Here is a 72,089-nt window from a genome sequence, read left to right on the forward strand (position 1 = left end):
AGGTTTCTGGTGTGCACATACACATTGGCCTTATGGTCTTCCAGTTTCCAGTGCTCTGGGGCATGTGAAGACCAGCTGGCTGATGTACATGTGCATGCCAGAAACCTGTAGAGCAGCTGGTGATGGCACATGTGCCAACAGAGGGGGCTCTGTGTGCCACAATTCCCAGCTATTCACATCATAATATCGTATAGTTATATATCATTACCTGCCCCAAATTTTTAATCTGTCTTTATAATCTCATTATACGTATATTCCATGTTCCCCCTCCATTTTTCCATATCTTAGCTTATATTTGATTGTCTTTAAATAACAATCCTTGCTGTTCAGTGTTCATTACAATTCCATTGATCTGCTACGTAAAATATCAAGCAATGCACACCTCACTTTGTTCATTTTCTTAATAATTCTATATGCATTCATATTTCTTATATATTTAATTGTCTTTCCATTATCATATTCAATCAATTAATAACTCAGTTTAATTTATCGTGTTAAAAATATTTCATGTATTGTAACTTTTATTTAATTATCTTTCCATTATCCAGTTCAATCAGTTAGCAACTCAGTTTAATTATCATGTAAAGATGTAAATCACATGCTTCAACTTTATATTCTCCCCATAACAATTTCTAAATATCAGATTTTCCCCTAACAAGTCTTTTGTCCCAATTATCTATTCCTGTCATCTCCCTTTTCTTTGTTGGGATACGCCCACCCTTTTCAATTTTCCCCAAGCCACTGTTAATCCCAGTGAAATCTTTTATCTTCTTTTTATTTCCCTTTGTTAGGACATATCCCCCTCTTCAGTTTTCCCTGTGCCATTGTCAGAGTCAGTGAAATCTTTTTTCTGCTTTTTATTTCCCTTTGTTAGGACGTATCCCCCTCTTCATTTTTCCCTATGTCACTGTCAAGCCCAGTGAAATCTTTCATTTGCTTATTATTTTCTACCATTTCTACCATTTCATTACCCCCCTCTTCTTCTTTCATTTCCTGCTTCTCCTCAGATTCTGTTTCTGTTTAAACTTAATTTTAATGATTTATGCATATTTTTTATTTCATGCATCTCTTCAAATTCTGACCTTTCCATAATGTCCAGTTCTAAAATTACAGTTAGTTATACTGTTAATTATAATGTAAATTCCAAATTTTCCAAGATTCTTCTTATTTCACAATTCCGGCCCAACTTATGTTCTAGTTCAATTAAAACAAAAAAACTCTGATCCAGCTATATATTTCAGTTCAGCTAACATAGAGAGGAGACATCTCAATCACTTCGCTTTCTTTGTTCTTTCCTCTGGCAAATGATTCGCTGATAGTTTCCAGCAATACAGCTTGATAGCTTAAAATCCAGTTTTAAATCCAAGCTAGTGTTTTTTCTTGACTCTTTTTCCCTGTTACATTCCATCTCTCATTGATTAGAGTTGCTTAAAATATGTTTTAATCAGAACAAAGTCAAACAGGCTCAGACAAAGCAAATCTCCTTGTATGCTTTTAACTTTTGTTTCTCCTCCCACTCCTGATTTATGTCCATTGGTTAATTAAATCTTCTTTCCAAAGTTTCTTTCCAAATTTTACATTCCATTCATCACTCAGACAAGATTAGATTATAAGGGAGAAAATAGTTCTTTAAGATATGTTAAATAGGACAAAACTTGAACAAAGCAAGCCTCCTTGGTATGTTTTAGTTTTCATCTTCTATTCCTTTAAAGAGTTCTCCATTGTCAATTAATCTCTTTTAAAGACACAATCTTTTCAAATCCAAATCCAAAGTTTGTGTTTCAGTAGGTTAGTCAATTCTCTGTATTCCTCATTTCTGTCACCAAACAAGCCATTTTTCTGGGCTTGATTATTTTTAACCACCATTTTCCCCCACCCACCCACCTTTTTTCTTTTCTTTCTGCCAAAATCATAATCTATCTGTCAATATTATTTATACTCACAAGGTTTTTTTGCCATTTCCAAATTCTGATTTATGTCAATTAAATCTTCTTGTCAGGTTTCACATTCCTTTGTACACCGCTCCTGCTTAGATGCTTTGGCCAGCAGCTTTCAGCTTAATGGTAGCCATGTTACCATGCTACCTTCCCTGATTAGTTCAAAAAACTAATCTCTGACCTACGAGGAACCTGTTACACTCCTCTAGGTCTGATAAAATACAGTTCCCTCTTTGCTCCCCCCACAGGGAAGTTCTGATCCAAAAGGGTCTCAACATTGGTTTGTCAGACAGAATTTATGTGAGGCTCTTCTTGCTGAGGTACTCCCGCCCCTCTCTAGGAAATTGACTTAAGCTCCAGAAGGATCTTGACAGATTTGAGCATCGATCCCTATTCAACAAGATGCAGTTCAGTGGTGAGAAAAGTAAGGTCCTACACTGAGGCAGGAAAAACTAAACACATAGGTATAGAATAGGCATACTGACTCAACATTAGTAACTGTGAAAAGGATCTTGGTGTTTCTATTGGACCATCACTTATATATGAGCCAACAATATGCTGCAACTGCCAAAAAATCCCAAATGCATCAATAGGCTTCATTAATAAAGGGATTGTGTCAAAATCACATGAAGTGTTAGTACCACTTAATGCTGCCTTCATGGAAACATATTTGGAACACTGCTTCCAGTTTTGTTTTCCACAATGCAAACAACAAAAAACATATTGAGATTTTAGAACAGGGGTGTCAAACTAGTGACCTGTGGGCCAGATGCGTCACACACAGGCGATGTCCACCCCAACTCTGTGAAGGAAAAATGTTGCAGTACGTCACATGATGGCAATGTGATGCCACGAGTTTGACAATCGTGCTCTCGAAAGAGTACAGAGAAGAACAATAAAGATGATTAGAAGACTGGAGGCTAAACCATATGATGAACATTTATAATTATGTCTAGTCTAACAAAAAGAAGGACAAGGGGTGATATGACGTCAGTCTACTATTGGAGAGACTGTCACAGAAATGAGAAGTGCAAAAACCCTTAAAATTAACACAGATCAAAAACAATTTATCATAGGTAGACAGCAATGTCTTGAAATATATTTTAATTCCATATGTTAATTGGCTACAAAACTATTAGAACTATCTACTAGTTCACTGAGGTGGCTTTTCTGCACCAAGACCCAGGAAAAGCTTCATGCTGCTGTGCAAATATTTGGAAGCTGTTTGAAATAATGATTCCTAGGTGGTCTTGGGACTCTGTTTTAATCATTAAGGACTTGGCAGGGGGAGAAAAATAACTTTTTCTATACCTTCCCGTGCACAAAGCAAACTGGTACCAATGCCAGTAGGAACCCACCCCTGCCCGGAACACTTGAACTCTTGAATGTGATTTTCGGTGTGATTGGTTGATTGTATGCCATCAAGTCATTGTAAACTTTTAGCAACCACATAGATTTTCTCCAGTCAAGAAGGAGTATAGGTAGTCTTACCTAACAGTAACTGGAACAATCATCTCCATTACTAAGTTGTAAAACGTGACATCAGCTGACCATGCTGGCTTACAATGGCAATTATGGTAGACCTGGGTGCTGTTTTGAAACAAATCCTGTGCAGTACTTAAGTGTGACATCAAGTGATTGCTTTCCCATTTGCTTTGTCAAAAAGTGGCAGTGAACATCCAATGAGAAATGACCTGCATCACAAGATTCTTCTGGCCACCTTTCTCACTCAGAGGCATTAATGAAAGGGAAGATGACAGAGGACGCCCGCCAGGAGTTATAGGCCACTGGTCTGAGTGGAGAGACTCTGGAGAAACTGCTTCCACATAAGATCTTTGAAGGAAACTGCCCAACCAATTCCATTGTTTTTATTAAACTTACTCCATTCATTCTTGGATCCTTAATTGCAATGTATGAACACAAGATCTTTGTTCAAGGAATTGTATGGGATATTAATAGCTATGATCAGTGGGGGGTTGAGCTTGGAAAACAATTGGCCAAGAAAATTGAGCCTGAATTGAGTCACCTCCCACGATGCCTCCACTAACGGGTTGATCGCCTTCATCAAGAAGAACTGAGCCTGACCGCAACAGGCTGTGTGGCTGATGCCCAGATCACTGTTGTAGCTGCGGCTTTGTTAGCCACTTCCCAGGCCAGAGTTCTCAAGAGTTCTGGCCTCATTGTTCTTAATGGTTAGCTTTGTTGTATAGGATGCAGTGTTTGCAAAGGAACCCTTAAAAAATCTAGAAACTTGACCTAGTGACTGTTTCATGGCAACTGTGATGTGTAGAGCACCGCATCCCTTCTGTGTCAGTCCCCGTGCCTGGTCCTGCTGTGGAGAAGGAAGCAGCCTGTAGAAGGTGGTTAAACCTTTTCCGTGTTGTCTTGTGAAGACCCAGCCTTACATGCACTGAAATAAACCAGAATTAATCATAAAAAGTGACAGTGAAGATTACAAATGTGACTGTGGGATGTTGCAACCATCCTAATTGTGAGCTGATTGCCAACCTCTTAATTTGTGATCATATGAGCAATACCCGCAAGTATGAGGACCGGTTTTAAGTCTTCTTATTCAACACCAACCTAACTTCAAATATTTGTTGAATGAGTGGTTGTTAATAAAGTATAGGGTCATTTTATGTCTTTCTTAAACCACTTTTATTTTTATACTCAGTTGTACTCTTAACTCTTGGTTACTTTTTGGAAAGTGGATCTTCCATATCAAATCAAATCAAACCAAACCTTTATTGTCGATGCACTACATATGTGCAATAAAATTGAATGACCCTCCCTTGGTGCAACCCCCCCTTGAAAACACAGAATACATCTCAATAACTCAATAAATAAAAGAAAAAGAAACTCAAAAAATTAATAACTAGCACACATTCCCACATACATATATGTATAAAACATTATTTTACACAGGTATAAACATGTTGCATGTTACACTGGTCCTGCAAGTCTATTATATTAAACCTGATTGTAGTGTTATGTTGTGTTTAGAAGTCTTGTAGCCCATGGATAAAAGCAATTTTTCAGCCTATTTATTCAGCTGGCTATGCTTCTATATCTCCTGCCTGATGGTAGGAGAGTAAAGAAGTGCTGATCAGGATGTAAATCATCCCTGATGATTTCCTCACTCTGCTGAGGCAACAGGTCCTGGTGATTTAATCTAGTGGTGTCAGGGGCAGCCCATGATTTTTGTGCTGATCACCCTTTGTAGTGCCTTTCTGTCCATGGCTGTCAAACTAGCATGCCATACCATAACACAGTATGTGAGGATGCTTTCTATCATAGACTGGTAAAAGGAAGTCATCAGTCATTTTTCCACCTGATTTTTCTGCAACACCCTAAGGAAATAGAGTCTCTGTTGAGCCTGGGGCATGTTATTTTTCCAGGTGAGATCTTGGCTAAGGTACAGGAATTTGAAAGAGGAGACCTTCACTACACAATCTCCCTTGATGTAGAGTGGGGCAGATTCCTCTCTCTGCTTCCAGAAGTTCAGCACCATCTCCTTTGTCTTGCTGGTATTTAGATGCAAGTTGTTTTCTGAGCACCATATACATATTGTAACTTCTTCCATATATGCTAATTTGTCTCCTCCTATAATAAGATTAAGTACTGTGGTATCATCTGCAAACTTTATTATCATATTAGATGGATCAGTTTAGTTTAGTTTAGTTTAGTTTATTTAATTTATAGACCGCCCCCTCTCCCCGTAGGGACTCGGGGCGGTGTACAGACCATTCATAATCAAAACAACAGAAAATAACATAAGACATAGAGCAGAAACAACACACACACACTGTCTGTATATAAAATCCCAAAACCAATTTAAATACTTAAAAAACAATTTTAAAACCCATTTAAAACCCCAATATAAAATATAAAAAGACATCCAGGAAGGTTTGTAATAGATGTTAAATACAGTTACGATTATAATTATAATTAGGCCAGACCAGCTACTCGAAACAGGTGGGTCTTGAGTTTCTTGCGGAAGGAGCGGAGATCAGAGGTGGTTCTAATATCGGGGGGGAGGTCGTTCCAGAGGGTTGGGCCCATCACAGAGAAGGCCCTACTCCTAGGCACCGCCCGCCCGCACTGTTTAGCGGATGGTACCCGGAGGAGGCCCTCTCTGTGAGAGCGGATTGGTTGCAGGGATGTATGGGGTAGAATGCGATCCCGCAAATAACTAGGTCCCGAGCCATGGAGTGCTTTGAAGATGACGATCAACACCTTGAAACGCACCCGAAAGGCCACAGGTAGCCAGTGCAGCTCGCGCAGGAAAGGTGTTACATGGGAGTACCTAGTACTCCCCATAATAACCCGCGCGGCTGCATTCTGGACCAGCTGGAGCCTTCGGGTGCATCTCAAGGGGAGCCCCATGTAGAGAGCGTTACAGTAATCAAGGCGAGAAGTCACTAGGGCATGGGTGACTGTGCAAAGGGCGTCCCGCTCCAGTAAGGGACGCAATTGGCGCATCAGGCAAACCTGGTGGAATGCTCCCCTAGCCACGGCTGTCACATGATCATCTAGCGACAGCCGGGAATCTAGGAGGATGCCCAAATTGCGTACCCTATCCACTGGGGGCAGTTGTTCCCCCCCAATGGCCAGAGATGGAACACATTGGCTAAAGCGGGGCGCCGGTAGCCACAGCCACTCCATCTTGGAAGGGTTGAGTTTGAGTCTGTTGTCGCCCATCCAGACCCGCATGGCTTCCAGACACCGGGACATCACCTCGACGGCTTCGTTGGGGTGGTTCGGGGTAGAAATGTACAACTGAGTGTCATCTGCATACAGATGGCACTCAACCCCGAATCCTCGAATGATCTCGCCCAGCGGTTTCATGTATGTGTTGAACAGGAGAGGGGAGAGGACCGACCCCTGTGGCACTCCACACGTGAGTGGCCTCAGGGTCGATTTCTGCTCTCCCGCCAACACACATTGCGTCCGACCGGAGAGGAAGGAGGAGAACCACCGCAAAACGGTGCCCCTCACCCCCATCCCCTCCAGACGACGCAATAGGATACCATGGTCGATGGTATTGAAAGCCGCTGAGAGGTCTAACAGGACTAAGATGGAGGAACAGCCCCCATCTTTCACCCTCCAGAGATCATCCACCAACGCGACCAAAGCCGTCTCTGTGCTGTGGCCCGGTCGGAAACCAGACTGGCGCGGGTCTAGATAAGTAATTTCCTCCAGGTGTCGAGGGAACTGCTGCGCCACCACACTCTCAACAACCTTCACTAAGAAGGGAAGGTTGGAGACAGGACGATAATTGGCTAACTCAACTGGGTCTAGGGAAGGCCTCTTAAGTAGGGGCCTCACCACCGCCTCTTTCAAGGTGGTTGGCAGGAACCCCTCCTCCAGCAAGGCGTTCACCAGACCCAGGAGCCAGTCACGTGTAACCTCCCAGGTTGCCAGTACAAGCCAGGAGGGGCACGGGTCCAATAAACATGTGGTGGCCCGCAGTCGCCCGCGTAGCCTGTCCATATCCTCGGCGGCAACAGAGTCAAACTCCTCCCAGATAGGTACCTCAAGACTCGCCTCCGGTGTCTCCTCACGATCACTGAAGGGGACCCATTCGCTCCGGATCTGAGCGGTTTTGTCCTGCAGATATTCCCCAAATTCCTCTGCCCTCCCCTGTAAAGGGGCTTCCCACGACCTCTGTGAAAGGAGGGAGCGGGTCACCCGGAAAAGGGCGGCAGGGCGGTTTTCTGCAGATGCAATAAGGGTGGCATAATATCGACGTTTAGCCACCCTTAGTGCCACAAGGTAGGTCCGTAAATGGGCTCTTACCTGTGTTCGGTCAGATTCAGCACGAGAGGATCTCCATCTGCTCTCTAGGCGTCTCTTGTGGCGCTTCATCACCCTCAGCTCCTCGGAAAACCAAGGGGCCAGGGTGGTTCGCTGCCACCGGAGAGGCCGCAAGGGCGCTACCCGGTCCAAGGCCCCGGTCGCCGCACTGTTCCATGCAGCCACCAGGTCCTCCGTCCGGGAGTGGGTCAGGGCAACAGGAGGTGGCCCAAGCTCCGTCTGGAACCTATCTGGTTCCATCAGTTGCCTGGGGCGGAACCATCTAAGATCCTCTGGTTCCGCCTCCCCGCGATGGGGGGTGGCATCAGGGAAGTCCAGCCGGAGAAGCGAGTGATCTGACCATGACAGGGGAGTGATCACCTGATCCCCTATTCCCAGATCACTCTTCCATCGACCAGAGATAAAAACAAGGTCCAGCATGTGTCCTCCCTCGTGTGTGGGGCCCTGAATTATTTGGGTCAGGTCCAAGGCTGTCATGGAAGCCATGAACTCCTTAGCAACCTCGGATAATTCACCCGTCGATGGCAAGTTGAAGTCCCCCATGACTAATAGTCTAGGGGTCTCAACTGCCACCTCCGCAATCACCTCGAGGAGCTCTGGCAGGGCCGCTGAAGCATAGCGAGGAGCCAAGTATGCAATCAGCAGGCCCAACTGACTCTCTGGGCCCCATCTCACACCTAGAGTCTCACATCCGGATATCTGAGGTATGATGAATTCTCTCGGTGCCAGGACTTCCCGTATAATGACCGCTACCCCACCACCCCTACCCCGGGCACGAGGCTGATGGAATACACGGTATCCTGGTGGGCACATTTCCACGAGGGGCACACACCCCTCGTGGCCCAACCAGGTTTCCGTGATCCCTGCAAGGTCCGGCTCCCCCTCAGAAACCAGGTCATGGATGAGGGGGGCCTTATTAACAACGGACCTTGCGTTACATAACATCAGTCTCATGCCTCGGCTCTGTAAACCCTGACCACCTAGGATGCGGGGGTTGGTACAAACAACCGGGCGTAACCAATGCCCCCGGTCTCCCAACCGACTGCAGGATCTTCTTCTGTCCTCGCATCCACCCCTTCCTGCGACCGTTGGAATATAGGAACCCTCTAAAGGAACGTTATACTGACTCCCCTCCCCCGCTCCGCTCCCTTCCTCCTCAGCCCCACCTGTTAGCCTGGCTCTACTGCTATTCCTGGTCTGGCTAGACCCACCCCCCACCCTGGATCCCTTTAAAACATTTAAAAAACATTTACACAAAAACCCCCGGAGCCTCCTCTTCTTCCACCTCTCTGGATTAATACATCCGTCATCAAGGTGGGCCCTTGAAAGGGCAGAGGGCCATATTTGCGAGAGGGGGGACTCCTGCAATAAAATCAGGTCTACCCTAGAGTAAAAGTAAACCATGGTTCAGCAGGGCCTCAGATCGAATTGAGGGTGCTACAGATATTAAAATTACTTTACAAAGATGTTAAAATAGGTGCTGCATACAGCACTGAGTCCAGGAGAAAGGAAAATGCAGAGGGATATAGGGAGCCAGGGCCTGGATACTGATGATAAAAGGCCATAAGTCCTGGGTGGGGATAATGGGTGTAGCAGACCAGTCCATCAGTCTGTAAATGGTCTATAGATGGTCAAAGGATGGTCAAAAGATGGTCAAAGGATGGGTGGGCAGTAGAAAAACAGTAGGGAGACAATAAAAGCAGATGGTCGATAGATGGTAAACCAGGGATAGTAACAGGGCTAATGGTCAATGATGAAGATAAAGGGCTGCTACCTTCGCTCCTCCCCTCTCCTTCGCTCCAGCAGCAGCCATTGCCTCTCCCTGTGTATCCCAATATGTCCAGCACCACAAATCGCCGAGTCGCGCTGCTCCAGCCCCAGGGCCATTTCACCAACCTCCAGTGCCTCCGACGCCTCAGCCAGCCTCCAATCCTCACACCAGCGTTTTGGCGCTTCGGCCCTTCGTCAGGCCTCCAGGGCTCCCAGCGCCCGGCTCCACGGCCTCTCCCGGCCCAACCAGCACTGAAAATGGCTTGCATTTGCATCAGAAGATATGCAGTCATGTGTGTACAATGAGTACGGGTAGGGACTAAGCACACAGCCCTGAGAAGAACAAGTGCTAAGCTTCAGGGAGGAAGATGTGAAAAACCAGCCCTCACTGTTTGTGGATGGTGCATCAGAAAGTCTTTAATCCAATCACAGGTGAGAGAGGAGAAATTCAAATCAGTCAACTTTTCAATGAGGATGCCTGGCAAAATGGTGTTGAAGGCCAAGCTGTAGTCTATGAAAAGCATTCTGACATAGTTCCCAGGTTCTTCTAGATTTCTCAATACAGAATGTCGGGCAGTAGCAATGGCATTGCCTGTCGACCTATTTCTCTGTAGGTGAACTGATGTTGGTCGAAGTTTGGAAGAAATGAGGTGTTGAAGAACAAGTCTCTTAAAGCACTTCATCATTACAGTCATCAGTACAATGGGTCTGTAGTCATTCAGGCTGTTTATTGCTGTTTTCTTCAGGACTGGAATGATAGTGGCTGCTTTCAGACATTGAGCACTGGCTGTTTCCAGGGAGAAGTTAACAATCCTTGTTAGAACCTCTGGTTAGGACTCACAGGTTTTTACCACTATCCTCCACCAACAAGACATTGGAGTTGATTTTGGATTAGCTTTGGATTAATGACTCCATAATTAATAGCCCATATTATCCCATGAGTTCAGAGTGGATTATAGATCATTTCCTCCTTATTGACATTTAGATTTCCTCCTGACTCATTCTATAATTCAACATGTATATTTGTATTCTGAAACATTCCCATGTCCTTGATCCTTTTCTTCCTATTGTACCACAGCCTTCTATTGTTACTTTAAAATATTACTCCAACACACAGAAATGGCTATGATCTTGATTCATGTAGGACTCTCACTAATCCTGTTTGTGTACAGTTTATATGGCTCTATGGATTAAAGATTAACATCTCTCCTTCATTGCTTTTTAATATAAAACTTCAAATGTCAAAGCAGTTTATCTACAAAAAAATCCTTAGAATAATTCAACATTCTAAGCAGCATATTGTGAATTTCATGATTTAGATGAACTACTGCTGGACAGAATCATTTGTGGGTTTCAAGACTGCAAAGGAGATTGCTGGCTAAAACAAACCTCACTTTGCAAATTGTGCTAGATGAGGCCAGGGCTACAGAGTCCCTAACTAAGTTGATGGAAATGCTGCAAAAGCATGTCAGCCCTAAAAGTGCACGCAGAGCCACAGAGGTCCATTGTGAGACTATCGAGCGAGAGCTGTCTGACAGTGAGGATGAAGTCTGCCGCATCCACATGGAGAGGAGAAAAATGGTGAGAGATTTTGAAAATCATTTCCTGCCTTTTGCTGGCTGCGGGGAAAACCATCAGACATCTGCCTGCTATTTCCAAGATGCAATCTGCCAATGCTGTTATCGCAGAGGACAACTCGTCTGAGTTTGCAGAAGCGAGTTTCCAGCCACAACAGAGACCCTCTGCCAGCCAGGTGGCATGACTAGGATCACCCAGATGAGAGGCATGGAAGCCACAACAACAAGGAAGGGCAGATTCCAACAATGCATTCCAAACAAAAATTGGGGAAGCCAGCACTCCGAGAAATAAGAAGCTGTGGGTCACTATCCTCCTTGAAGGATCACCTTGCAGCATGGAGATAGACACTGGGTCATCCCTGACCATCCTCTCCTGGGTCATGTTGAAAAAGGCCATTCCAAGCATCAGAAAACATAAGCTGAAGCATCAAGAATTGCGCCTCAGTGATTACCAGGGGAACCGAATCCCCATTTTGGGAGGGGGCACCTTCCATTTCCAATTCAGAAATTTTGATGGACTGCTTCCAGTGGCAGTTCTTGGCAGTTCCCTTCCAAGCATGCTCAACTTGGACTGGTTTGAGTCCCTGGGCATGGGGGTAACCGGCATCAATGCCGTGTGAGGTGACAGCGCCGAAGACTGCTATGAGAGTTCAAGGACATCTTCAGCAGCAGTCTTGGCAAGTATGTGGGGACCCATTAACATGAAATCTTTTTTTTAATAAATTTTTTATTGTTTTAATTAAACAAAAAACACAAAAAAGCATCATCCTTCATTACATCTTGTAGAAAGTGTGTCAATTGGTTACAAATACATTTCGTGCGTTTCTTTCACAGTCATTACTTGTACTTCATTCATATTGAATTGTACATTTTAAATCAAAAATCTTTATGTATTTTACTATCAGTGTACCACGATTATCATTTAATTACAATTATTTAAATGTACTTTTATCTAAAGTCATTTGCATTTGGAGACACAACCACCTACTGGCATTCATTAGCAATTCCAATAAACTTCCAATAACATTAAACCTTTATGACATATCTTGAAAAAGAAATCAGTTAATAACATATCTAAGCATTCCCCCCCTTCCCCCCAACTTACTATTTAAAACTTGTAACCAATTTGCTTTTACCAATACCAACACATGTATACATCATTAAACATTATCCATTAACATTTCCTTGTTATTATTATAATTAGCTAAAAGTTATTTACTATTTATATCACATCTCCTCTCGTCAAACCCCAAAAAAACAAAAAATTACACCTTTATAGCAAGATCTAGACAAAGATTTGTTAATAAAGTTTATAGGTCTTTTCCCCAAGTCCCAGTTTAAAATTTATGTCCAGGTTGGTTTTACTAATTAAGATTATCATTACATTATTATTATCATAATTGATTATTTGTTAACAAATAAACATTTAATAAGAATCTAGGACAATCTACAAAGTACTAAAATTCCTACTTATTAGACAGCAGAAATTAACTAATTTCTTATCAAATTTCATTATCAGCCTATATCTTTCCAGTAATGAGACAGTCTCATCTCTCTTGCCAGAATCTCTCAAATAATCTTGTTGCCCTTGAACTGTTATTAAAATTAGCTTGCCTTTGGTTGTCAGACGTATTTCTGAAGAAATTTCTCTTCTTAACTCCATCATCTCCCTATTTTTTTCTCCTGTATCTTGAAGTCTGGGATAGAGCTCCAAGTTGTCAAATTCACTTTTCCATCTTCCCTTCCTTCCACTTTCACTCCTGTTTGCTCCATTGATAAGTTCATCTATTGCCTTATCTTTATCTTCTGTTTCATTCTCTTCTTTAATTTTTGGGGCTCCAACCCCATCATCTTTTGCTGTGATAAACAATAGTCTATCCAACTTCTTCTCAAATCTCTCAAATCCTTCCAATATGTTTAGAATTCCAGCCAGGATATTTTGTTATTTTGGGGATTCCTCATCTGCGTATTGATCCATTTTTCAAAAAGAAAAAAGAAAAAAGAAAGAGAGAGAGAGAGAGAGAGAGAGAGAGAGAGAGAGAGAGAGAAGGGAAAAAAAATCTGATAGCCACTGCCACTCTAGTTTTTCAAGCCTCTTGTATGTATGTATGTATGTATGTATATATGTATGTATGTATGTATGTATGTATGTATGTATGTATGTATGTATGTATATTTGTATATTTTAAATTGACTTGAGCACAAGTTCTTTTATACTCTTCAAAGAAGAAGGGTTCTATCTTTTACTTTCCTTTTCCTTCCCTTGCTAAAATATTTTCCAAACCACCTGCAAAAAGCAATTCGTGCCTTTGGCTCCTTATCAGCTTCTATGAGTTACAAACCCTTCAGTTGCAGGCGAGAACAAAGGATACATTGCTTCAGAAAAATTCCTCCAGGCTCTGACTTCGAGTGGCAGATTCACCTTTCTCTTACTTGTCTCAAACTTAAAAAAACAAAGGTCTTTAATTATCTTTAATGAATTTTAGTAACAAATGGTAGGAAGAATTGTTAAAATAAAAAAAAAGGTTTCAATTCAAGTCAAAATATAAGGTAACAAAGCCTAGGAGAAAAAAAAAATCAATCCATTCGCTTTAAGAAGAGAAACAGGAAACATTCTGGTCCTTTCAATCCACAAAATATTATTATTATTATTATTACGAAAAGAAAAAGGCTTTCCAAAGCAGTCCAGTAGAAAACAATTTCTCTGCTTTGTTCTATTACTTAAAATGACTAATTTATCTTTTTTTAAAAAAGGTTTCCCGAGTATCTTTATGGGTGTGATTTTGAAATCATCACGGACCACAAACCTCTGCTAAGGCTCTTGGCTGAGGCCCGAGCAACACCAGTGTCACTGTCACCATGAAAGACCTGTTGGACTATTTTCCTCATGGCCTACAGCTACCCCCTCATTCACTGACTGGGTAAGACTCTGGGCCATGCTGATACCCTCAGCAGATTCCCATTACCAGAACTATTGGATGATCCGACCCCAGAGATCCCAGTTTTGCTAATAGATTGCCTTGAGGCTGGCCCAGTGTCATCTAATGAGGTCGCCCGCCACTCAGAGAGAGACAAGACTATCTCTCAAGTTTTGAATTGGGTGTGGAGGGGGTGGCCCAAGAGGCTGGTTGGGTCTGAGTTCAAACCTTTTGTAAAAAAGCAAAATGAATTGTCTGTATTGCGGGGGTGTCTCCTGTGGGGGGAGTGGGTGATTGTTCCACTCAAACTGCAGATTGCAGTATTAGAGGCCTTGTACGTAGGGCATCTGGGAATCGTCCAGATAAAATCTTTGGCAAGGAGTTATGTGTGGTGGCCTAACATTGATGGGGAGATAGAAGAGTGGGTGGCAACCTGCACTCTGTGCCAGAAATCCTGACCAGCTCCCCCAGAGGCATCTGCACGTGAATGGGAATGGCCTCAGGCACCCTGGTTCAGGGTCCACATTGATTTTGCAGGTGCTGTGCATGGGCAGGTATTTATGGTAGTTGTGAATGCCTACTTGAGACTTATTTAGCAGAGAAGGGAATCAGACATGCCCTAGTTGCACCTTTCCATCTGACTAGCAATGTTCAGGCAGAGAGAATGGTGTGGTCTGCAAAAGAAGCCCTATCTAGGATGGGGGCCAGGAGATTGGCAATTCCAGGTAGACCAATTCCTCCTTTACTAACACATCACACCAAGTGCCACCACTGGCAGAAGCCCCACTCAGCTTTTGATGGGTCACTGGCTAAGGTCTCCCTTAGACCGGCTACACTCCAATTATTCTGCCGAACCACATACTGATTTGACTAGCAAAATAAGGATATTTATGAGAGACGATCAAGTTTACACCCCCAACTATGCTGGGGATGGGGACACTGTCTGGATTCCTGACACAATTGTAGAAATCACCAGATCTTGCTCTTACAAATTGGAGCTTGAGGACGGGAGAATTTGAATGGTCAAGGTGACCAACTCCAAGGCCACCTCAACCATTCCAACCTCAGGCAACCAGAGGTAACTCCTACATGAGTTAGCCAAAACCCTACCCAAAGGGGCAAACATTCATTCACTCCTTCCATAGACCACTCAAGCCTGAAGATACTTGAGTGCTTATCTGAAAAGGTTGCTGACCTGCCGCAAGTTCTGAGTGAATCAGCTCTGGAACTCCAGCCACGCCCTGTGGAAAATTCCAGGAGCCTCCACGAGTTGAAGCCAGAGAGGCAACAGGTCTGACTGGCCTGACCAAAGTCCCAGTGCCAACTGAACTGTGCAGGTCAGAAAGAGTCTCTAAAAGACTATTCTATTTTTCGTTCTGTAATTTCTTCCAACCATTTCCGAATTTTTCACTAGTATTTCCTTGTGATGGGGCACGTCCACCACATATGGTAGAATGTTCCAGACTTGTGGCTGCATCTCCAACATATGGGGTATAACTTTGGGTACATTTTGGCCAATCTTGCTGGTGGCAAATGCCATCTATAAAACATTTTATAGAGGTTTTTTTTGTAAGCCACTGCCATTGTAAATTTATAATTTCTTTCCCATAATTTATTCCATTTTTCTAACTCTATATTATGGCCAAAATTTCTTCCCCAGCTAATCATTGTCTCCTTTACCATCTCTCCCACCATTTTATATCTTAAAAGAAAATTATATAATCATTTTTCCTCCTGTTCCTAATAATATTTTATCTATTTCCATTTGTTTCTCGTGTATTCCGTATTGTTCCCGAGCTTTTTTAAACCTTGTTTTAATTTGTAAATAGGGCCACCATTCCATATTTATTCTTTGTATTTTCAGATCTTTTACTGATTTTAGATCTTCTTTTTCATCTAAGAGTTCTGCATAACTTATCATTTTGCTGAGATCTATAGTATTTGGATATGTCATTGCCTCCATCGTTGATAACCAGATTGGGATTTTCACATAATGGCTTTTTTTAAAAAAAATTCTCAGGCCTTAAACAGGGCATCCCTTACTATATGTCTCTAGAAGTAGGAGTGAGATTTATTCTTTCACTCTCAGAGGAAGCCATGCCAGCCTAGTTGGAGATCAAGGCCTTCTAACATAAGAATTCTTTTATTTTTTAGTTGAATCCAGTCCTTGAGCCATGTCAGGGCTGCCGCCTGATAGTAAAGCTCTCAGTCTAGGAGGCCAAAGCCCCCTTTGTTTCTACTATCTTGTAGAAGTTTATATTTAATATGCATTTTTTTCTCTGACCAGATAAATTTGGATACCATTTTATTTAGTTGTTCGAAAAAAAATTTCTCCAAGTTAATCGGTATTGTTTGGAAAAGATAAAGTAGTTTGGGTAATACATTCATTTTAATTGTTGAGATTCTGCCAATTAGTAATATCTGTAGTTTAGTCCAATTATTCAAATCTTGTTGTATTTTATTGTAGTTATCTTCTTTTATTGTAATACATTTTGCCGATAACCATATTCCCAAATATTTAATTTTCTTGGCCCTCAAAATTCCCAGTTTCTCCTTCTGTTCTTTATTTTGTCTTTTGGTTACATTCTTAGTTAATATTTTAGTTTTCTCTTTATTTATTTTAAGCCCTGCCACTTTACCGAATTGGTTTATGTCTTGTAATAATATTAGTCCAGTTTCTAGGGATTCCTTTATGATAAATGCTAGATTGTCCACAAAGGCCTGCACTTTGTATTCCTGTGTTCTAATTTTCAATCTCTTTATGTCCTTGTTTTGTAAAATTGGTAACATCAATGTCTCCATTGAGAGGATAAATAACAGGGAGGATAGAGGGCATTCCTGTCTTACCCCTTTGGTTATTTATTTATTTATTTTATTTTTATTTGACTTATCAGTCGCCCCCTCTCCGCAAAGGGACTCGGGGCGACGTACAATCAAAACAAATATACAGATGTGGCATGGAGGAGGTGACATCAATGCTTAACAAATAAGATTCCAATAAAAAGCCACTAGGTTAAAATAAATAACAATAAATTAAAACAGTTAAAATAATTTAAAACCCCAAAATTTACATTTACCGTAATTAAAATTGCCAGGGAGGTTAGAAAGTTCTAGTTTAAGCCAGGCCGGCTAGTTGGAACAGGTGGGTCTTGAGTTTCGTGCGGAAGGAGCGGAGATCGGTCATTATCCTGATGTCTGGGGGGAGGTCATTCCAGAGGGCTGGGCCCATCACAGAGAAGGCCCTACTCCTGGGCGCCGCCCTCTGACACTGTCTGGTGGACGGCACCCGGAGGAGTCCCTCTCTGTGAGAGCGAATTGGTCGCAGGGATGTATGGGGCAGAATGCGATCCCGCGAATAGCTAGGTCCTGTGCCATGGAGCGCTTTAAAGATGGTAACTAACACCTTGAAGCGCACCCGGTAGACCACAGGGAGCCAGTGCAGCTCACGCAGGAGAGGTGTTATATGGGAGAACCTCCCCATAATTGCCCGTGCGGCCGCATTCTGGACCAGTTGCAGTCTCCGGGTGCATCTCAAGGGGAGCCCCATGTAGAGAGCATTACAGTAGTCCAGGCGAGACGTCACCAGCGCGTGAGTGACTGTGCGGAGGGCATCCCGGTCCAATAGGGGGCGCAATTGGCGCACCAGGCGAACCTGGTGGAACGCCCCCCTTGCCACGGCTGCCACATGGTCTTCCATAGACAGCCGGGCGTCTAGGAGGACGCCCAAATTGCGCGCCCACTCCACGGGGGCCAGCGATGGAATACACTGGTTGAACCGGGGGGCCGGTAGCCACAGCCACTCCGTCTTGGAGGGGTTGAGTCTGAGTCTGTTGTCTCCCATCCAGACCCGTACGGCTTCCAAACACCGGGACATCACTTCGACGGCCTCGTTGGGGTGGTTTGGGGTGGAAATGTACAGCTGTGTATCATCAGCGTACAGGTGGTATCCCACCCCACAACCACGGATGCTCTCGCCCAGCGGCTTCATATATGTGTTGAACAGGAGAGGCAAGAGGACCGACCCCTGTGGCACCCCACAAGTGAGCGGCCTCAGGGTCGACCTCTGCTCCCCTGCCAACACACATTGCGTCCGGTCGGAGAGGTAGGAGCAGAACCACCGCAACACGGTGCCTCCTACCCCCAACCCCTCCAGCCGGCGCAGTAGGATACCATGGTCGATGGTATCAAAAGCCGCTGAGAGGTCTAATAGGACCAGGATAGAGGAACAACCCCTATCTCTGGCCCTCCAGAGATCATCCACCAACGCGACCAAGGCCGTCTCTGTGCTGTGCCCGGGCCGGAAGCCGGACTGGCGCTGGTCTAGATAATCAGATTCCTCCAGGTGACGTGGGAACTGCTGAGCCACCACGCTCTCTACAACCTTCATTAAAAAAGGAAGGTTGGAGACAGGACGATAATTTGCTAGCTCCATTGGGTCCAGAGAAGGCTTCTTGAGCAAGGGCCTCAGAACCGCCTCTTTCAAGGCGGCTGGCAGGAAACCTTCACTCAATGAAGCGTTCACAAGTCCCAATAGCCAGCCTCGTGTAACCTCCCAGGATGCCAGTACAAGCCAGGAGGGACACGGTTATGCTGAAACCTTCTGTTGCTTCCGCATTTAGTATTATTTTTGCCCTCTGACTAGAATATATTGCTCTAATCATCCCGATTAATTTCTCTTCCAAATTCATTACTGCTAGTTGATTTATAAGAAAATCCTATTTCAGGTTATCAAATGCTTTTTGTGCATCAATAAATATCAATGCTGCTTGTTTCCTGAGTGTATCCCGTAATATTCTAATATGTCCATTATCGTTCGTATATTGTTTTTTTATGTGTCTGTGGGTAGAAATCCATTTTAGTCTGGGTGTATTATTCCGTTTAGTATATTTTTAATTATTTCCGCCATTATTGTCATAAATATTTTATAATCAGCATTTAGCAGCGAGATTGGCCTATAATTTTGGATCCTTTGTTTTTCAGTGTTGTCTTTGGGAATTAATGTTATTAGTGCCTCCATCCAAGATTTTGGTGTCTTAGCTTGTTTTAGTACTTCATTATACATTTCTAATAATATGTTCTCTAATGATTTTTGCAATTCTTTATAAAATGGTCATCCATTGACAGCCGGGCATCAAGGAGGACGCCCAAATTGCGCGCCCGTTCCACAGGGGGCAATTGTTCGCCCCCTATGGCCAGCGATGGAATCAGCTGGCTGAACCGAGGTGCCGGTAGCCACAGCCACTCAGTCTTGGAGGGGTTGAGTTTAAGTCTGTTGTCCCCCATCCAGACCCCGACGGCCTCCAAACACCGGGACATCACTTCGACAGCCTCTGTGGGTTGATTTCTCTCCAGACATCTTTTAGATTTAATTCTCGGGCCATTTCATATCTGTTTTATAGTCTTTCTTTGGGTCTACTACCATATTGAAATCCCCTAATAAACATATGTTGTCCAGTTCCAGTTCTGCAATCCTCTTATGTAATTTACTGTAGTATTCTTTCTGGTTCGTGTTTGGTGCATATATGACTGCAATTAGTACTCTTTTTTGTTTTATTGATACTTCAATTAGTAATTATCTTCCCTTTTCATATGCGTATACATGTTTAGGTTTTAGCCTGTCCTTTACATATACTGCAATTTCCCTTTTACTTTGTTTCGGACAAGGCCAGATGTAATTTCCCTAACTTTGGAGATTCCAGGATATTACCATTTCCTTTTTTAATATGAACTTCCTGTAGGCATGTGATAACCATGTTTTGTTTTTGGAGTTTAGAAGTTATTCGTCTTCTTTTTATAGGTGAATTTAGTCAATTTATATTGACCGACATTAATTTTACTTCTTCCTCCATCCTGTTACTTGTTTTTTGCCTTTGTTCCTCTACCTGGTTTTGTTTCCTTTGGTTTCTTGTCCTCACTCCTCCTCTTTCCTAAACTTCTGTAATAGTCTTCTCTCTCATTTCTTGGTCTAATCCTTTTTCCTCCATCTGCTACTCCTTTTGGCTTTTGGTTTCCAACTCCTCTCTACTATCTGATTCTCCTTCTATGTAATGCTCATAGAATTCCTGGGTTTTAACTATAGTGTCAATCCTTATTTTCTTATATTGCCAGGATATTAACATGCCTTCCAGTATCAACCAGCGAAACATTATTTTATATTTTATCAGTTGTGCAGAGAGAAATTGGTAGTTCCTTCTTCTCTGATTCTCTTTGGTATTTGTTTGAGGGTTATGACTTCTTTTTCTTTATAGACCAGCTGTTCATCCCTCGTTCTTTTACAGATTTCACCTCTGACAGCTTTTTTTTTTTTTTTTTTTGCAAATCTTATATGGCTTCCAAGGTGATGTCACATTGGAGCAGTTGCAGGAGAGTGAGTCTCTGTTGTCCCTGTCTGATTTTTCATGTCTGGAGGCTGTCAGCAAGAAAACTGAGCCTTAGAGAGGACAGCGATAGTGAGGGGAATATCCAGAGGTGATGAGGAGAAGAGGAATCTCCCCATTGCAAAAAGTAGAATCCATGAAATCCGACATGGAAGAGACCAGCTGTTATGGGCTGGCCCTGAGAGGTGACAGCCTGATTAATGGTGGAGGAAGCAAAAAAAGTGAGAAGCGGCAGAAGTGTCAACGGACAGTGTTAAATAATCTGAAACTCCGAGACACTTCTCCAAGTTGGTGGAATTTACAATAGAGTAATTAAGTGAGTCTCCAAAGAGGGAAAATCGGCACCTGTGTGGGGGAACAGAAAGATGAAGAAGACGAATTACAGAATCTGTAGAGAGTGAAAGTGATTGTGGTTGCAGAGTGGAGAATTTCTACTGATTTCTAAGACTGGATTTTCCGTGATATAAATTGAGAGTTTTGTGTGGGTGGTGAACGGATTGAGAAAGAAGGAAGAATAGATCTCCTTTGCAACAGGAGAGACAGAGGAGGAAGAAAATGGAGAGGACAGTAACTGTGCAATTTGAGGGCAGCAGTCATTTTGAACACAGAGAACAGGGAACAGAGAACTTGCAAGAAAGTAGAGAGATTGAGGAATAAGAACTGTGGTATTCCCAACGGAAGACTTTGGATTGGACTCGTTTACAACCAGCTTTGTACACTTCAGGGATTTATGATAAAAACAGAAGAATCAATAACCAAAAATCATGAGGAAATGAAAGGTGATCTAGGGGAAGTGAAAGATGATATAAAGAAGTTGGATGATAAAATGGGGAAGATACAGGAAACAATATCCAAAAATGAGCATAAAACAAAACTGGTAGAAGCAAGGACAGAACAAACTGAAAAGAAATTGGAAGCAACAGAAGAAAGACAGCAGCCAACAGAGAACTCAGGGAGGCAATAGTCCATTTAGAACTGGAAAGATCCTCTTTCTACTTCAGATTTCAGAACATAGTAGAGACAAAAGATGAGGACCTACCAAAACTCATGAGGAATCTTCTAGCTGACCAATTACAAATGGACAAAAGTGAACTGAGGAATAATATTGATGAAATCTACAGAATGCATACTAATTATGCATGAAGACATAGGTTTTCCCGTGAAATATATATAGGATTAGTTCACCATGTTTGATTACTCCTTTCTCTTGCCACATTTGGCCTACCCATATGACCTGCAGCCTCTGTAGTCTAGAAAGTATTAAGGACAATATATATTTGTTACATGTATATATCTACGAGTAATTAATTTCATAATTTCAGTTCAAACTATTTTAAAAAGCTAGTGCTATTTAAAGTGATAGTGAAGGTTTTCAAAGTATTAAAGTATACATAATGTCAGAGTAGACATTTAAAAATGGAAATGCAAGCATTTATGAGATAAAATTCATCTTTGCATTTTTTTCTTGATTTATACTTTAGTTAAAAACCAATATTCATTTTAGAAAAGAAGTAGGTAAAAAAATTATTTCAAGCAAGAAGAAGTGCAGCATTTTAAAAATATTAATATTAATATATTGTTCAAAGCTATGGCTTTATTAATGAAAAGTCACCAATGAAATATTTGATCTACAAATTACCATGATCAAATTATTCTATTTTGAATATATGATGCAAAGACTCAGTTCTCTGGGAAAGACCCTAATGCTAGGAAAGGTGGAAGGAAATAAAAAATGGACCAACAGCAAGTTGGATGGTCTCAGTTATAGCAGCAATGGGTACACCTTTGGAAGAACTGAATGAGCTAGGATCATAGCATCATAGAAAAATCTATGTGGTTGTTAAAAATTAGCACTGATTTAATGGTAATGTAATCAACACTTGGTAATATAACAGTAAGTAAGCAAGATCTTGAGAGACCTGGTAAAAAGATGCTGCTATGGGAACAATCAGATAAGAGATAAGAGCATAGCTCACAGTAGATAGTGGGCAGGGCAGAGGCTCAAAAATACCTTTGTTTATTTCATTCATCAGAAAATACTGTCTCTAGTTTCTTGGTCTGTAAAGGAAATTGGGGGGGGGGTGTTGTATTTTCATATTTGCAAAATTCTGTCAATGTAGTTTTACAATGAAGTGGAATTGGTGCGTCTGATATACTCCATGAGGCTAACAGGAAATGAATAAACTGTCATGTAAGAATGGCAAAATTCTTACGCCATGAAATTTATTTAGCAATGAATGATGAGGCAACTCAAGTTCTAGAGGTATAGATTTCAATCTGATATGGAGACAGGGAGGACTGTGCAGGGCAGGGTCAAGAGAGAAGTAAGCATAACCCTGTAATTGAAGTCTTGTCCTTTTTATAGGAGTGTTGCATATGTGATATATATGAACAAAGGTTGAGTTCTTGACTTTTTGTACTTTTGGAGGCAAGCATTATTGGGCTCTATAGGCAGTAAGTTTGGGTCTTTCAAAATATTATAAGAGAATAATTCCCTATTGGTTATGACTAGAATGTTTGATAAAAGATGTAATTTGTATTTAAAACTACAAGTGAGCTTGGATGTTTTTAAAAGATATGATTATCACTATGTCAGGCCTGGAAACCATCTTTTGCATTGGGCCCTCAGGACTGCTGTGGGAATTCAATGCTGTGGGAAAATGGGATAGGGGATTATACGGAGATACATAGTCATAATAACACTTCTTTCTCAGAGAGTCAATGATATTTTGCTCTGCACCTGGATGGGTATGACTGTTGGGACACTGCCTGATTGGGCCATGTGATGGACATGTGGATGCTGGGCAGGGGCTTGGACATTCTTTTGGGTGGGGAAAACCTGGAAACTTTCAGATTTGGATTTTCCCAGATGTGCCAATATGACATCTCTAATAGAATGGAACTTTGAGGAACTTCAAGCCTCAGAGTCTTCTTTTGTTGGGGGTGTTACTTGGAATCCTGACACACTATATATTGCCATTATTATTTGCAGAATCTCCAACACCTGAAAAGTCATTCCAATTATGTTAATACTATGCTTAAAGAAAGAAGACTCTGCAAATATCTCTATTGATCTCTTCATTCCATAAGAAAAATCCTGGTAAATTATTCCATAGGTAATCTCTTACTGTTATTCTGTAGATAATCTCTTATTGTTTAGAAATGTTGGTTTAATCAGAAATGCTGGCAATTCCATATAATTCCTGTATTGAAATATTTTTGTCTACTGCTTTCTTCATTGCCATTTGCCTAATGACTATTACAGTGCTATTAATCTGTATTTCAGATTGCCTGAAGTTTCATGCTTATGTACCACAGGGTGGCATGAGAGGTTTTCTTTTACGTTTTTGTTTGCAAAATGATCTGTTACTGATATGACTTGCCTACTTCATCATATGCTACTAACTTTATTTATGGAAGTTCAAAGCAGCAGAACTCTTCAGCATTCCCTATTGATGTAAATGCCTTATTCACATTTTCTCCTGAATGAGGCTAAATATTTGTAGGTCTCTTCTTGCATCACAGTATCTATTAAAAGCTTTGGATTCACTGGATAACTCACAGTGGAATCATGGCATGATGACAATCATGAGCTGAAATTGCACATATACATCCCAACATGTCCTTTTTAAAGAGAAAAATCTAAATATGGAGCATTTTTAAGTGCCTTAGATTGCAGGATACCTGTGTATTTGAGGAATCATTAAATGACCATCTTTTTTCCATTTGTGGCTGTTTTTCAATAAAGCTGTGATATACCTTTGCACTGTAATATCCATCCACAAATAATTTCATATTGTTCCTCAAACCTTGACCCAAAAATCATTAAGTCATCATAAACAAACTCAAAATAAAACTAATGTTAACCTAGTCCTGACTGGGAGCACAAACAAATGGACTCATTCTACTTTATTGTGAAGCTACATTAATTGAATCTTTCCAGTGACTGCTGAAAGTATATTTCTCCCCCATCACCTTTCCAGCCCAATAAATGAGGGAGAATCTCGTCTGAGATATTTGTCATGCTCACAGCTGGCTATTGTCTGATTATTTTCCTGGCTATGGCTATTCTCTCTTTCTCTCAAGGACATCTCCACATACCAATACAGTTAAGTGTTGCAATTAAAATGAACATACATTCTTTTCTTGTGATCTTCACTTCAACAGCCATGCAACCACTGGAAATTAAGCAACATGCAAATTCACAATAAATATTTTTTTAAAAAAAACTCTTTACTCAGAGTAAGGATTTCTAATTTTGTTGTTCTTTAAAATATAATGCAAATTAACGTCTGCCTCCCACTTTTTAGAGCTGGAAAAAGAGCCATTTTCCTGATCTCCTGAATCTCAGTGCCATTGAACTATCTTCTGCTTTTTGGTTTCTTAGAATAGAGAACCAAGGTGCGACTCTCCACTATGAAAGAGACTAGATTCTTCAATCACCTCATTCAGATATAATCATCTATTACACTACAGTAAACACTACTCCTTCACCTTTGTGGAGGGACTAGATCCATTGGCTTTTTTCTCTACCTCTGTGACATAAATACATTAATAATTGTAAAAGCTGATATTGAATTTGTTTGTTTTTCCATCATCTTCATTAATTTGTTCTTTCCTGCTTTGTTGTGTCTTTTAGAATGGGGGATTATGGGTATTGCCACTCCTACTTTTTAAAATTTCATTAATTATTCTGGAACCAGTGTAAAAAATGTTTCAAATAATTACAGTAGTTAATATGTTAACAATATTAACAATTATGCATACATTTCTCGACATTTGGTAAATCCTAATTCCCAATGCATAGTTTTCTAGCTCCAATAGGGACAGCTGGACATTTATTAGGATGTGTTATATTTTTATGAACCTTGCTCAGCTTTTCTTTAGTATAATGTGGACTGAACCCCCTGGGGAATACAAAATTTTCATTCATATATCTTTATCTGAAAAATTAAATGACCAATCTCAGACATTTGTGTATTTGATCCCAGATCAACTAAATTTTAGCAGTCATAAAAACACACACATCTTTACAATTTTTCCCACGGTGAGATTTTTGGGTTCTATAGTGTCTCACAGTTCTAAGTATATGGTAGACAAAGAGAAAAATATATAGATATTTCTATAAGTGAAGAGTCCATATCACTGGTGAGAAAGAAAAAGGGAGATATTGGGGAACAGAGATAGAAAATAAGTTTCAAAGGAATTGAAGATAATACTATGAATGTTAGAATAGTACATCTTTTCTCAATGCACAATTACCTGAAAATTCATAGGACAGGTATACCATATCATACAATTCTGTCCTTTGGAACAATTAATATCTATTTGATGTTAACTGAAAAACTATAATCAATGCTTCTGACCAACCTTATTTAACAGATAGTGATCTTTAAAAGGTCACTCTATATGAGACAGTAAATGAAACATGATGTTCTCTGTTTAGCAAATACAATATTAAGAATTTATAGGTTTGCAGTGCCTGTCTGTACAGAATTATGGATCCTTTGAAAGCATCCTCTTTGCACGTTAATTCAAAAATACTCTATATTCAAATCCCCAAAAACAAAAGCAACAAATGTTTCAGGGAATTTGGATTTAAATGCACTCTGTAGTGTCTGGTGCACAAAAGAGGAAACTGGTCCATATAGAATTGTGCAACTTGTTTCCTATGCATGTGATTTCTCTGGCATTAAGAAGATGAAAATAAAAAAAAGCACGAACTTTTTAAATATACATGCATTATGAACAAAGTCTCCTATTTAAAATCCATTTATAGCAATAAGATCATTTATAATACATTCTTATTGTTTTTGCAAACCATTGTTAACTGCTATAGGATTGGAATAACATTGACCATTACAGTTTTTGCTTCTGAATAATCCCTTTTCAACTAATTATTTATTCATAATAAATAATCATGATGGGGTAAAACCGAATATATTTATCAAGAGACTGTCATTTACCAAAATATTTAAATATATTGTTCAGGACTAGCAAACTTAATTACTGCACTAGAAAATTCCAAATAATGTTCAGAATTAATATAATTTGATAATCTAGAGGAAGATATTTTGATATCTCCTTGTTCACCTTGGCAATAGATGTTTCCATTTTCCATCTTCATATGGAATCTCTTTCCTACTTTGGTGAAAGTATCCAAAATAGTTGAACTTCCATTTTTCTTAGATTAATAACTGTTCAAACAACCACACTGTGTTCTTCTACAATATGCGGCTGTTGACAAGAACCGAGTCCTTATCCAACAATGGAACGTCTTTTGTGGAGACCTAAATATGTTTGACCTAAAGAAAACACTGTTTTCCAAAACAAAGAACACAATTCTAATTTTCATCTCAACAAACTTTCCTGAAATAATTTATTTATTTTTAGGCTTTTTTTGTCATAGTTTAAGATTATTTAATACTTAGGTATTTGCATTAATAAGGATTTGTATTCTTTTTTCCTCTAAATTCTAGGTGAAGTACCATTCAGCCATTAAAATATGATTTCTTAAATGACAATCAATTGAAAATGAGTAGGGTTTACACAAATTCTGAGAAGTTAAAACCTCAACCAATGGGAAGTTGTCTTGAAAATAAAGACTAAGAGTCTTAGAGGGTCTAAGTCTAAATTGTTAAGAGGTCAGTGAAATGTGAAATGCAGGTCAAATCCCACCATATTAAGTTACACCACCTGTCAGAGACAAAAGAAATTCAATAGTTGTAGAGCAATAGTCTGTAACCTGTACTAGTGTTGCTCTGTCAAACATTTTGTGAAAATCGGAATAAAAATTCAGCAATTTGTGTAAATGTGATGGAAAGGAAGGGGAAATAAGTGCTGCTAGTAACTACTATTCTCTGTGCCATTGATAAAAAAAAGAAGTATAGGGAATCCTGTCATATCTAGTGTCAGCATGTTGAAGAGAGAGAGAGAAAGCAGTTCAATTCTTAATATATTTCAGAAATATCCCCCCTTTTAAAATCCAGCATTTTTTTAAAGGAAAAAAGAATAAAAGAATGTTCGGTTACTTCAGGCTGAATAACAGATGAGAGTAACTATAACATAATCAGACAAAGAATTTAGAAGATTAAAAAAATAGAATGTTACAGTAGCAAATATGCTAAAGTGCACAAATCATGCTACTCATCAGTTTATTTTTATCCTACACAAAAAGTAAGATGCTACTAGAAAATCATAGTGATGCATTCCTATTTATCTTTCATTTATGCCAAACTAATCATGTCTCCCAATTTAAGAAGCTAGACACTTTGGAGGTACCAGGATGAGGAAACACTATGCTAGAGAGTTCACAATAAGCTAGCATTTTGGAATTAAAGTTATTTTGTTTGTAAACTGCATTTTGGCTAGAGCAATCTTTTCTTGAATCACAAATGAAGCAATAAGCCAAAACAAAAAAATGCCTCATCCACCAGATGTTCCATAGCATTCAAATATTTCTTGGTATTCCTTAAGGGATTTTAAGGAAAAAGGAAGAATTCCATGAAAAGCAATAACAACAGAAGTATTTCATGCCTTCTATGTAAATGGAATAAACTTTTAAAGAAGGAAACCACAACAGTTCCTAAGTATAAACATTCATCTATTTCCATGAAGATAATACAACATTAAGAAAACCCTATTTTGTAAAGTGAAATTTTAGAATATAATCCTAAAAACAAAACTTCTCTGAAATTAAAATTAAAATATTCTATGCATAAAAGCATTTTCTATTTTCCCTGCTTTGGCTTAAAATCAAAGTTACCTTATGATAGTCATGATTATAATATTATTACCTTCAACCATATGCCCATTTAATAGTTAGGTGGGTCACAAGCAGAGATGGTATTAAACCGGTTCTTACAGGTTCGGGCGAACTGGTAGCAATATCTGCTGGAGACTCCACCCACCCACCCTGACATAATGCGCAACCTTCTGCTCATGCAAGAGCGCACTCACATTTGCGAACCAGTAGCAAAGGTAAGTGAATCCCACCACTGGTCACAAGCTAAATACATCTGTACTTCCTTTCTGAATCCACAGTAAAATTAAAAACTCTCCCTTGTAGCCAAATGGATTAACTATTCAGAATGCTAATGGGTGAGGCTCAGCTTCTTGAGTCTTAATAGGATTTTTCATTTTTTAGCTTTGACATGTCTAGCTGACAACTTTGTCATCTAAAATATAGAGCGAAGAATTAGAGAGTCAACTATATTTGGCTTAATTCTCTTACTAATATGGATAAATGATTGAAGAAGTGGAAATTGTAAGAACCTTGGGTCAGAGTGGCTATGTCAGATTAGAAATCAACATGATACAGACAGAGTTAACTACTTGATATTTCTGTTTTTATCTGTTTCTCAATTATGTTGTGTTGAGAACATGACCAGAGGAAGCTTTGAAAAAGGAATCCATGCTACTCCTTGGATTTCTCTACATTATAGTGTTTCACTTTAATTGCTCTAATTATGTGTCTCTGGTACCTTTTCACTTATTGAGTTTTCTGCTTGTATGAAAATGCAAAAAATCCTTCTCTGAAAGCATTTATGCTGTATCAGGATTGTGAAGAAAAAAAGATCTATATTAACAGGCAGATATTGTTAGCCCAGTCTTTTCAGTGAACAGGACTTATTCATCATTATGGGCATGCGAAACTGGGGCATATTTTCCAATGTTTGTTATATGTTTTATTTTGTTTTTAATCAAGAGGGGCTTTTTTGCCTAAAGCATGTACCTAAGAAATGTATAATCATTGTGTGAATTCATAGTAATATTATTTAAGATTTTGCAAATTATTTGAAAAATGTATATTTTTTAGTGTGGGAATTGAGCACAAATTATGTCTTATTGAATAATTAACCAACTTTTTATTTCATAACATATGGCTAGGTTTTGTGCAGCAGCATGGAAGATCTGTTAAACCTTAAGAGGCCAAGTTCTCTCTATCAGATGTATTCTAAGTAATTTTATATATTATCTTTTTCAATAATTTTACATTTTCACATTTTACTTTGTAATTTTATATTTTGCAATTTTAGATACTGATACATTATCACATTTTTATTGCTTCTTTCTGACTTCACTCACAGATTTTAATTAAATGGATTTATAAAAGGGTTCAATCAAGTGAACCCAGGTAAGATTGAGGGGCTGTGGATTCAATGGGGCTTTAAATCTGGGTTTTTCATCCTTAGTTTTGGACGGGGTTGGATTACTGCATCATACATGAAGCTACCCTTGAAGAGTATTTAGAAGCAACAACTGGAACAAAAATGCAGTTATGTTCTTGTTAGATATTAGCATATATCGTAGTAAGTCTCCCCTCTGGTCCGCTGCTACAGCGGGAAACAGGTATCGTTCTGATTGGTCGAGGGGCGTACCCGATCCCTATAAAAGGGGAACCCTCCGACCACAGAGCAAGCTGGATCATTACTACTACTAATAAAGAGCTGTTAAGTCACTACGTGTCCGCAGTCTGTCTCCCGTTGCCCAGATCTAACATTGGCGACGAAGGTGGGATCGAGGGACAGATAGGACGAAGAACGCTACCTCCAGAATCTCCGGATTTGATCCAGCCCAGGAATTCGGCAGAAATTCCGGCAGCCATCTCAGATCACCGCAGCGCGGCAATTTCAAACAGAGAAGATGGCGATGCATGCTCCCCCCGCTCCTTTCGACCCAGCAAACGACGAATGGGAAGCCTTCATGATTCGTTTCGAGTGTTTCCTCGAAGCGAACGAATACACGGGGATCACCGACGCGAGGAAGAAAAACATCTTCCTCGGCTACTGTGGAAAGGAAGTTTTCAATACGGCCAGAGACCTCACCGCGCCTACTCCAATACAGGCAGTATCGTGGACGGCGTTGCAACAGGCCCTGCAAACTCATTACGCGCCAAAACCTTCCCGCCATGTCTGCCGCAAGGAATTCAACATGAGGAACCAGAAGGCGGGAGAATCCATCAATCAATACGTTGCAGCCCTACGAAAGGCAGCAACTCACTGCGAGTACAGGGATCTGGACGAGCACATCTTAGCGCAGCTCATCTGTGGGTTAAGAGACATTTCTCTACAAAAGAAGCTGTTGGCAAACCCGAATTTAACCCTACAGATAGCGCTGAACGAAGCAAGAGCGTCAGAGTCAGCAGAGAACTCATCGGTGACCATACAACGAGGGGCCAACGTAAACCAGCCAGCACCGAGGCAAACCAGAGTACACTACGAGGACACAAGCCCCGACTACGAGAATCCCGAGTTCGAGGACAGTCACATGATGCGGAGCAGTCACATGAGGCCTGGGGGGAGACCCGGATCCCGTTTGCCGCCCTGCGCAAGTTGCGGAGGGAATCACCCCAGGTCTACTTGTAGGTTCAGGAACGTTGTTTGTTCGCACTGCAACAAACTTGGGCACATTGCACGAGTGTGCCGGAGCGGAGTCCCTGCCTCATGGCAGCCACCTATGTACCGCCAACAGAAGCCCAACCCAGGGGCTTGGCGAAATCAGAAAGGGCGCCCAGAGAGAAATCCACAAGTGTATACCCAGAGAGAAAATTCCCAAAGAGCTGAGCGAGCGTATCCCCAGAGAGATTACTCACAAGGAGCTGAGCGAGCGTATCCCCAGAGAGAATACACACAAAGAGCTGAAAGAGCGTTCTATCAAGACACTCAACGAGAGTATTTTCAGGATGTAGACGATGAGATAGAGTTGACCCAGAGAGAGGAGTTGCGAACGTATCTCACCACAATACATCAGGTCCGCCCTAAGCGACCAAAAAGGCTGAGAGTCACAGTCCTCTTGGAGGGCTCACCCTGCGAGCTAGAACTTGACACTGGATCAACCCTGACGATTATTTCATGGGCATCCATGAAACAGGCTATCCCTAGCCTCAGAAAGAGCCAACTCCGCGCTCCAGACGTCCTACTGCGCGACTACCAGGGGAACCAAGTCCCCATCGTGGGCCAAGGCACATTCCACATCCGTTTCAAGGACATCGAAGCACAGCTGCCCGTGACCATCGCCAGCGCACCATTACAGAACCTTCTGGGGCTTGATTGGTTTGAAGCCTTGGGGTTAGAAGTCACTGGAATCAACGCCGTGAGAAACAGCAGCGCTGATCAGATTTTTAAGGAATTCGAGGACGTGTTCAGCCCCTGTCTTGGTAAGTATGTGGGTAAACCAATATCATTCAATTTAGACCCCAAAGTGGCGCCGATCCGACTTAAACTGAGACGAGTGCCTTTTGCACTCCGCCCAAAAATAGATAAGGAAATAGATAAGTTAGTGGAGCAAGGAATCCTTGAGCCGGTGGATCACGCGCGTTGGGAAACACCCATCGTGACCCCAGTCAAACCAGACGGATCAGTCCGCATCTGCGCGGACTATAAATGCACAATTAATGTCGCGCTACAACAGAGCGCATATCCTGTGCCTGTAGTACAGCACTTATTGCACTCGTTGGGGCCAAGAAAGGTATTTGCTAAGTTAGACATGGCACAAGCTTACCAGCAACTGCCAGTTGATAGCGCCACAGCGGAGGCCCAAACTATAGTGACGCATAGAGGAGCATTCAAATGCAACCGGCTACAATTCGGCGTGAGCATTGCCCCAGGATTGTTCCAGAGCGTCATGGAACGACTTTTGCAAGGGATACCGGGAGTCGTCCCCTATTTTGACGACATCTTGGTGTCCGCTGCAAACGAGGAGCAATTAAATAAAAGAGTCAGAACTGTTTTGGCCAGAATCAGAGAAAAGGGTCTCCGCCTTAAAAAGGAAAAATGCCAAATCAACGTGCCTAGCGTAGAATTCCTGGGTTATAGAATCGATGGTCAGGGAATACACCCCACTTCAAAGAAAATTAAGGCGATCCAGGACGCCCCCACACCACGAAATCAGACCGAGTTGCAGGCTTTCCTCGGATTACTTAATTTCTACAGCGTTTTTCTGAGGCAGAAGGCGACCGTTGCTGAGCCACTACACCGTCTACTCCAGAGGAACGCACCATGGAAATGGGGACGAGCCGAAGCTGCAGCTTTTGCCGGGGTAAAGCGCCTGCTCACCACCGACTCACTGCTTGTCCAATACAGCCAGACCTTACCGCTGGTATTGACCTGTGACGCATCACCCTTCGGAGTTGGAGCAGTCCTCAGCCACAGGATGCCCGACGGAAAAGAAGCACCCATCGTCTTCTACTCCAGAACTCTTTCATCGGCCGAAAGGAATTACAGCCAAATGGACCGGGAAGCGCTGGCTGCTGTAGCTGGAGTAAAGCGTTTCCATGAATACCTCTACGGCCGCGATTTTGAACTAATTACAGATCACAAACCGTTGTTGGGACTTTTGGCGGGAAACCGCCCCACCCCGATCTCCCTTTCTCCACGCATGACCAGGTGGACTGTTTTCCTGGCTGCGTATTCATACAAATTGATTCATCGACCGGGCTCCACTCTAGGACACGCAGACGCACTCAGCCGTTGCCCATTACCTGACATTCTGCCAGACCCCACTCCAGAAGTACCGGTATTACTCATTGACTGTTTGGACTCGGGACCGGTTTCTTCATACGACGTTGCAAGATTCTCCTCTAAAGACAATGTAATAAAGCAAGTTCAAACTTGGGTTTGGAGGGGGTGGCCAAAAGGAAATGTGGGCCCGGAATTCAAAATGTTTTGGTCAAAACGGGACGAACTCTCAGTGTTACAAGGTTGTTTATTGTGGGGGGACCGAGTTGTTATTCCGTATGTTTTACGTAGAAATGTATTAGAGGCTTTACATGTGGGTCATCCGGGGATTGTTAGAATGAAGGCATTAGCAAGAAGTTACGTTTGGTGGCCAAACATGGACAAAGAAATAGAAGAGTGGGTGGCCACTTGCGACCCATGCCAGGAATCGAGACCAGCACTCCCGGAAGCGCCCGCAACAGAATGGGAGAAACCTAAAGCACCCTGGTCGCGAATACACATCGATTTCGCAGGGCCATTCCAAGGTCAGACTTTCCTTATAGTTGTGGATGCATACTCTAAATGGCTAGATGTAGTCCTAATGACTTCAACCACGGCAGAGGCAGTCATTAAGGTTCTACAGCGACTTTTCGCCACTCATGGCCTGCCCGACCTCCTAGTCTCCGATAACGGGCCCCAATTCACGGCCATGCATTTCGAAACGTTTTTAGCAGGTCAGGGAATTCGGCATGCCCTCGTCGCACCATTCCATCCGGCATCAAACGGACAGGCGGAGAGAATGGTGCGATTCGCAAAAAAGGCCCTCGCTAGGATGGGTCCAGGTGATTGGCAAACACGCATTGACCATTACCTCCTAATTCAGCATATTACCCCAAGCGCAACGACGGGTAGGAGTCCTGCTGAACTACTCATGGGCCGCCGTCTACGGTCTCACCTGGACCGTCTTCACCCAAATTACTCTGCCACAGCTCCCCCAGACTCCACAAGTAAAATTCGGTCTTTCAGCGTAGGGGATTCAGTATACGCCCACAACTATGCAGGGGGAACATTGTGGATGCCGGCAAAGGTCATTGGCATCACGGGTCCACGATCGTATTTGCTAGAACTAGAAGATGGGCGGAACTGGAAAAGGCACATCGATCAACTTCGGGGTCGCCTAGCACACTCAGACCTTCGAAACGAAGACGAGAGTTCCCTGCCTACAGAAAGTCAACCACACGAGAGCCCCATCATAGAAAACTACGACACCTGCGAACCAAGCTTGGAACAAGAAAACACGCATGAAGCAGAGCAAACCCCAGACAACGCAACCGAGCAGACTCCAGAACGCCCTAGCAACAAAGGCACAAAAACCACCGAACGTGAAACAGGAAAAACACCCAATCCTGCAACCACTTCTAACCAACCCGAACTACGACGCTCCTCCCGAGCAAAACAAACACCCACATACCTAAAAGACTATGTTACCTACCGCAACGTCCCATCTAGGAGGGGAGGGGTGTTAGATATTAGCATATATCGTAGTAAGTCTCCCCTCTGGTCCGCTGCTACAGCGGGAAACAGGTATCGTTCTGATTGGTCGAGGGGCGTACCCGATCCCTATAAAAGGGGAACCCTCCGACCACAGAGCAAGCTGGATCATTACTACTACTAATAAAGAGCTGTTAAGTCACTACGTGTCCGCAGTCTGTCTCCCGTTGCCCAGATCTAACAGTTCTGGATGCCTTATGGGTGGCACATGTGGCACCCACTGTTATATGAGTTACCCTGACCATTTTCAGTTTGATTCCAGATCCAATTCAAGGTGTCAACTTTTAAAGACTTTATGGCAAGGATCCAGGATATCTGAAGAACCCCATTGGGACTAGCCTTCACCCTACATGTTCCAGTGAAATGGACATACTTTGGACCCTATCAGCCAAATAATTTTGATTGACAGGATATAGGAAAAGAACCTTTTCTACTTTGGCACTTGCTCTTTGAAATATTTTCCCACTGGAGATGAGGTTCACTTTCTTCCAGAAAAACCTAAAACCTTGACTCTGCTGCTTGGGACCCAACAGCGGCCTTCTACATTGAGGGTGGATGACTGAGTAGAAAGGATCTTCACCTTCAGGCTGCCCATCATCTTAGTTTTAAGCTTTCTAATCATTTTTTAAATTTTACTTATTTTAAACAAATTAAAATGTATTTTAACTTTGTCTTAAATTTTAGGATTTGTGCTTGTGTGCATTGTATGAGTATATAAGTATAGTAGCAAACAACTTATCCGTGTTGGCAGCGTTGCCTGTGAGGACTTCTATTTAGTCAATATCACATATTCAAACCAGTTCTTTGAGAAACCAAACCCTCAGGAATGTGTAGAGGTTAGTATTTGGCCAACAGTATGATTAAAATGGATTAAAGTATCTTAACATTCCTATGTAGTACCCTAACTTTATTGTGTATATGTTTGAGCAAAATTGGCTTGTAACAACCACTTCTTATTATACAATATTTTACAGGGATGATGTGGATAAGGATCTATTGATATCCCTTCCCTTACATTTCTATAGTAACTTCTGTCTTATTTTATATTAACAGTCAGCTTCCAAGGAAATTTTCTGCCTAACATATGTGCACTCTCTTCTTAGCCTTGGTATATGTTCAGAGTTCTCAATAACTGGTTATGGTTCTCTGTAGAATTACATAACAGAATATTATACAAAATAATAAATAAAATAAAAATAAGATAAATATTGATACCTATTAATACACATTATGAAGTATATATATTCATCCCACACTCATATAGCTTTGTAAAGTAAGACAGATATGTAGCTGTGGAAGTAGAAATGGAAAGGATTAAATCTATTATTGTTGGATTATAAATATCCACATGGTATTAAAAAATTAAAAAAAACATCTAATTGACTAAATGTCTGTTTTCATACAGAATTGTGGTAATTTGGGGATTGGAATGGAGTACTTCTCACCCAACTTAACTGAACACCTAGTAAGAAAATTAAAGCTAATCAAGTTAAGCTATTAAGGTCTTTTTTTAAATTTGATGGGCAATTTGTCATTGAAAGATTCTTGGAGACAGAAAAATGGAAATTCAAGATAATTTACTGTGCAGATTATTTTAGAACAAATTAAAAAAAGATGAACTACAAAAAGAATTTGCTATTTTACATTAAATTAAACTTTTACATCAACAACTATTGATGTTGACTACCAAATTTAACTATGTAAAACAGAAAAAATTGAATTTGCCAATGAACCAGAGCGATAGTTAGCCTAAAAACTGAGAAAATAGAGAAAGGAAATATTGCTAAAGACTGAGGAAGGTAATACAACACGAATTGATAATTCAAGTATTCAAAAGTCTTTTTATTATTATTATTTAAATGTACATACAAGATAGAAAGTCTCTTTGGAAGAATCACAGAATAATAGGATTGGAAGGGACCTTCTAGTACAATTTTCTACTAAAGCAGATCTTATACTATTTCAGACAAATGGCTGTCCAATTTCTTCTTAAAAATCTCCAGAGAGATCCATAACTTATGGGAGGCAAGCCATTTTCACTATTAGGATTAGTTGTTATCAGTATCAGGATTTTTTCCCCTTAGTTCTAGGTTGGTTTTCTCCTTGATTAGTTTCATCCATTGTGTCTTGTCCTTCCTTCAGGTGCTTCGTAGAATAGGTGGATTCCCTTTTCCTTGCAGCAGCCTCTCAAATATTGAAACAAATAATAGATTGATAATTATTTGAAAAAATAGAATTTACCAAAACTTACAGAAGGACAAAATTAAATGATAAATACCGTATTTTTTGGAGTATAAGACATACCTTTTTTCCTCAAAAAAAGAGGCTGAAAATCTGAGTGCGTCTTATACATCGAATACAGCATTTTTTTGCCTCCCGAAGCCCCACCCCTTCACCAAAATGGCTGTGCATACGAAGGCTTTCAGACTACTCTTAGGGGCTGGGGAGGGCAGAAATGAGCAAAACATGGGCCCTTTTTTGCCCCTCCAGCCCCCAGCAGCACTCTATAAGCCTCCATAAGGCTATGCATGCAATTTTTTTGACAAAAAATAGGCCTGTTTTCTAAAACAAAAACTGCTGTTTTTTGCTCATTTTTGCCCACTCACACCTACCCAGGAGCACTCTGAAAGCCCCCCCCCCAAGGCTAGACATGCCTTTTATTTGAAATAAAATGGGCCTGTTTTCGTGAGAGTTTTGCAGAGTTCAAAAACTTTTTTTTTCCTTTTGGAAAGCTCTTTAGTTAGAGTGATTGATGAGAATTACATTGATCAAGGGCTGTGCCAGCAGAAACAAGTCTTAGGTGCTGCAGGTAGTCAGCTATTTCCTTCTCCAGCACACGGATAAATACACATCTACCTACCTACCTACTCTCTCTCTCTCTCCTTACCTACTGTATTTCTCTCCCTCCCTCCCTCCCTCCCTCCCTCCCTCTACCTACCTACCTACCTACCTACCTACCTACCTACCTACCTACCCTCTCTCTCTCCCTACCTACCTACTGTATTTCTCTCTCTCCCCCTCTACCTACCTACCTACCTACCTACCTACCTACTCTCTCTTTCTCCCTACCTACCTACTGTATTTCTCTCTCTCTCTAGGAGATAAGAGCGAGGGCCGGTGATGCCTATCACTGTGGCAGGAATCCACAGAGTTCCCCCAGCATAGTTGTGGGTGAATATCGAATCTCCTACGCTAAATGTCCGAATCTTGCTTGTGGAGACTGGGGGCAATGAGGCAGAATAATTGGAGTGTAGCCAGTCTAAGTGGGACTTTAGCTGGCGACCCATTAGTAGCTTGGAGGGGCTTCTCCCTGTAGTGGCACTGGGTGTGATATGCTGAATTAGTAAATAGTGGTCAACTCGTGTTTGCCAATCTCCCGGGCCCACCTAGAGAGGGCCTCTTTTGCGGATCTCACCATTCTCTCCGCCTGACCATTGGAGGCCGGATGGAATGGTGCGACCAGGGCATGCCTCATTCCCTGAGCTGCTAGGAAGGTCTCAAATTGCATGGCTGTGAATTGGGGCCCGTTGTCAGAGACCAAGACTTCAGGCAGGCCATGCATGGAGAAAAGTCTCTAGCACCTTGATGACCGCTTCTGCCGTAGTGGAGGCCATCAGGACTACCTCTAACCATTTCGAGTAGGTGTCCACAACTACGAGAAATGTCTGGCCGTGAACTGACCAGCAAAGTCAATGTGCACCCTAGATCATGGTGCTTGAGGTTGCTCCCACTCCTTAGTGGGTGCCTCTGGGGGAGCTGGTCTGGACTCCTGGCACGGTGTGCAGGTAGCCACCTATTCTTTGATATCCCTGCCCATGTTAGGCCACCACACATAGCTCCTAGCCAAAGACTTCATCCTGACAATTCCAGGATTCCCTATATGTAAAGCCTCTAATACTGCAATGCACAGTTTGGGTGGAAAAACAACCCGGTCCCCGAACAGTAAACTGCCATTTACAACTGATAACTCATTGCGTTTGGCAAAATACATTTTGAAATCAGCCCCAACAGGCCCCTTGGGCCACCCCCTCCACACCCAGTTCAAAATTTGTTTGATGGTGGAGTCCTTCACAGAGTGATGGGCAATGTCACTGGACGAGACAGGCCCAGTCTCAAGGCAGTTAATGAGGAGGACTGGTGACTCAGGGGTAGGGTCAGTAAGAAGTTCAGGCAGCGGGCAGTGGCTTAGAGCGTCAGTGTGCCCCAAAGTGGAGTGTGGTCAGTGGATTAGATGGTAGGAGTAGGCAGCTAGGAAGATGGTCCATCTGGTCATGCGGGGTGATAATGACACTGGGGTAGGTTGGTCCCCAGCCAATAAGCCCAACCAGTTCGAAGTCCCGGCCATATAGATACTCATGAAACCTCTTTACTCCAGCCACTGCAGCCAAAGCCTCACAGTCCAGCTGGCTGTAGTTCCGTTCTGTGGCAGACAAAGTCCTGGAGTAAAAAGCAATAGAGGCCTCGGTTCCATTAGGCATGCAGTGGCTGAGAATCGCGGCGATGCCAAACAGGGAAGTGTCGTAGGTCAGCGCCAACAGCAGGGTCTGGCGGTATTGTACCAGGAAGGAGTCCAGCGACGGGAGTCGTTTTACGGCAAATGCGGTAGCCTTGGCTTTGCCCCAGGACCACTTCGCATTCTTAGCCAGGAGATGGTGTAAGGCAGTGCTTCTCAATTATTTTCTGTCATGCCCCCCCCTAGGAAGAAGAAAACATTTCGCGCCCCCGCGTGACTGTAAATAGTATTTTCGCGCCCCCATGCTCTATTTTCGCGCCCCCGCGCTCTAAGCTTTGGAAACTCTCGCCTTTCCTTACCACGGAGCCTTGGAAACTCTCCAGACAGAGACGCATCCTTGAAGCCCGGGTTTCGCTTCTCTCCGCCGGGGCCCCGCCTTACTCCCCACCCATTTAGCCGGCACTAGATCCGGTTCCTGTACGGCTCCAGCGGCCGATAAAGGTTCCGGGTCGGAGGCCTGATAAATGGGCACTGCCGCTGGCCGCGGGAGGAGAAGTCGCCTTGTTGTGGCTGCCCGAGATGGATAGGCTTGAGTCACGACTGTGAGGGCCGGTCGGAAGAAGGAGAAAGAGAAGGGGCGGCTGAGGGAAGAGAGACGCGGGCGGGCTCAGCGATCCTGACAGGCAAATGAGCCCCCCTTTACGGAGCCTCACGCCCCCCCTGGGGGGCACGCCCCACTATTTGAGAAACACTGGTGTAAGGGCTCAGCAATGGTGGCTTTCTGTTTAAGAAAGACGCTGTAGAAATTAAGGCACCCAAGGAATGCCAGCAGCTCAGTTTGATTGCAAGGTGTGGGGGCGTCCTGAATTGCTTTGATTTTTTGTGTGGTTGGGTGAATTCCAGAGCCATCGATTAGGTACCCTAAGAATTCAACCCTTGGCATGTTAATTTGGCATTTCTATTTTTTGAGACAGAGGCCTTTGTCTCTAATTCGAACCAAAACTGTTCGTACACATTTTAAAAGTTGAGCCTCGTTTGCAGCTGATACCAAGATGTTGTCGAAATAGGGGATGACTCCTGGAATCCCCCGCAAAAGCCGTTCCATGACACCTTGGAACAGTCCAGGGGCGATACTAACGCCAAATTGCAGGCGGTGACATTTGAATGCACCCCTGTGTGTCACAAGGATTTGGGCCTCCGCCGTAGTGCCAGCTACAGGCAATTGTTGGTATGCCTGCACCATGTCCAATTTAGCAAAAAAATTTCCGGGGCCTAATGAATGAAGGAGGTGCTGTATAATGGGTACAGGATAGGCGCTTTGTTGTAGTGCTTTATTTATTATGCACTTGTAGTCTGCACAGATGCGGACAGACCCATCAGTTATGACAGGTGTCACTATAGGGGTCTCCCAGCATGCGTGATCGACCGGCTCTAGGATTCCCTGGCCTATGAACTTGTCAATTTCCCTGTCAATTTTGGGGCGGAGAGGAAAAGCGACTCTCCTAGGTTTTAGCCTTATTGGTGATATGTTGGGGTCCAAACTAAAGGAAACTGGAGTCCCCACATACTTAGCCAGACCGGTGCTGAAGACATCCTCGAACTCTTTAAAAATGGCTTCAGTGCCATCTTTCAAGGCATTGATGCCGGTCACCTCTAGGCCCAGGGCTTGGAACCAATCTAGCCCTAGGAGGCTCTGTAGGTTGCCACTGACCACTGTCACTGAGAGTTTTCCACTGAACTGCTTGAACGTCACCTGGACTTGGCCCAAGATGGGGACCCGGTTTCCCTGGTAATCGCATAGGCGGATGTGATGTGAAGATGCTGCTTCTTTAGGCTAGGGATAGCCTGCTTTAAGGTAGACCATGGCATGATGGTCAGTGATGACCCGGTGTCGAACTCCATCTCACATGGAGAGTACTCGATGAGGACTGTGACCTTCAGCTTTTTTGGCCGCTTGGTGTGGACATGGCCAATTGACGTGTGGTAGGTGACTCTATTGTCGCCCTCTGAGCAACGTGGTGGCTTCTGCCAAGCCCCTTGGTTGGGCCTCTGTTGGCGGTTTGGTGTGCTTCTAGGCTGCCAGGCAGTGGCGGGGAATTCGCTCTGGCACACCTTTCGCTCGCAGCGCTGGCAGGTTACATCACGGAAACGGCAAACCAATCTGGTATGGGCTCCTCCACAGCTAGCGCAAGGTGGGAGATGCAGTTTGAATTTGCGTGCTGGCTGGGTGCAGCTACTGCACATGCGGCAGCTGTCATCTTCCTCACCTTCTGCACTCTCGGGCTCTGCAGCCTCGTGATGTACGCATGTACTCTTCCGTGTGTCTTGTGGAATGCTTTGATGCTGCAGAGTCTCAGTAGATTTGACGGCTGACTCGGGCGCCCTGGCCTCGTCCAGTGCGATCTGCAGAGTGAGCTTGGATTTAGCGAGTAACCTCCTCTGCAGGTTAATGTCCTGCACACCACAAATTATGCGGTCCAGAATCAGCTCGTCCAGGTCTCGGAATTCGCAGTACGCTGTGGCCTTGCAGAGCGTGGCAACATTCTCATTAATTTACTTGCCCTCCTTCTGGTTTCTGATGTTAAACTCATGCTGGCAAACGTGCTTGGATGGCTTGGGCGCACAGTGGGTCCTCAGCATCTGCTGAAGCATGGACCAGGCAACTGATTGTAGCAGTGTTGGCTCAGAGAGGTCTTTTGCTGTCTTGAACATTTCCCGGCCACAGTATCTGAGGAACATGTTCTTCTTGCGGCCTTCAGAAAGGCCCATGAGGTCATTTGCCTTGAGGAAGCAGTCAAACCATAGCATGTACTAGTCCCAGTGCTTGGTGACTGGGTCATACAGAGTTGGTGGGGTGTCCATGGCCATTTTGTGTTCAGAGGGCATTTTGAGTTTGCCGCTCAAAAATGGCTGCTTGAAGCCGTGCTGAGCTCCGGGCTGGATGTACTTGCTGGATTGCTACACTCTTTTGGTTCACCCAGTTGCCTTCCAATCCCACCTTCATCACTAGTGTTAGATAGGGTAATGGACAGGCACACACAGGCTTAACGGTAACAACAGCTCTTTATTAAGTACAACAAGTGAGAACAATCCAGCAAAGGTTGAGTCTGACAGCAGCCCTTTTATAGGGAGCTGTCAGACCCTTCGACCAATAGGATTAAACCTCTGTTCCCACCGGAACAGAGGACCTTGGTGGAAATCACTGTAGTTAGAGCAAATATCTAACACCTACCTATTTTTTTTATTTGCCTCTTCAAAACCTTGGTGCATCTTATACTCCGAAAAATACAGGTAGAAACTTTTGAAAGTTCAGAAATCATAAAGCAATTTCAAATAGGAAAAGCACCACAGCCAGAAAAACTTTCAAGCTTATATAAAAAATGTTTTGAGAATCAATTTTTAATTCACTAAAAATGTGATTATCTCTATAATGCAAAGGTCTACCAAAGAATTACTAAAGGAAGGACAAGATTATGCTTCTAATAAAAATGATAGACTGATTTCATTATGGAATAATAAACATAAAAATGTACAATACTGTGCAGTTTAAAGGTATTTTAAAAGATTTTACAGGAATTTATTCATGATGACTGATCTGGACTTTTCACTTAGAAGACAATTAAGGGTCAATGTTAAAACTTTATTGGATATAATAGAATATTCTTTTAAAAAATGAAAAACAAGTAGCAGTGATATTTTTGAATGCAGACAACGCTTTTGACTGCTTGAATTGGGAGTTGTAAATATGGATTTTGAGGTGAACTTTTGTATTACATTGATTTACATGTCCCAAAAGGCATGTATTATTGTTAATCATGAATTGACTAAATCTTTCAGAAAGAGACATGACAAGAATGTTTACTTTTTGTTTTAGTGTGGATGGCATTAGATAAGGTGAACATATTAGAGGTTTGAGAATAAAGAAAGAGGTTTCCAAACTGAGAACTTTTACTGATGACTCAGTTTGGGTATTGCAATAACCTAAGAAAGGAGTTGAACATTTAATGAAGAAGCTGAAAGACTTTGGTAGATTGGTGGGTTTTAAGGTAACAAAGAGAAGATGAAGAAATTGGTTAAAATATGGATATATAAGATAAGAAATTTTAATGAAAAAGATTGATTTAAAAATGTGACAAAGGTTACTAATATTAATTGTATGTTGTTTCAGAATAACTATGATAAAATATAGAATGGTTTTAAGAAAGACCCAGTTAGAATCTCTCTTATTATGATGAATGTTTTATATAGGACATGATTTTTATTCCAAACTGTACCAATATTGAGAACTGATTTATCTTTTAAACAATGGAAGAAGTATATTGTATAGTGAGATGAAAAACCAAAAATTAAATATAAATGTTTTCAAGATGTGAAAGAGACTTATCTGACTTAAAATTGTACTTGGGACATGTATGGATGAGGAAATGGATGACTTTAAGATATAGGAATAGAAGATTATTAGAGGAATGTAATTAGAGTTTTGGATGGCATGTATATCTATGGTGTGCTAAATTTAGAATTAATGTAGATTATAGAAATTACTCTGTTAGATGTGCTACATTGAGATGGGAATACATATAAAGCAAGCTTGTCTCCTAAAATTCTTTTATGATTGTCACACCAGAAAGTCTAATTTGGAAGAGAAATCAAGTTACACAAACTTGGTTGACTTATGCTGACCCATCAGTTTTCAGTGAAATAGAACCTAGATTATAAAAAAGAGAAGAGTTCGAAATTTTATTTATTTATTAAATTTGTATATTGCCCATCTGTTTGATAGGACAATTCTGAGTAGCTTACAGATAATAAAAAGAAATTAATTAAATTAAAAGCAAGTAAAATATTAAAATTATGCAAATTAAAAATTTACAACTATGCAAAAAAAAAAAAAAAAAAACAGAACCAAAGTTAGATGGCATGGTGAAAAGTTTTCCTACCCTGTCAATTACCTCCACTGGTGAGAGCCCACTTTGAACACCAAGCCAACAGGAAAAAGCAATATAAATGAAAGTTATATTGTTAATAGATTTGCTTATGTATGATTGCCATAAAGATTCAAACTTGGGAAAAAGAATTTTATTTTTGCAGGGGAAAAAAACAGTTTTTGAGGGGTTTTTATATATTAATGATGAACTTCTTGTTGTCAAGATATATAAATTGTTCTTGAAAATGAACTTGGAGTATGAATAGATCTCAGAATTTAAGAACTAGGAGACACAGACTTTGGGGGAATGAAAAAAAAAAGTATTCACATGATCCATAAGGTTTACAGGCCTTCTCTTAGATATATTCTAATTTGAATTGCAAAAATATAACAAAAACACTTAGGATACATAGAGCAGCATATGGTTATGTAATAATTTGCTAGGTCATTTACTGCTCTTTGTTGACAACATTTTACAGGAGAATGATGAGAGGATATTTTGTTTAGAATTAGGTAATATGAGCCAAAGTGGAAGCAGAAGCATAGAAAGAAGAAGCATGGCTTCAGTTCGCCAGGGCCAAACCAGAAGCAAGAAGTTGAAAATGTTGGAGGTCACCATTTGAACTCAGCTGTTAGATTCATGAAAAGCCCAAATTATGTTGATGCACCATTCCTACCGGCAAAAGTATCTAAAACTTAGCAAGTTTAATTTTGTTATCTTTGTGTCACTGCACTTAAACTTTCTTTTTTATTTCCTTAGCAGGATATTAAACAAAATTGTAAAATGGTTAAAATACAAAGAACATTGCTTTCAGGTTGGATGTTCAGATCAACAGTTCACATTTTTTTTTCATCCATAGAATATTCTGTGCTAGAAACATTGTCAAAACATTCCAGCTGTGGGACATAAAATGTTTGGTGAGGGTGACCTTAATCCCTCCTGAACATCACTGTACCTTTATTCTCCATTTCTGCTATTGCCACTACTACTTCATATTATTGATGAATTTTTATTCTGGTCATTGTCTTCATCTAATGATCATACGTGGTTTACAGTGATAAAATAAAGTCCCATCAATAAACATTTAAAACCATTTGGGAACATTGTATCAGAAGGAACCAAAAAGCTGAAGACATTTGTAAATAGTATTAAAGTTTCAGAGTATTAATTCTGTTTTAAGCAATATTAGAACAAATGTCAAAAATAGCTTTTAAAAAATGTTGAGTGGTACAATCAGATCACCAATGATACAAATATTTACACCCACAGGGAACATTTAAAAATGTCTCGTCAAAGTTTCACTAAATTTTGTTTAGCTTTGTACATATTAGTTAGTACATCCCATTTGTTAGTATATGTTGTTAGTAAACAAGCTAGAGTCACATACTTTAATATTGTTCAAATGTTTTCAAAACACCCCTTTTAGTTTAGCAAATAAGCATATAGTCATAGGTCAAACATTTATCCTCAGGCTTTAATCCACAATGTTTAAAAAGTGTCTGGAGAATAGTTGGGGGGGGGGGGGGATGCCTACAATTTTGTAAGACTACACTTTTGTTTTTAGTGAGCAAAAGAGTCCTACGATGTTCCTGGTCAAAAATGGCCAATATTTAATTTACCTACAGCTAAACTGAAGGTGTTCTTTTGGTACAGATGTTATTTTAAAAATAAGTTATTTTATTGATTTTCATTCCTTTGCCCAATTTACGTATTTCATATAATATTCCTTACATTGCACAAAATATTTTTTTTTAATTTTCTCCTCTTTAAAGGAACTTATATTAAATTTTACATTTAAATGTATTACATTTAGAGAAGTTATACATTGTCAAACAAGAAGAATACAGATAAATAGAACTATATAGAAATTAAGCAGATCCAGTATGCTATAGACTGAGTGGTTAAAGGCATTAGACTGTCAGATACTCGCTCTCAGCTCTAGGAAGAAGGAAATAGCAAACTACTTCTGAAATCTTGTGAAGAAAACTGAAGAGGCCAGGGAACAAAACTGACTTGAAGTCTCCTTCCCAAAGGACACCCATTGGTTATGATCTGTATGTCATTAGAGTGTATGGTATTGGAGCGAACTGCTTTGCAAGAATTTTAATGCTTTCTCACTTCTCAGTGATTTCATATCGCACCATGCTATTATGTAGTCTGTTGTAATTTGTTTTATCATTTTGTATGAAATTAGACACCTGTGGTTTGTTCAGTCATTACTTTATGCAACCTAGTAGATGGCACATTTATTATAATAAAAAGGAACAATTACAGAACAGCGAAATATTAACAATATCCTCAAAGGAATAAAATTCCCAATGGAAGAAGAAAACAACACACTATCGTCTTGCATATCTTCATCAGCAGAGACAGTGATGGTAAATTAAAAACACAAGTCTACTGTAAAGTTACCCACTCCAAGTGCTCCAGTACCAAAATTGCAAGCCAACTTCCCATAAGAGCTGTATAAGAATCGATTTAAATGAGCACACACAGCAGCAACTCTGAATATCAGAAAAAAGAAACAGATCATCTGTACAATATCTTCCAATAAAAGGGATACTACACAACTTTATCAAAAAGCGCCTTACCATTCAAACCAATATAGGACATTCAATGTAAGCTGTGAAAAGAATAACACAGCTATGCATCAAAAACACTTCAGAAAAAAACAACAAACTATTTCAGCCACATAGCATCACTGTAGCACACAAAGGAACTAGAGCCCTCCAAAACTACAGTACACCTCTGCAGAAATGCACAGAACCAAGAATGAAAGCGTTCTTGAATGCATTTGGATTAATATAAAAGAAAAAAATAATGACATTGCCACCCAACCAAGCAGAGGAAATAGATGAAATTTTTGCTAATCATTTAACTGAGGTATGCAGGAAACAGGAGGACTACTTTACCTATCCTGATGTCAGCTGGGAGACAAATCTGCTGCAAGTGGAAAATCAAATTGGTTCCTGATGAGTCTAGCTGATAACTTTGCCATCCAAAAGGTAGAAGAAGGAACTAGAAGGTTAGCAATACTGGACTTAATTCATACTAACAGAGATGAGATGATTGAAAGGACTGAAGTTTGGGAACTTTGGAGGAGAGTGACCATATCATATGGAATTCAACATAATGCAGGCACAAGTAATCTAATAAGTCAAACTAGTGTCTTAGACTTTAAGACAGCTGACTTCAATAAACTAAGAAAACTTTTAGGAATGATTTCATGGATGGAAATCCCAAAGGGGAAAACCAAGGTTACCTCACTCTGTTGTTCTGTATTCTGCTTGGGAAATTCTGAAAAATGTGATTATGAAGGCCCAATCTAACACAATAGAGAAAGAAAAACAAGAGGCCTCAGACAAAGCCCCCATGGATCTATAAATAATTCTCTGAAAAATAGAGAAAAAAGGACAAGTATGGAAAATGGAAAGAGAGACACATAACTAAAACAGAATATCAGCAAATAGCCTGAATTGGAAATGATCAAGTCAGGAAACCTAAGGTTCAGAATAAACTAAGATTTTCTAAATGCCAAAACTAAGAAAAAAGGTACTTTCAATATGTAAGAAGGAAGAAGAAAGTCAAAGAAATGTCCGATGCACTAATGGGGGAAGATACCAAAGAGGTGAGAGGTAGCATTGAGAGAGCAGAGCTGATTAATACATTCTTTGCATCTATTTTCATATAAAAGGGAGAAAAACTATCAAACCTCTCAAAAGCAGCCCTGTAGTAGACACTACAGGAATGCATATCAAAATAGGAAAGGGTAAGAGAACATCTGTCCGTATTGGATGAATTCACATTTCCTGGGCCAGATGGTTTATATTCCAGGATACTGAAGGAGCTGGCAAATGTGGTCTCAGAATCATTGCATGAAATCTTTCAGAGCTCCTGGACTATGCAGGAAATGCCAGATGTCTGGAAAAGAGTCAATGTGGTTCAAATCTACAAAAAGAAGGGGGGGACCTAAAAAAACTATAGACAACAGTCTAAATAAGATAGAACAATCTGAGATAGAGAGTACCACCCTCTATCTCAGATGGAGATGGATGTGTAGTTGGCTGACCAATTACACATAGCAAACCACATCTATATGGAGAAAAGCATGCAGACAAACAAACTGACAGTAAATAGCAGCCTATTCAAGGAATCACTAAAACCACTCACAAACACTGATAGGCTGAGCCATTGGTATGTAAAATGACAAACCCCACTCTCTTTTAGCATATGTTACCTAGTTTAGCAATACCAATAGCACTTAGATCTTGGCACTTGGATCTTAGCACTTGGATCGCCAACATGATCCCCAGTGTCCGATGATGGATATAGCACAAGAAGAAGAAGAATAGCACTTAGACTTATATATCACTCCATACTGCTGTACAGCTCTCTCAAAGTGGTTTACTGAGTCAGCATATTGTCCCCAAAAATCTTGGTCCTCATTTTCTTGACCTCGGAAGAATGGAAGGCTTAGTCAACCTTGAGCAGTTGGCAGAATTAGCCTGCAATGCTGCATTCTAACCATTGTGCCACACTCAGTTTGATAATGAAATGTCTGCAAGAAAACAACCAAATCCAGACAGAATCAAGAACCCCACATATTAAATCAAGAAACACAAAATATTTATTAATTTATGTGCAACTGCTTGGACCAACGTGATTCTGATAATATTTTAGAAACAAAGGGTATATATTTGCAGTGTAAATCAGAGTATATAAGATTAAGGAAGTCCATAAACTGAGCTCCCTGGGTTTGTTTAAGGCAATTGAGTCACAGAAGGAACAAGCCAAATTGGGGAAGTCTGGGATGGGAATATAGGTAAAAATATGTATTTTCTTAAAAGGTACAGAATACGCAAAACTAAGGTTCCAAACACAAACTAAACTTAGATGATTGATTTCCAAGTTTCTTCTATCCTTTCTTTCATGCAATTAAATACAGATTGATCTTCTGTAGCCAATCTAATGAAATATTTAGGTAAGCATCTTCCTTTAACCTGAGAATAACAAATTGCATGTGCACCAAACCAGCAGTAACAACGGCAGAAACGTACACCTGCTGTGTGTAGTTTCATTCAAAAGTGTATAAAGGGTTTCAAGTCAATCATAAATGTAGATATTGTTTTTTTCTAACCCAAGAAGTTAATTTAGCCATCTCTACATCACCTTCACTAGCCATTCCTATATTGTAAGTAGTAATGATTTTTTTCACTTCTGAACATATAATGGTTTTTCTGTGATGATCACACATTAAAAATAAAGTTCTATGAAATTTCTCTAGTTGCCTGAAAATTTGTTCCAAAAGAAAATACTCTGCTTTCAGCTATACTTTAATCTTTAAAATCTTCTGAATTAATCTATGTATTTGCATCCAACATTTTTTGACATGTCCATCAAACATGGTAAAAAAATTTCTTCATATTGTTCACACTTCTGACAAATATTCAAAATACCTTTATATATTCTAGGCAGCTTCTCTGGTGACAAATACCAACCAGCAGTGGTGAGATTCAAATAATTTAACAACCGGTTCTCTGCCCTAATGATTTCTTCCAACAACCAGTTCACCAAACTGGTCAGAAAGTTAACAACTGGTTCTCCTGAAGTGGTGCAAACTGACTGAATCCCACCACTGCCAACCAGTCATAATTTTATAAAAAATATCTTTAAGGGTAGAAATAAATTTCAATTATCCCAACCACATTTTCCCCATTCATCCACTTGTATGTGATAGCCCATGTTATTAGCCCATTCTTAATTTATTTAGTTTATTTAATTTATATCCTGCCTTTATAAACAATTCAAAGCAGCAAACATATCTCATATATCTCCTCCTCCTATTTTCCCTACAACAACAAATCTGTGAAGTGACTTGGGCTGAGACAGAGTGACTGATCCAAGATCAGCCAGCTGGTTTTCATATCTAAGCCGGAATTAGAACTCACCACCTCCTGGTTTCTAGGCTAGTGCCTTAACCACTAGACCAAACAGGCTCTCTTATTATGCATTCTTTGACTTGTTCTACTTCTGTCTCATATTTCAACAAAAATATTATTTTTAGCAATAACGTGATCATCCTTAATACATGATTCTATTTCAAACTCAATTTACATTGTTCAAAACCATAAAATCTATTTTTCTATTCTAAACTTTTCTCCTATTTGTATATAAGGAGATCATTTACAAAGATCCTTCTGTTATCAGATCTTCCATTAATTCATTTTACAATTCTCTTAATTGATTATGTAATCATTTTTGATCTGCAACAAGAAGCTGGTTTTTTATTTTCTGCAGTTTATGTAAAGGTAAATTTGTTAGCATGGAAGCTAATAATATTTCAAGAATTAATTTCAGCAAGGAATAATAAGGATCTTCTGCTTTCCAAAATATAGTTTAAATGTGAGTTTTTCACTTATTCCCTACCCTATCCATACAACACTTTTTGCCATTCACTTCTGAGAGTTGTGCATAAGCAAAAACTTATGCTAAAAAGACTTATCTTTTTGAGTTATAGAATGGTTGCCATAACACATTCATTGAAATGCTTTGTTTAACTTTTGATCTTTGTTCTTGTTTGCAGTTGTTGAAAACCAAGAACAAGTTTTGTATGATCTTAAGTGAATACTGACTCATTTTCAGCTGGCATTTGAATAAAATTAACCATAAAAGAATGTGAATTGAATTAAACATGGGAAAAATCTATTCTAAATTCAATGGATTAAATTCTCTCCCTCCCTTCCTCCCCCCCTCCCTCCCCCCCCTCTCCCTCTCTCACATACACACACACACACACACCAAATAAATATTTGGAGTTCTGATTCATATTGAGTATATCATATATGAAATAAGAGGTTTAACATCACCTTCTACTATTTTCTTCCCCTAAAGTCCCCAAATTTAAAGTCCTCAACTTTAAATGGGGAACTGCTGACCAGAAATCAAATGTTTCTATTGAAAGTCTTGAGGGAGCATAGGTGCCAATGTCACCATTGCCTCTGCTGGCCTTCAAGATCATGGAAATTTCCTCAGGAAACACCCAAAGTCCTTGAGATGACATCCAATGTCATTGGAAGACCTGCAAGGGTGGTGGGTGCTATTTCTGTATTTATTTATCTTATCTAGAGTGTGCGAGTGCTTCTGGGTGGAGAAGTGGACAATAGCAAACATATAAATATGAGTGTCAAAGTGTGTTCAGGATTCTCCCTTGCTAAGGGAGGTCCATTGTATAAATCTTATCGAGGTGAAAACCTAGTGTCTATCTTTCTTTATACCAAGCCACTCTTGAAACCAGCAAAACAGTACAAAACTATATCCAGTATAGTTGTTGAAATTAATTCCAACCTTTCTATTAGTAGTGGCATATGTTTACATGCACACACATATACCTTTTCCTGAAAGATTATTTAGACTATTCAAGATTATTCAACATGCATCTGTGCTTGTTGTTGCATTTAAAAAAAACATTATTAAAATTTTAAAAACAAAACTAACATTTAAATGAAAAAGAGAAAATAAAAAGTATAAATATTAAATAAAATTTTAAAAATTTCTATTTAAAATTCTATAAAGAATTTTCTTTTACAGCAGTTATAACTATCAATAAAATTGTTCTTACTCTATGGTTATGGTATTTCTTCATTTCTCTATAATCTTATTTTTTATTTTAACAATCAAAACCATACATCATAACTTTATTTATTTCTAGTTTCCTGTAAAAAGCCTAGAAGGGATTTCCAATCATTGTTAGACAATGTCTTATCTCTAATTAAAGCAGTATATTTGGTCATTTCATCATCCATTCCTCCATTGTGGATAGATTTGAATCCTTCTACTTTTGTGCATAAAATAGTTTCCTGATGCTTACCCATCAATCCCAAATCTGTGCTTCTTGCTTGAGTGAGATGATAAACAGCTGATCTAATCAGATTGGTATATATGTGTATTTGGAACTCTTTTTGCATTAGTTCTATTATGTTGTTCATTTTCAAAAACATTGTAGATCTTTCTTTTTTCTGGTTTCCCCCATCCTGTCAATTGGTTATTTTCTTCTTAGAGAATTATAGACTCCTTATAACTAGATAGACTCCCAATTCCTTGTTATAATTTGTTTTTAATGTCCCTAAATTGTAAAATTTAGAAAGTGGAAAGAAAATTCCAATGTGGATCCATCCCTGCACATGTTTACCCAGAAACCTAAGAAGAAGAAAATGAACACACAAGATGATTAGCTGTGCTTTGCAAAATTAGCAACTATAATAATAAAATATAGGGATTAGGGAAATAATTCAAAATATAATTCAAAATAATTCAAAAGTAAGAAAGGGCTTAAAGCGGTGGTGGTATTCTACTGGTTCGGACTGGATCGCCTGAACCGGTAGTGGAAATCACGGGTGCCCCGCCCACTCACCCCAACTCTATGGCATCCCATTTAGGCCCCTTTTTCACCAAAAGTGCATGCGCGGAAGGTATGTGCTCACATTTGCGAACCTTTAGGGAAGTAAATGAATCCCACCCCTGGTTTAAAGGTTACAGTATTAGGATGATATGGATACATTTCTAGACAACGCTAGGCATAATGAGCTGTAAAGGGAATACTTCAGAGCAGAGCAATGATATTAGTCAAGATATTTTTTGAAAATGTTTTTATTGTTTTAAATAAACAAAAACACAAAAAAAGAATCATCCTTCTTTACATCCTGTCGAAAGCGTGTCGATTGGTTACAAACAGTTTTGGTGCGTTTCTATCATAATTATTACATATATTTCTTTCCCATTGAATAATATATTTTACATCTAAAATCTTCATACATTTTACTATCAATACACCACCATTCTCATTTAACTATAATTATTTAAACGTGCTTTTATCTGATATCATTTGCATTCAAAAACACAACCACCCACTGGCATTCATTGGCAATCTCAACATATATTAGTCAAGATTTTGTTGTTGTTCCTTAGAGATTGAATTTGCATTGGTTATCACCCAAGAAAAAAGGAATTGGTATCTGCATTTTAATTAAAAGTGACTATAGTTCTCCTGAATCCAACCACATCCTCCTCCCAGGGTTACTTTTGCTCCTACCATTTATCCTTCTGCAAGGGTCTGAAGACCTGACTTTGCTAGTTGGCCCAGTAGGGAAGTATCACATTGAAATTGGCTGCTAGACTAATTAGCTAACCCAACCTTATCCCTGTACTATCTGCTCCCCATATTTTAATTCATATTATTGTATTTCTAATGTTTATTTTTATTGTTTTCATTATTTTGCTTATTTTATATTTTCATTTTCATTTCTCTTATTCTCTTTTTTTCATTTTACTGTTGTAAGCAACTTAGAGTAACTCCATGGTGAGATAGGCAGCAATTAAATTTAACAAATAAATAAATAGTTCAAAATAAAAGAGATGAGATCATGCCATGTTATTTTAAATTTATTTCCAGTCTTTTATAATAGTGAATTAGTAGACAGAAGAGAACTATGTATATTGTTCCTAAAAATAAATTTAAAAAAGATATTATGGTCTTTTCATCTTCTGCTTCTTGTATATAGTACAATTTTGTAACACACAGTAGGTTATCCCTTAAAATGACATAACTGGGATGTATTTGTTATGCTTTCTCTATAATGCTTAAAATGTGAATATAGCAAAAATACAACAAAAGAAAAGAAAAGAAAAAGCTCCAATACAGTTAGAATCAAGTTTTGACTCTCTCAGGATCAAAGCCAAAAACCATTGGAGCACAACCTTTTGAAGTACTGAGATAAAATTCATTACTTTCATTAAGCTTTAGAGCAGACATGGTAAGAATTCCAGATCATTATGTACTTCTTGAAGGGAGGTACCAAAAGATGCCCTTTGAACATAGATGGTGTCTATGCAGTGGACGAATAATTGAAATGATGAAACACATTATTATCTCTTGCCTCTTTTACTCAGGCATTCTCCAGGAATTGTTATCTCAATTCTTTATTAAATATCCTGGTCATTTATCTTTAGCAGCTATAACTGGGTAAGTCTGAGTTTATTTTCTTTACTGAGTAGATCATATCTAATCCTTTTTTCTAGGTATTTAAAACAATATTAAGGGACACGGTGGCTCAGTAGCTAAGATACTGAGCTAGTCCATCAGAAAGGTTGGCAGTTCAGTGGTTCGAATCCCTAGCACTTTGCAACAATGATATGCCAAGTAACAGTGAGCTCCTGTTGTCCCAACTTCTGCCAACCTAGCAGTTTGAAAGCATGTAAAAATGCAAGTAGAAAAATAGGGATGACCTTTGGTGGAAAGATAACAGTGTTCCTTGTGCCTTCAGTGTTTTGTCATGCCAGCTATCTGACCATGGAGACATCTTTGGACAGTGCTGGCTCTTTGGCTTTGAAATGGAGATGAGCACTGCCCCCTAGAGTTGGGAACGACTAGCACATATGTGCGAGTGGAACCTTTACCTTTTAAACAATTATATTTTTCTTTTTTATTCTAATTATTTATAACTTTTGTGGTTTATCTTCTAGTTGTAACAGAATAAAGATTTATTGATTGATTATGTGCTTCTAGTTTGTTTAGAAATCTGGGATGCACTGTTTGATTAATGTATTGAAGTTCTTTTCAAGGCACATCCCAAAAGAACTAAAGTTTGATATGAATTTTTGCTCTGTTCTTTCTGTGATAGTGACATTCCAGTTTCCTGTAGCATTTAGAACAAATGGAACCACAGGAGAACCTGAGACTCTTTTGCAACAACGGTATGTCAAGGGAGCATCTAGAGGTGTAAAAGGTAACCAGCTGTTGCATATAGACATCATGACCAGAATAGTCATTAAGGAGTTCTGTTTGCCTGATATTTCTAGCTTCAATTAATGTATAATAAACATATCTTAGGAGTGTTCAAGGATTAATTTGTTTAGATGGTTTAAAAAAAATTACCAGAAGAAAAAAATCTATATTAAAATTATAATTAATGAGTAACTGATGTACATTGGCTATATAAAGGGTAATCAAATGAACGAGAATGACAAAAAGAAACTAGTACTTCTAAGATTGTCATTTATTTCAGTGTGAATTAATCCAGTGTGAATTCTTCCTGGACCGAATGCTTCTGTCCTATAGAATTATTCGGTATGGGGATAATGTTCAGAAATTACATGTATCAAGATAATCTTTTTCCTTGTTGGACATTTGCTGTTTCCTTCTTCTTTTCTTTATCATCTTGTATTTTGATGGTCTAAATAAAAATGAAAAGGACCTGTGAAAACACTAGCATGTTAATCTATTAAGACAAAGATTAAAGTACTGTATATTTTAATACCAGAACTGTTTGTCCTCTAAAATAAACTAGAAAGATAAAATTCTTTTCCAAGAGCTCATCCTGTGCAGCTGAGAGCTTATCCTGGCCAAAGATTTTTGAAAGGCTGTGTGTGCTAGAAGTCAAGGAAATGCTGAAAATATTTAGTTTTCATTTAGTAATTAAATATGAGAAGGATTCTTTGCTACTGAGACAGAACTGTTGTAAAACTAAAATATTTCCACTCTTCAAAAAAGCTTGTTCTTCTCTTTATAAACAGAATTTCAAATGCATAAAAGGGAAAAAAACTATCAGGTCACAAAAACTAAGCTGCATAGTTCAGTTCATCTATTAATTTAGCTAATGCCTGGATTTGCATGATGACATGATATGTCTATCTAGTCACCATAGCTGCGTATGGCAGCTCAGAGTGACTTAATAAATTTTTCTTCTGGAAAATTTCAAGAGCTTTAAGACAACTTATACATCATTGTGCTGCAAAGGAACCAATAAAAATTTACATTAACATTCTTACTTCCTTTAAACATCCAAAATGGAGAAACTGGAATTTAATGGGCAGTCCATTGAGCTGGTTAAGATTTTTAGATATCTTGAAATAGTTTTTCAATCCCCAGAAAGCTGAAATGCCACCGGCACTATCTGTCCTGAAATGCATAACACTTACATAAGCTACAGTTATCATTTTTTCCCATAGGAATACAGTTTATTCCTGCAGCAATTAAGTCATTTGCAACTAAAGCTAGAGGTGGTATTCAGCTAGCTCTAACAGGTTCTGGAGAACAGGTAACAGAAATTTTGAGTAGTTCAGGGAACCGGCAAACAGGCTGGCCCCACCCCGCCACTTTCCCAGCTGATCTTCCTTTGTTGCCCTGAACAGGAGAATGGAGCTGGAAAGCAGGTTAGTGGGGTGGGGAGGGAATGGGGATTTTGCAGTATCCCTCTCCTGCCATGCCTACAAGCCATGCCCACAAAGCCACATCATGCCCACATAGCCATGTCCACAGAACTGCCAGAAATTCTTTTTGAACCCCACCACTGACTAAAGTCTGAGTGCAATTGCTGTACTGGCCTCAGAGGAGAGGGAGGGACGGATGGAGGGAGAGAGGAAGGAAGGAAGGTAAGAAGGAAGGATCTGGAAATTTAACATGACATGGAAATGAGTTACTTGTTCTCCTAAGAACATCTGTATCATCCCACATCCACAGGATGTTCTGTTGTTTTCTGTTGTTGTTTCTGCTCTCCAGAACAATATATACCACCCACAAACACCTTTGGGAAAACCTTAAAACCTGTTCTTCTCTTATGCTTTAAGGACAATTGTGTGAGAGTCTGCCCTGTTTTGTGTGTGCTCAGTTGCCATTTCAGGGCTGTATCCATATATTGTTTATTTGTTGTTACTAGTTATCTTTGTTTCTTATTATTTCATTAATTTCTTACCTATTTTGACCTGCATTCCTGTTCTTTTTTTAAATAGGTTGGGCTATTTTTTTCCTTTTGCATAAAGACCGATGCAAAGAAGGGATTAAGCAGCTATGTTTTCTCCATGCTGCCTATTACTTCTTGCCATCTTATCCCATTAGTGAACCAATCATTTCCTTGACTTGATATATAAGGAACAACCTTACATATTAAAAGAAACTTTTTTGGGGTAACTTTTGGTATTTGCTGCAAGCGTTAGTTAATGCTGAGCCTCAGCCTTCCTGACTCTATCATTGCAGATTCGGGCTATTTGCTAGTATTCTGTAATGGATATGTGCCCCTCTCTCCATTTTTGTCAGAGAGCTCACTCGTCTCTGCTTGCATTATGGTGAATTCTAAAATGGCATTGTCACTCTGCGTCAAAGTTCCTACAACTGCCATTTTCTCGATCATTTCATCCATATCACTGTATTTTATTTTTCAAATTTCTTTTTTTTTCTTTCCTTGCCTTTTTTTTTTTTACTTATCTGTATTACAGATTCTTTCAGCTTTTAAAATTCATTTTCCCCTAGTGGCTTAGTGTTTCAAGTGCAGTATTGCAGGCAAACTCTGCCTACAGCCTGGAGTTTGAGCCCTGACGAGGCTCAAAGTCCACTCAGCCTACTATTCTTCCAAGGTTGATAAAATGATGATACAGTTTGTTGGGGGCAGTATGCAAATAATGCTTCTAGGTTGCAAACTTCCCTTGTAAGCCAAAATGCTATTGCTATTTATATTTATAAATACTTTCCCCATTCCCTTCATTCTCTTTGAGGTAGCAAATTTCTTAACAGATGCAGATATTAATGCAGGTACTGATGCTTGAACATTCTTCCCTAAATTTTCAAACCTCCTTTGTAAAGATTTTGGTATAATCCCTCATTTTTTGTATTTTATGTCCTTCTAACGCTTTTTTCTTTCCTTCTGTAATTTTCACTGCTTCTTTAGTAGTACCCATTTTTCTTTTTATTTATTATTAAACAAATTTATTTAGATATCCAACTCACACATAGGGTGGCTGACAACATTTGTTGAATTCGCTGACAACAATTGCTCACCGACAGTGTATCGGTATATTTATTTGCATTTATATTCATTCTACGTAGCAATATATGTAGTACAGTTTTCAATACTTTTTGATTGCAGCCTCTTACATTCTGACAGCCAGTATGGTAGGTTCCACAAGGTCCTTCAAACCAGCGGGAAACTACTAAAATGCATTTAGGTATTTTTGATGACATCTTGATATCCACTGCAAATAGGGAGCAACTTTTCAAACTATTACAAATGGTTTTGGCCAGAATTAGATAAAAGGGCCTCTGTTTAAAAAAAGAGAAATGTCAAATTCCAAGGATAAAATTCCTGGGGTATTGATGGCTCCAGAATTTACCCAACAAATAAAAAGATTAAGGCTATCCAGGATGCCCCCACACCTTGCAACCAGACCAAGCTACAGTTGTTCCTCAGACTTCTCAATTTTACATTGTGTTTCTAAAACAGAAAGCAACAGTAGCTGAACCATTGCACCGGCTCTTCGGAAAAAAGCCAAATGGAAATGGGGCAGATCCGTTTGCTGCTGTCAAGAGACTGCTGTCAATAGACATATTCCTGATTCAATACAACTGCCCCTTGTATTAACCCTTAACACATCGCCCTTTAATGTTGAGGCAGTCCTCAGCCATTGCATGCCCAATGGGACTGAAGCCCCTATAGCCTACTATTTGAGGACCCTGTCGGCCACTGAGCGCAATTACAGCCACGAAGCTCTGGCTGCAGTGGCTGGGGTCAAGAGGTTTCATAAATATGTGTATGGCTGTGACTTTGAAATAATCATGGACCATAGACCTCTGCTGGGGCTCTTGGCTGGGGACCACCCAACACCAGCATCGCTTTTGCCACGAATGACCTTTTGGACTATTTTCCTCATGGCCTACAGCTACCGCCTCATCCACCAAACAGGTAAGACTCTGGACCATGCTAATGCCCTCAGCAGATGACCATTGCCTGAACTTTTGGACAACCCTACCCTGGAGACCCCAGTGTTGTTAATCGACTGCCTTGAGGCCAACCCAGTGTCATCAAACAAGGTTGCCTACCACTCTGTGAGAGACAAAACTATCTCTCCAGTTTTGAGCTGGATGTGGAGGGGGTGACCCTAGGGGCCAGTTGGAGATGAGTTCAAACCTTTTGTTATAAAACAAAATGAGCTGTCTGTATTGCGGGGATGTCTCCTGTGGGGGGACCAGGTGATTGTTCCACCCAAACTGCAATTACAGTATTAGAGGCCTTGCACGTAGGGCATCCGGGAATTGTCCAGATGAAATCTTTGGCAAGGAGTGATGTGTGATAGCCTAATATGGATGGGGAGATCTGTCTGCCAGGTAAGCCTGCAAGTCACAGTTTAGCTAGCTGCCTGCCCCTGCCTGCTTCCCTGTGGCCAGCAGCCCTGCCATGCTTCCATGCCTTCCATATGGCCTTCCCGGTGTCCCTGTGGCCAGCTAGAGAAGGCAGGCAAGCAGAAGGCTGTGTGGAAGGCAGGGAAGCATGTAGGCTGCTTGCTCTGTTCCACACAGCCCTGCTATTCTTCCTTGCCTTCCACATGGCCTTACTGAACATCCCCCACCCCCACTTGCTTCCGAGGTCAATATCCAGCCTGGCCCGGTGGCCCTTGGTTGAAATGCAGATGCTGTGCTGGGGCTGAGACCAGAGGTGGCGGTGGTACTGCAGGAGGGCAAGCAGACATCCTGGGACTCCTGCACAAGGACCCACCCAGTTTCTGCAAAGGCAGGGGGAACATCTCCTGAAGCCCTCGAAGCCCTTGGCATTGTGAAGGTGGGATGGGGAAGTGTGGCCTGGCAAACTTTGCAGCCACCTGCTTTTGGAGAGTTTAGCCTGGTGGGGGGTGGGGGCACCCTGACAAGTTTTGGAGATGCGTGATTGTGAAGCCTTTCTGGCCACAGCCCCTGTCTCCGCAGGGTGAGCGTCTCTTCAAGTTGAGCATCACATCCAGCCACTTTTGGAGAGTTTAGCCTGGCAGAGAAAGGAGCACCCTGACAAGCTTTGCAGATGTGTGATTGTGAAACGAGCATCTCTCCAAGCTGAGCTTGCCAGCTTCTCTCAGGTCCCCACCAGTGCCTTGCACAAACAATCCTCCCTTTTTGCAAAAGAAGGAAGGAAAGGGAGAAGCGGGGATAGGGTTGTGTGATTCGAAAGTCAGGTGTCTGTGTGTGGCTATTTGGCAACCAAATGTTGAATGGGAATCTTTCTTGGATTACAGATTGTTTAGAGAAATTAGCTGAAAAGCATTGGAGACACGTGCTAGGTTTCTGTGTGTGTGCGCGCCTTCGTGGGTGAAGGCTAGGAGATGGTATAACACATGGAAGGTCACCGCAGTTCCTCCTCTTGCCCATTGTCCTGAGCCAGCAGACGGAGGCACCACAGGGCACGCTGTGAGCTTACTAACCTTGCCCTCCCTCTTGAAAAAAATAACATCTTTGGGACAACATGGATGATCGAGACATCCCACATCCTAGCCTTCCTTTCTGATGCCTCCTAGCCTTCCTTTCTGATGCCTCCTAGCCTTGCTTATCTTCCTTCCCTTGTGGTAGCCATGATAGTGGAGTATCAATAAGTTATCTTGTGGCATCAAGGGTGGCTGGGGGTTCAGAGATGGCACACACCCATGGTTTCCTGATTGCCAGGTCTAATTGGGAAATCTAAGCTGGAGAGACCAGGTCTGTCCCAAACCTTTGAAGCTGGTGGGCTCTGGATAAAAGTTGAAATCTGAGTTTGATGCTGACCTAGAGGTTTTTGTTGGAATCTGGTTTAAGTTTTGGACAAAGACTTAATTCATCCTAAGCTTGTAACTGCTATCATCAAACCTTAGAGTGATTTAGAAAGAAAGAAAGAAAATAAGACAAAGAAAGAGAAAGAAAGAAAAAGAAAGAGAAAAGGAGAAAGAGGAAGGAAGATAGAGCCAGAAAAAGAGAGAGAGACAAGAAAGAAAGAAAGAAGGAAGGAAAGAGAAAGAAAGAAGGAGGAAGGGAGAGAGAGAGAGAGACAAGGAAGGAAGGAGAGAAAGAAAGAAAGAAAGAAAGAGAGAGAGAGAGAGAGAGAGAGAGAGAGAGAGAGAGAGAAAGGAAGGAAGGAAAGAAAGAGAACGTATGACCACAAATGAGCCCAAAATGTTGGCTTCTAAGCAAGAGCATTATTAATGTGTTTCACCACATTTTACAAGTTGGCCACGCCCACCCAGTCAAATGACTACCAAGTGATTCTCACCCCAGTCACATGACTGCCAAGCCACTCCCAGCCAGTCACATGACCACCAAGCCATGTCCACAAAATGGGCCATGCCCAAAGAATAGGTAGTAAAAAAATTTGAAACCCACCACTGGTGTGACTACGTCACCAGCCGGATCAGCCCAACTGAGAGGTGACGGATGTTACATACTGAAAGCCAGTATGGTAGGTTCCACCAAGGTGCTCCAATCCAGTGGGAAAATACTAAAAGCCGATTGGCTGTGGCATTTGACAGCTCCCTATAAAAGGGCTAGCTGTTAAATGGAATGGTGCTGGATTGTATATAGTTGTCTTAATAAAGAGCTGTTTTTGTCACTGAAGCCTGAGTCTGCTCATCCATTCACCAGATCTAACACAGCCATTGCAAGTAGACTCTGTCATTTCAATTCACTTTTTCAAATTCAGATATAAGGTACTGAAGCAAAGTTCACAAATAGGTGTTTTGGAGTAAAAACCTTCCTGAATACATGCTGTGCAAAAGATATGACTGCAATTGTTGGCACAGGGCTCTCAAACATTGGACAAGGCACACTGGACAAGTGAAGCAAGAAAGCAGGTTCCCCTTGTTGCCCAGTCACATCTCCTGGTAACAAAGCATTCCTCAGCCAATGCCAACTTCAGGAATGACTTCTGCAAAGTCACTCTGGCAGTCTCATAGAAGAACTAGTGCTTTGCTTCTCATTTATTTGGAGAAGTAAAAAGAAGAAGTAAAGAATAAAAGTCCTCCCCCGAGTCCCTTCGGGGAGAGGGGGCGGTCTAGAAATCAAATCAAATAAATAAATAATAATAAAAGACTTCTCTCTTATTTTATGAAGTCAACTAATCATCTTTCTTAAAAGTTTAACATGGATATATGTATTACTGAATTGTTTAATTTAAAAATAATTAAATTTAAAAAATCCAAATTTAATTGTCCCTTAGTCCATTTTTAACTTTCACATACAACAGGTTTTTTTGTTTTTAATTCTATTTTAAGTCTTTAGCATTGTTTCCATACTTTTTACTTCAAAATTTTGATTGGCTTGAATGTATGTTCACTTGGGGTGATCCTTTTGAAAAATGGATTTGGTGAACCTTGTATCCTTTAAGCAGGCTTAACTTCAGACTGTAAATGAGCAGTTTTCTCTTTTACCATAACTCCCAGGGCCCTCTGGATCCTATGGGTTTCTTCGTGAGGAACTGTCCTTTGGAACTTAAGTGGTGATCTTAAAGCTTTATATTTTCTCCAATAATCTATGTTAGTCAGGCACATTGCCTAGCTGCTAGACATTGTCCCTAGTCCTTGGATACGTGCTACAAAAGTTCACCATGTTTCCCTCTAGGAAGGTCACTAGATAGAATAATTTTTGTATAGTGTCAGATGTCAGTACTTCATAGTTCCCCATGACAACTGTGTGGCTATCACAAATTATAACAGAACTCATACATTAAAAATACTATAAAAGAGGATGAGGATCTCAGAATACCAAAATGACATTAATTTGTGTTTCAAATTATAGCATATTCAGATACTTTTGTTTTGTATAAATAACAACTAACAATAATGACACATATGTTTTTAATTGCATTTATACATGAACAACATAAAAAGTCTATGTTAGACTTAAAAGTTTAATTTCTTCACTAGCCTCAGCCCCAAAGACAGAGGTGGGTTGCTCCTGGTATGCACTTGTATGGGCGTACTGGTAGCAGAAATTGGCCGTACGTTTGTGTACCGGTAACAGTGGCAGTCTGGCTATGCCCCTGTACTGATACGGTCCCCTGGCCTGATACTGCTCACTCCCCCTGCCCTCCCGGTTGATGCTCTCCCGCCCCGCATGTCTGCACCATGCTTGCTCTGCCTACCTACCTGCTTGCTGCTCTCTGACTCACTGGCTTACAAATCGCCCTTCCTCTGAGAGCCTATATATACCATGGATGGCCCCTTACTACTTTTCCTGGCTTGGCTCTCACATCATTGCTTGCTGACTCATCCTCACTGACTCAATCCTCTATTCTCACTGACTTCCTGGCCTGTCTACCCTGCTGCATTACTGCTGCCTCCTCTTGTGGCTTTCTAAATGTAAGTAAGCTTACGGTTGTGACTTCATGGAGCGCGGACAGTAGGGGGTGGCAAGAAGCTACCAGCAGCACTGACTGCCTTCTCAGTCTATACGAGCCCAGGGAATGGCTGAGGCCTTCCTTGCAGCCACTCCCCAGACTCGCGTAGACCATGAAGGTGGCCGTTGCTTAGCAGGTGACTTTGTGGGGTGTGCAGGGGGGTGGCAAGAAGCTACCAGAGTGCCGACCGGCTTCTCAGTCTATGCGAGGCCAGGGAGTGGCTGAGGCCTTCCTTGCAACCACTCCCCAGACTTGTGTAGATCATGAAGATGGCCGGTGCTCAGTGGATGACTTTGTGGGTTGTGCAGGGGGATGGCAAGAAGCTACCAGGAGTGCTGGTCGGCTTTGCAGTCTACACAAGCCTTCTTTGCAGCCACTCCCCAGCCTTGTGTAGATCACAAAGGCTGACTATGCTCAGCTGAGGTCTTTTTGACATCCCCACCCAGTTCCTAGCCTTGCCTCAGCTCCATGCCAGGTGGGCCTAACTGACTGGGTTGTCCCTGTTTGCCTCCAGTCCAGCTTACCTTCAGCTGGAGCATCTGGCTTGGTTGCCTGCTGCCTACATCCATTCCAGCATCCATCAGATCGAAGAGCAGCTGATTCTGACTGCTGGTAAGTGACTCCTTCCACATGAAACTCAAGACCCACCTGTTCCAACTAGCCGGTCTGGCTTAATCAGAACTTCTAACCTCCCTGGCAATTTTAAACTGTATATTTAAATCTTTTGGGTATTTTAATTGTTTTAATTGTATTAATTTAATTGTTATTTATTTTAACTTTGTGGCTTTTACTTTTTGTATTGTTAATTGTTGATGTATTTACCTCCTCCATGCCACATGCCTTTATATTTGATTGTACGTCGCCCCGAGTCTCTTCGCGGAGAGGGCGCGACTGATAAATTGAATCAAAGAAATAAAATAAATAAACTGTTTTTTTAAAAAAAAATGCTTTTAATGTTTTTTTAAAAGGATATTTTATTGTTAATTTTTTCAGGAAATTTGATTGTTTTTAGGAAATGTTTTATAATTACTGGTTTTAAGAAATGTTTTTTATTTATTGTTTTCATAAAATGTTTTTTATATTGTTTTTAGGAAATGTTTTTTTATTTATTGTTTTCAGGAAATATTTTTTTTATTTATTGTTTTCATAAAATGTTTTTTATATTGTTTTTAGGAAATGTTTATTACAAGAAATTTTATTGCTTTTAGGAAATGTTTTATTTGTGATGCAATATGTTGCTTTTAAGTGTACAGGTTGGTGATTGCTTTGAGAGATTTTGTGGGTTTCTGTAGTGAATTCACTACAGAAATGAACACACAAAATCTCCCAAAGCTGCCTTGCACCAACCTGCACATATAAAAGCACCCAATCTGAGGCATTTAGCTGGTGCAAGGCAGCTTTGCAAGATTTTGTGTGTTTCTGTGTGATACCTGGTTTTGAGGAAATTGTGAGGTGGTTTTTTTCTGTGTGATACCTGGTTTTTGAGATAATTGTGAGGTGTTTGTTTCTGTGTTATACCTGGTTTTTGAGGTAATTGTGAAGTGGTTTCTTCTTGCAACAATCACTTTTTCAGCTGCTTTCATATGTTGAGCTGTGTGCTGCTTTGTGAGCTCCTGCAGCTTGATGGGTCTTGATGGTTTCTGGTTGCCCTGCTTTTGTTTTTCTGTTTTTAATCTTACTCCCAGGTGTTCCAGGTGAGCTATTTTTAGCCTGCTGAAGCCTTTTATCTTAATGGGTGCACTTAAGCATTTAAATAATCATTTCAGCTGGTGTTTTTGCCTGGGATTTTCTTAAAGGCTTGAGTTTCTTGCCACTGTGTTCTATGGTTTCTGGTTCTGTGAGCTTTCTGGCACTGTCCTTTATGCTAATATTTCCCACAATGCTTTGATGTTTTTTATTCTAGTGACTTTGTCTTTCCTGTCCTTAGGTTTAGAGGAAAACTGGTTTCATCTGCAGTCTTTGGGGGGGGGGGAACTGTTATTCTTTTGGTGTTTTCCTGGTGCTGTCATAGTTGGGTATGTGTGTATAATGTCTCACAGTTATCTACACATCAATAATGTTCAAATACTAATAATATTTGCTTATACATTTTAGTGACCTTTCCTTACATAATTGGTGTTTTCTTTCATACTTTTAGATTTCTAACTTCTGTTTCTGTTAATTAGCCATTGATAAAACAAACCCCATGTGAAAAAGTATTTGAAGCCTTCTCCTTGATTTTTATTGTCAATGTATTCATTCCTCACATTCTAATATTTTCTTTATTCATTTTAATATATTTTTCCCCACTGTTGGGCAAACACAATTCCAGCAGCTGTTAACATGTGTAAAATTAAATATGCATTGTATTCCTTTTGAAATACCCAACAAAATATTTCTGGTTTTAAATCCATATCTTGCTTTACCATTGCTTCTAACCATGACACCCCTAACTCTTCAATAGCTACTTGGATTGACCTAAGTACTGAACCTAATTCATATATTCCTGTTTTTTGAACTGAGGAATAAATTTCAGAAAAAGAAATCTTTTTAGAATCTGTGAATCTATCTATGACATTCATTCTTGATCTAACTTCTTAGATGAAGAACTATATATTTCCTGTTTGTTGTTTCCTCCTGAAAAGACTGTACATTGTTGGGTGAAAACAGAGGTTCCTTCTGTTACCTGTAGTCCTCAACGTACAACCACAACTGAGTCCAATATTGTTTTATTTCTTTTGCAGAGTATGACCGCTTTCTTCACCAAAAAACCAAGACATCTGCAATCAGCTGATCCACAACAGTCACCAGCAGGTGAACCAGCACCACCAGTGCCAGCACCACCAGCACCAGCAGGTGAGGCAGCACCACCAGCACTGGCAGGTGGACCAGCACCACCAGCACCACCAGCACCACCAGCACCACCAGCATGACCACTTCCACCACTTGAAGTCAGAGAAAGCAACAAGTCCATCTCCTCCACTGAAAGTCTTCCAAAAATTACTGCTGGAGTTTGCAGCAATACAGAAACTTCCAGAAGAAGTATGATGGACTGGCAGTGACCAACAAAAAGTTAGGTTGTGAGTATTATGTGAAACATGGGTAATAATTAGAGAAAGGTGTTCATGTTTCCAGAGAATGGAAAAATTTCCAGGTTGAGGCAGCAGGGACAAATAAGGAGAATCAAGAAGCATTACTCAGAAAAAAAATGAAGGAACATTTTCAATCCAAATCACACCTTATTTGTAGAGAAAACAGTAAACAACAGGAGCAGGATGCTTTAACCAAATCCATAGATAAGTCAACTGGCAAACATTCATCCAGTACTAGCACAATATTTTTTACAGTTTACAATCTGGCACAAAGATGTAAACCATTCTCAGACATTGAAGGGCAGGTTGATTTGCTAAGTGTAATTGGAGTAGATCTGGAAGTAGGCTTGCATTCACAGAGATCCACAGTGAAAATAGTTGAATTCATTGCAAATGAAATTAAAACCACCATATTTGCCAGCATTATTGCAAAGAATCTGAAGTGTGTTTGATAATTGATGAAGCCTCAATGTTATCAATGAAAGCAGTGGTGACAGTTTTTGTTAAAGTTCAGGATTCAGAAAGCCTAGCAACCATTTTTGTTGAGCTGGTGGAATTGGAGAAACAAGATGCGGAAACCATATGTTTTGCAGTGATGGGAAGTTTACATAAAGTTGGATTTACCACCAAATATCTGCGGAAGCATTTAATAGCATTCTACTCCGATGGTGCCAGTGTTATGCTTGGGAGAAAATCTGGAGCACCAGAATAGCTCAAGACTTCCCAAACATTGTAAACTGGCACTGCTTGAACCACTACCTCCAACTTGTGCTGGATGATGTGATAAAAGAAATCAAACAAGTTAACCACTTCAAAATATTCCATGACAAGATACACACTACTTTCCATAAATCCTGCAAGAGCCAGATGGAACTTTTCCAAATCTCTGAATAACTGGGCATTTCAATTAAAGATTGGCAGAGGTTTGGGACCAAGATGGGCTGCCTGTAGTTTAAGGCCAACCATAGCTGTGTGGCATGCTTATCCACCACTACATCAGTTTTTTCTGGGCAATGAAAAATTCTCAGGCATGGCTGCCCATTTTGAAAATGTAAATTTTTTGAATGATTTGGCCCTCATGAACGATATTCTAAATGAGATTTCTCTTCTGTAAAATGAGAAACACAGACATTATCAAGGCCGAAAAATTGGTATTGCAGTCAATTAAATCATTTGAAATGCTTAGATGGAGAAAAGGTCCATATGAAAAAAGGTTGATGGAATGATAGTTTCAGAAACCTTCAAAAAGATAAAATTAGTTCAAAATCAATGATTTATTGCCCTTCCTTGTGAAAATATATTGGCAAGCATCATCACAAATTTGAAGAAAAGGCTGATGGATTGCAAAGAACTAAAAATAGGTAGCCAATTGCCAGATGCAAACAAATTACAATTTTTCACATATTTGGAGCCAGATTACTGGAATATTGAAGATGCAGCCATTCCATGGGCAGAAGCAGAGGAAGGATTAATTGAATTTGATGAAATGTTTAATTATAAAATTGATTTGAACAACTATAGAGATTTTTTTGAAAATGTGCTCAAAGATCCAAAGACCTACAAAATTCCCGACAGTATCAAAAAAGCTAGAGATATTGTCAGGACAATTGCTGTTAGTTCAGCACAGGTGGAAAGGGGCTTCTCAAAAATGAACCTCATATGTTCAGAACAAAGAACCCGCCTAACTGTTCCAAACATTAGTAATCTGATGACAATAAGCATTGTTAGCATGCCTGTTAAAAGATGGGACCCAATTCCTTCAGTCAAAAAGTGGATCAGAGAACACCATCACACAGCTGATAATCCACGAGTGAAGAGCAAGAGAAGTGCAACTGAGAAGGTGGAAAATGAAAGAACAATCTGGAAACATCTTCAACCATAAAACCAATAACAGAAATAAGTACTTCAGTGTATATCTTTCATTGTGTTATACTTATGCAAGCTGTAATTGCATGCAATTGAAGTCTTCCTTTCTGTGTCTCTTCTTTGTGCAGGTCATTGGAGCAAGGTGGTCAGGTGGTGGTGTTGAAGACCGGTAGGATAATCATCTTTCCTCTGTAAGTAGCTGTTTTATTGTTTAGTGTGCTTGTTTCATCCTTATGCAGTGTATGCAATTAAAAAGTTCCTTTCTGTGTCTCTTCTTTGTGCAGGCCATTCATTGGAGAAAGGTGGTCAGGTGATGGTATTGAAGACCGGCAGGATAATAATCTTTTCTTTGTAAGTAGCTGTTTTATTGTTTTGTGTGCTTGTCTCATCCTTAATGTAGTGCATACAATTAAAAAGTTATTTTCTGTGTCTCTTCTTTTTGCAGGCCATTCATTGGAGCAAGGTGTTGAAGATAGGCAAGGACAGTCATCTTCCTTTTATTGTTTTGTGTACTTATTTTATTCTTATATAAGTAGTAAGTGCACAAAATAATAATTTTATTTTTGTATATCTTCTTTTTGTAGGTCATTCATTGGGGCAAAGAATTCAATGACATTGACTTGGTCATTCCCAGCCACTCACATGACCTCCAAGCCACTCCCAGCCAGTCACATGACCTCCAAGCCACACCCACAAAATTGGCTACACTCGCAAAATAGGTAGTAAAAATTTTGGAACCCATCTCTGCCCAAGGATATGATTTTCAAAGCTGTACACTCCACTGTGTATGTATGTACTAATGTGTACAAACAAACAAACACACACAAACTGAATGCAGTTCACTGACCATTTGTTCTAATGTCTTTCCTTGTGACTATCTAGCAAAATATACAGTCAAATCATTAAGCTTTTCTCAGTGTTCTCATTTTATTTATAAACAGTATTTGAAATTCTTAACATTTAATAATGCTGGAATCTTATCAAAAACTTTGCATGTCATATTGTCCAGTGCGTGCTTAATTATTCTGAATAATAAATTGTTCAGAGTTCATATAATTTATCTAGAGTTTTTCTAGCCTCCTCCTCCCCCCAGCTATTAGGTCTAGCTAGGACTTTGGCATCCAAATCCATTTGATATTTAAGGCAATAGGATGGAAAGATGCTGTGGCACATCAATTCATAGTGAAATAAAGACAGGAAAGCTCTGAAAATAAATACATATTTTATATATGATATAATTAATGGTGAATACTTTGGTTAACATTATCTCCAAATTATTTATCTGAAAGCTACTTTTCCAATTGAGATGTTGTTTTCTTTCCTTTTATCATGTTATTTTCTTTCTCATTCTGTTTATTTAACGAAATTTTTATTTTTTAAAAAAAATTCCATGGAGATCCAAGAATGTAAAACCACAAATAATTTTATCACAAACTATTTTTTTCTTCCTGTTAATTTTACATCTCCACAAGCCAAAATATTTGTTTTTATAAATAAGTTTTTATTTATGGTTTAGTTGTAATTCTGATTAAGGAGGAGATAGGGAAAAGTTCAGTTATTTTCTATTTTCTTTCATACATCTAAAAATCTAAACTCTAAGATGTTTTATTTTTACTTTCTATGATGACTAAACTTATATTCTGTTTAATCTTTTTAGGGAGTGGAATTCATTTTAATGGATAGTTTTATTTTTAAATAGGTACAGATTACTCAGATGCTATGTGCTCAAAGCACTCTGCAACAATAACAACTAAAGGGTTTGTGCTCAAAACAAGCTGGAATCCAATTTAAAATGTGTAGCATTAGAAGAGATCATGAATGCGGTTGTGTAAAAAATCCTGACAGCAATAGATTCTTTCAATTCCCATCCCTCACCCTCAACTTTATTTTTCAAATCTATTTAAAGGCACTTATTTTTCCTCTTAGTTTGGATAAATTGGTATTTGTGCAGTGCTCCACTCCATAGCTCTGTATTGAGCAAAACTCAAACTTTGCTGAATGAAAATATTCCAGGGTAAAAGGTAGCATGACTGTGTTCTTCCCAAAGAGAATTTTAAAAACAGAATTCATCAATTGATTGAATTAGAATAATGAATGAAAAATTGATTTTGCAGAAGCTTTGGGAGATGAAAGAAAAGAATATTGCCTTCCCCCATCTCTATTCCTTATCATTATTTACAAAATATAAAATTTGTCCTACATGTTGGCTCATCAGAATGATACTGAAAATAAATTCACTTACAAATCTTAATGTTCTGCTCATAGTTATTGTTCAAGTGAATAATAACCTTTTGAGGTCCCAGATGCAAAGGGAACACCTAGACCAATATTTCATGTGGGAAGAAATTAGCTTAACTATTAATTCACTATTTTGTTATTATCCATTTGTTTTGCTTTTTTATTGGTTGGTTGCACTTTCACTTGCTGGTTAATATTTCTAGCAACAGGAAGATAAATCTTTCCATTGCTAAAATCAAATGAGCATCAAATAAACAGTCCTCAAAGAAACATATTTGGATGAAAGGAGAGAAAATAACAAACATTAATAAAAGCATGAAATTGTTCAAAGTCATTGTATTGATTTCAGCTTTGTAGGGTTATGGTTTTTCTGGAACTGGATTTGACACAATGCTTTGAAAAATGGGGTGGTCATGGAAACACCATGAGATTCAGTAGCCTTTTATGATAATCGCAAATCAAATATGAAATGAAATTTCTGAGAAAAAATGAGATGAATCTGCTGGAAGGCTGTACTACTTCAAATTGGAAGTGGGAGAAGATGAAAGGTTTTCTTTATATTAAAAAAATAAATTAGTGGACATGTTTTACCTAAAAAGATTGGACTAGAAGACGTCCCAGGTCCCTTTCAGTCCAGTGATTCTATGATAGGCTTGAACTTATCTTATTTTTGAGGTGAAGCATATGATTGAATTAATAACTCAATCAGCTTTCTTGATTATATCTCTCAAGAGATAAAACTAGCCTGTAGGTTCCTCAGATTCAATCTTGTATTCACTTTTTACTTATCTAAGACATATGCAAAAAAGAACAAAAATCAAACTACAAGAGTCAAAATAAAATTACCTGGAGGCAGTGTCTCTTACTAGTACAGCGTGCTTTATTAAGAGATTGAAACAGGGGTGGGTTTCTGCCAGTTCTAACCTCTTCGGTAGAGGAGGTTCCAGAAATCTACCAAACTGGTTAGAAGAGGTTGATCACGGAACACTTGCCCCACCCCCCTCGCTCACTTCCCCCGCCCATTCTGTCGCCCCTTGCAGGCGGTAGCTTGTGCAGCATGGCCAGCCTCCTAGAACCTCCCTGAACTTGCCTAGGCGGCGTGGCCACCAGCAAAGCACGGGGGCATTCCAGGGCATCCCCCCCCACTGGTTCCCTGCACAAGCCTCTTTGCGGTGCTGGGAGGAATCCCTCACCTTCAGAACCAGGTTGCCCAAAGAGGTCAGTGCAGGGCTCCGGTGGCTGCAAAGCGCGGCATGAGGGGCAGAAGTCCCCGAACCCAGCAGGGCAACGCAGCTCCAGCAGTAGCAGTAGTTTCCCCCTTCCTCCACCCAGCTCTCCGCCTCCTCCTTTGCTTAGGCTCCCCTCTGGGTCCAGGGACTTCTGCCCCTCATGATGTGCTTTGCAGCCGCCAGAGCCCCACAATGACCTCTTCAGGGTGCTGGCTGGGCAACTTGGTTCTGGGGATTTCCCCCTCCCCCCATCTCTCCAGATCTTGCGGCTTTTTCAGGGTTTTCTTTTTTAAAAATGCCTCTCCGAACGATCTTGAAAACCTGAGAGATTGCTTAGGGAGGGGGCAGATGGGCAGCATTTCCCCCTGCCCCCCTCTCTGGGCTCATGCAGCCTTGGAGCCTGCAGCTTTAAAGCAAGCCTTTGCACAGTAAAGAAAATATTTTCACGATCGTGAGAAGTTCTTAATTGTCTTTACTGTGCAAGTTGCTGCAGGCTCTGAGGCTGCAGGTGCCTAAGGATGGGGAGGGGGGGATGCTGCCCATCTGTCCCCTCCCAAAGCAACCTCGCAGGTTTTCAAGATCATCTGCAGAGGTGGTTTTAAAAAAGAAAATGGTCTTTTCAGGGAGGGAAACAGGCTGCGCATGGAGGAGCCAGCGGTCAGGGCGCCCTGAAGCAGCGCCAGCCAGCATGTCCCTTAAGAAGAGCCCCAAGAGCAAGGGCAGCAGCACTGCACCACCTCCATCCTGCCCACTG

This window comes from Natrix helvetica (genome assembly GCF_964273705.1).
Source record: "Natrix helvetica genome assembly, chromosome: Z".
Lineage (NCBI taxonomy): Eukaryota > Metazoa > Chordata > Lepidosauria > Squamata > Natricidae > Natrix > Natrix helvetica.